This window comes from Astyanax mexicanus, chromosome 1 (genome assembly GCF_023375975.1).
Source record: "Astyanax mexicanus isolate ESR-SI-001 chromosome 1, AstMex3_surface, whole genome shotgun sequence".
Lineage (NCBI taxonomy): Eukaryota > Metazoa > Chordata > Actinopteri > Characiformes > Acestrorhamphidae > Astyanax > Astyanax mexicanus.
In genome coordinates, this window is record NC_064408.1 from 107,949,463 (window position 1) to 108,010,410 (window position 60,948).

At 35.4% G+C, this 60,948-nt stretch overlaps 4 protein-coding genes across 8 annotated transcripts; 1 reads left to right on the forward strand and 3 right to left on the reverse strand.

Moving 5' to 3' along the window:
* Positions 1-6,066: 6,066 nt before the first annotated feature.
* On the reverse strand, positions 6,067-13,064 carry LOC103030535 (receptor-type tyrosine-protein phosphatase H). Its single transcript, XM_007239769.4, has 10 exons — positions 12,987-13,064; positions 11,966-12,059; positions 11,382-11,463; positions 11,087-11,177; positions 10,026-10,099; positions 9,647-9,784; positions 9,346-9,468; positions 8,732-8,892; positions 7,100-7,235; positions 6,067-6,410 (listed from the first exon to the last, which is right to left on the reverse strand). The coding sequence occupies exons 5-10, from the start codon at positions 10,029-10,031 to the stop codon at positions 6,081-6,083; spliced, it is 894 nt and encodes a 297-aa protein (XP_007239831.3). The 5' UTR covers positions 10,032-10,099; positions 11,087-11,177; positions 11,382-11,463; positions 11,966-12,059; positions 12,987-13,064; the 3' UTR covers positions 6,067-6,080.
* A 3,767-nt stretch (positions 13,065-16,831) lies between these two features.
* On the forward strand, positions 16,832-21,750 carry zgc:56095 (Ferritin, lower subunit-like). The gene is made up of 5 exons (XM_049463900.1): positions 16,832-16,975; positions 19,593-19,694; positions 19,833-19,979; positions 20,418-20,543; positions 21,132-21,750. Exons 2-5 carry the CDS (start codon positions 19,593-19,595, stop codon positions 21,279-21,281), a joined length of 525 nt encoding a protein of 174 aa, XP_049319857.1. The 5' UTR covers positions 16,832-16,975; the 3' UTR covers positions 21,282-21,750.
* Positions 21,751-24,874: 3,124 nt separating this feature from the next.
* rpgrip1 (RPGR interacting protein 1) lies at positions 24,875-50,969 on the reverse strand. Of its 3 annotated transcripts, XM_022680035.2 has the most exons (29): positions 50,647-50,969; positions 49,538-49,646; positions 49,354-49,404; positions 49,101-49,218; positions 48,089-48,294; positions 46,382-46,487; positions 46,213-46,227; positions 44,514-44,657; positions 43,448-43,553; positions 42,874-42,897; positions 42,350-42,496; positions 41,795-41,868; positions 41,150-41,358; positions 40,784-40,890; positions 40,630-40,680; positions 39,719-39,898; positions 39,315-39,432; positions 37,834-38,346; positions 36,765-36,919; positions 35,467-35,821; positions 33,984-34,180; positions 32,853-32,903; positions 32,580-32,753; positions 32,379-32,436; positions 31,309-31,397; positions 26,258-26,447; positions 26,063-26,147; positions 25,769-25,896; positions 24,875-25,287 (listed from the first exon to the last, which is right to left on the reverse strand). In XM_022680035.2, exons 2-29 carry the CDS (start codon positions 49,620-49,622, stop codon positions 25,049-25,051), a joined length of 3,975 nt encoding a protein of 1,324 aa, XP_022535756.2. In that variant the 5' UTR covers positions 49,623-49,646; positions 50,647-50,969; the 3' UTR covers positions 24,875-25,048. The 3 variants fall into 3 exon arrangements, with proteins under 3 accessions (XP_022535756.2, XP_049319864.1, XP_022535761.2); XM_049463907.1 differs by lacking the exon at positions 46,213-46,227; XM_022680040.2 differs by lacking the exon at positions 46,213-46,227 and having other exon boundaries at positions 44,514-44,660.
* A 1,706-nt stretch (positions 50,970-52,675) lies between these two features.
* btr33 (bloodthirsty-related gene family, member 33) lies at positions 52,676-60,721 on the reverse strand. Of its 3 annotated transcripts, none has more exons than XM_022680013.2 (7): positions 60,649-60,721; positions 58,237-58,808; positions 56,550-56,645; positions 56,173-56,406; positions 54,654-54,801; positions 54,454-54,480; positions 52,676-53,450 (listed from the first exon to the last, which is right to left on the reverse strand). In XM_022680013.2, exons 2-7 carry the CDS (start codon positions 58,804-58,806, stop codon positions 52,888-52,890), a joined length of 1,638 nt encoding a protein of 545 aa, XP_022535734.1. In that variant the 5' UTR covers positions 58,807-58,808; positions 60,649-60,721; the 3' UTR covers positions 52,676-52,887. The 3 variants fall into 3 exon arrangements, with proteins under 3 accessions (XP_022535734.1, XP_022535738.1, XP_022535745.1); XM_022680017.2 differs by lacking the exon at positions 60,649-60,721 and adding an exon at positions 60,438-60,642; XM_022680024.2 differs by lacking the exon at positions 60,649-60,721 and adding an exon at positions 59,900-59,984.
* Positions 60,722-60,948: the final 227 nt, after the last annotated feature.

Below are 60,948 nucleotides of genomic sequence, written 5' to 3' on the forward strand. Positions count from 1 at the left end.
TTTTTTTTTTTTTGGTAAGATACAGGCCTACTATAATCAATTTTGAACTCGATTTTTAGTTTTATTGTCCATGTGTGCACTCAAATATTGTATGGTCATGACAATTTGCCACAAAGGCATGGAAAAGTCATATAAAGTTGTGGAAATATATTGGTTAAAAGGGGAATTAACCCTGAATAAGGCTACTAAATTATTTTAAGTTTTATTATTATTTTGATAATCACACTACTGTAAGTAGGATCACAGTAATTGGCTGTTGTGTTTTATCACAGCATACTTTAAAAAGCAAATTACGAACAGTAAAATAATAATGTACAGAAAAATGACATTGTTTTTGTTACAAAGTGTCATTTATTGTAACATTTTTAAACATGCTGAATACTTTTTACTTGTGTTTTATATTATATAGAACAAATACAATGCTGTGAATACATGGGACCAATAAACAGCAAGTTAAAGTTTACCCTACTTGAATTTATTTAAGGACAACATTTCCATTGTAACCTGCATTGTTTACTCTTTCATGTGTTTACAGACATAATACTTGTTGTCAGATCTGTTTGCCTTTCCAAAGAAGTGAGGTGTAAAAGATTTGTATGTGTACAGCAGAGCACACTGCTTGGTATTTGTTTATATAAACTTTTGTTTGTATTTGGAATAACATTACTGGCAAGGATGTTTAACCCCAGCTTACCACCAACGCCAGTAAACACTGTGATCTGGATGAATGTAGGTCATGACACAACCAGAACAATGTATAATGCCTCCATCTATTTGATGTAGAATTGGTCATGACAGCTGACGTTGAGATTTTGAGAGTTCTGAGTTTTAAATCTTCAAAAAAATCTCACACCAGCGTCTGATAAATGTTATAATGTTCACACCCGTGCAACATGAAATTCTAAATTTTAGACGCTGAAACTTTGTTGTTTATTGATCTGCTTTACAACTCACATTAACGTCTTAGATCTAAGAGAGTCTCTATATACAGCTGTGGAAAAAAATAAAAGATCAATTCAGTTTCTAAATCCACTGTAAACTACGGACAAAATTTCTCCCAAATTCCAAATAACAATATTTTCATTTAGAGCATTTATTTGCAGAAAATGAGAAATGGCTGAAATAACAAAAAAGATGCAGATCTTTCAGACCTCAAATAATGCCAAGAAAACAAGTTCATATTCATTAAGTTTTAAGAGTTCAGAAATCTATATTTGGTGAAATAACCCTGTTTTTTAATCACAGTTTTCATGCATATTGGCATGTTTTCCTCCACCAGTCTTACACACTGATTTTGGATAACTTTATGCCACTCCTGGTGCAAAATCAAGCAGTTCAGTTTGGTGTGATGGTTTGTGATCATCCATCTTCCTCTTGATTATATTCCAGAGGTTTTCAATTTGGTAAAATCAAAGAAATTCACCATTTTTATTTATCTCTTATTTTTTTCCAGAGCTGTATATCTGGCAACTTTTTGCTCAAAAATATTGACGCAGTAATGGCTAAATCAGTCCAAACTTGCATAAATAATTTTACAGTACATTAGAGATCAATTTCCTGTATTAGGCTTCTTATCTTTTTGTCAATAATTGTGTTGCTTGGTATGGCATGCAGGTGATTGATTCACATTGATTTTGTTTTTGGAAGACCCTATTAAATTATGAGGTTAAATATTGGGTGGTTGTATTATAAATTAAGTGTCTGAAAAATAAAAAATAGATCTAGAGGTACTGTTTGTTTACACTTTAATACAATGTAGAATGATAGTTATATGTAAAACTTGTATTATCTTATTGTTGTTATCTTATTTTCTTGTTAAAGTAAAGTTTACATGTTATAGTGGCATACTGAACTATCTTTGTACATTTGCAAGATTTCCATCTAGCTAGCTTTGTTTAGTCTGCGGTGAATACAGATGAAAGAAACGTGTTGTTCTTCCTGTTTCTCTGTCCACAGATGTGAGCTGTGATGATCTCATTTGTGTACACTACTCTTTGGCATTTGATTATAAAAATGCTCTTTATTTGTGTTTGGAATGTAGAAGCACAAACAGAAAGGCTGTATAACAGATCTGATGTAATTCTTAATAACTTTCTGTGTCTGTCTGCTATACTACCTGATTGTTTTATTATGTCTATACACTTTGTTTATGAGTACATATTGTGCACATTTAAATTAAATTAATTAATTGAGTCACAAAGCTCAGTTTCAGAGTTTCATATTCATCTCTGTCTTCAATCATTTTACTAGTAAAGATGGTCAATTAAATAAACTATCAAATGGAATTTGTACAACAATGGACATATTTATTTTTCTGTGTGAAACATCAATGACTATTCTCTTACACCTTCAGCACATATTTCTACATTAAATCATTGCTTAGCAGATAACATGGCAGATGTTCAGTAGTTTCAGTTTCCTGTGTTCCTACATTTCAAATGATATGAAGAGGAATTAAACAACTTAAAACAACTGTTTAAGGCTTAAAATGATCCAAGTTTCTTAAGGTGGTGCTTTAGATGTATATTTTGTCTTATATTTCTTTTTGGTAAAAAAAAATGGGGATTGGTCATTAAACTTACAGATTAATTTTTGATTTTGTTACTAATTTTGTACTGATTAAGACAATTGTGTAGATTGTTACACAACAACCCAACTAAAAAAAATGGTATGTGGAAACACTATAACATAATACATTCATTAACATTACTATTTAAAGTAAAGTTAACATTACTTTCAATTTTAATTCAATTTTTCATTTCAATTACAAAGAAGGAGAAAACAAACACAAGGAACCCCAAACAAACAAACAAAAAGAAAACAATGGTAGGAAGAGACTATAGCTATACAGACATTATAGTGAATAAAATAAATACTTCAGCCATATATTAACATAAAAAATAGACTTAGTCAGAAGTCTCAATAATAACATTGTCCAGAACGTCTTAGTAAAAACAGAGATCTTTAATTCTGGAACATAAACACTCAAAAGCAATTTTTATTATGCTAGAGGTTAATTGTGGGTGGCTTATCATCAAGCCACTTAATTAGGATACAATTAAGACGAACAACAGCTTATTAGCGAGATAGAGTGATCTTGTCCTCACCTAGAGCTGGTATAAAAAACCAAGACTCACTCACTTTGGTGCAACTGAATATTTTTTAACCTTTTTTATTTACCTTGTTCCAGAAAGAAGTAATCAAAGGGGAAAAAACAAAATATATATGAGTAAGTACCCACCTCTTTTTGAGCCAACTAATGATTTAATGGGTTAGCTTTACTTAAAATATATATATTGTGCAGTTCATATGGTACACAATCTTAAAATGTGTTTCTACAATTTTATTAAATATTATTATAATTAATAGTTCCTATATTCATTATAATATATGGGACATAATAGATACATGTTCTTTAACAAGATCACTGCCCACATTTATGAATAGTCACATAGTATGAACATTTATTTGTATTTATCATGTGAAACTACTATATTTGTGACTTGTAAATTAAATAAATTGTTGTATTATGTTATACTTTGCCACTTACTGAGTATTTACATCTGTTATGGACAACTATGTTTTATATTTGAGGAATAACAGACTCAGCTTTGTATGTTGTCTACTATTTATTAAAATAAGTCGATTTATCAAATGTATCTTCAAAATCACTCTTTTCCACCTAATTGTACATAAAGGATAACATGAATGATGTTATAAAAACATTATTATGTAACATTTATTAATTTATGACCCACCTGCAGGCTAAGACACTTTTACCATTTAAATATTAATAAAAAGTCAATGATAGAAACAGAAGATTTATAGACACTACATCTAAAAAACACTAGCTTACCGATGTAGGAGTGACACAGTGGCACAGAACCAGTAACAGCATAAGATGTCCCATGATCCAACCAGGAAAAACAGTCCATAAAGAATAATTAATTACTCTACTAACTCCAGTCCTCAGCTTCCTCAGCTCTACTAGTGCCAGAACCCTTGACCAGACTGTTACTGTTAAAAGCTTCTGTTTTAAACTCCTTAAGAATGTCTCATAGCCTGATTTAATGCCATGTCTCTATGTAATCTAAATATCAAAGCTCTTCAGACTCTGTCCTCCCCTTCCTATTCTTCTCTGATTCTCTGCCTTTGAGTTGTCACTCTGTTTCATATATCCTAATACTCCCTTTCATTATTGTTGATGTTTTTGTTGTCTTTGTTATTTCTTTTACTCATGAAACCATTTGTATATAAATCATCTAGTACGTCATATATATAAAAATACATATTCAAATCATACATAAATTGCTATCAATCAGCAATGGCACCAGAGAGAGAAATGCTTTACACTGTTATTTTAAGTTCTGCACCAGTAGCATATTTTTAAAACCAAATTAACCACCCTGTTAGAAAATATCAGAGAGGTGTTGTAAAAGAGGGAAATACAATCATCCCTCAAGGAACATCTATTTAAAAAAGTAAAACATAAAAACAGTTCCTAAAATATTAAACCTGCCTGACAAGCCATAAGTCATGGGATAGAAGCATGTAAACAGATCACAAAGTATTACTACAAGCGATTGCTTGGGAATGCACACCTGTATATTGTCGCCGTCCAATGAAAACATGTATCTTCAAAACAGCAACTTTACAGGAGAGAGATAAAATCATCTTAACCTTCAATACAAGTCAGTTTAAAAAAAGTTGAGTTCATTTAAAATAATTTCTATTGGCCCATTCTTCAAGAAATGTTTAAGACAGAGTTAGTGACAGTTTGTCTGCTCACGTTATGTAGTAAACTTAAAATCAACAAAAATGCAGATACTTGTTTTTCATTGGACATACAGCTCAGGAAAAAAATTAAGAGACCACTTCAGTTTCTGAATCAGCTTCTCTAATTTTGCTATTTATAGGTATATGTTTAAATAAAATGAACATTGTTGTTTTATTGACAGCATTCCAACATCCAACACCCCAAATTCCAAGAAAAATATTGTCATTTAGAGCATTTATTTGCAGAAAATGAGAAAAAAGATGCAAAACTTTGCAAAGAAAACAAATTCATATTCATGAAGTTTTAAGAGTTCAGAAATCAATACTTGGTGGAATAACCCTGGTTTTAAATCACAGTTTTCATGCATCTTGGCATGTTCTCTTCCACCAGTCTTACACACTGCTTTGGAACTTTATTCCACTCCTGGTGCAAAAATCCAAGCAGTTCAGCTTGGTTTGATGGCTTGTGATCATCCATCTTCCTCTTGATTATATTCCAGAGGTTTTCAATTTGTTAAAGAAACTCATCATTCTATTTTATCTTATTTTTTTCCAGAGCTGTATATGCTGATATATGTTGTGAGGCGTTCTCTTGTGAGTAAAGTTTAATCCTGGCCATTGTGCTCCACATGTGTTAATGAATAGTTTTGATGCCTTCAGAATCTACAAAGTAAATAGTCATGAAAATAAGAAAACGCATTGAATGAGAAGGTGTGTCCAACTTTTTGGCCTGTACTGTAGATATACCATCATAAGGCTGATTATTAATAGGTAACTACACTGACTATAATGCAAAATGCTAACTCTGTGTATAATAAACATTTTATAGCAAGTCTAGCTGTAAAAACGTTTTGTATATCGACACTGTTCATGTCCAGCAACTTAACAGAAGATTGATAAAACCTTCTTAACTTTTAATGGAAGTCAATGTAAGAGTTCATTTCATTTCACATTGGACCATTCATCAAGAAATGATACCAGTGTTAAGTACAGTTTGTGTGTTTAAATTATGTAGTAAACTAAAAATTGTTAAAAATGGATATACTTGTTTATAATTGGACAGCAATTATATAAGTATAAGTATTTACAAAAATATATATAAATAAAATACATAGTACTCATCATGTGACTTTAGTTAATGTTTTGTATCTCAGTGCGAATAATGTGAACATAGTGTCCTCCTGTTTATAGAGTTTTTTTATTCTAAATTAGTCCTGTGTTTAAAGAATGCTGACATTTTTGTAATATTTTAAATATTTCTGATAATCAAAAATAGGGGTCAGGTAATGATGCGCACAAACTGTTTATACACTTGAGTTTTCTGTATGATATGGTGGGAGCTCAAAAGAAACTGCATAGTCCGTATCTGGAATTTCATTGATATCTGGAATTTCATAGATATCTGGAATTTCACTGATATCTGGAATTTCATAGATATCTGGAATTTCACTGATATCTGGAATTTCATAGATATCTGGAATGTCACTGATTTCTGTATTTTCATAGGAATTAGAATTGTCATGCATATCTGGGTCTTCATAAATGTTTGGGTTTTCATATGCAGACTTTGAGATAAAGTTATTCTTTGACTGAAGCAAATCCATGACACACTGGTGCAGGAACACATATTGATCCTGCAAGAGAAAAAAGATGTTAAATAGTGTTTAAAAACATTGTATCATTGTATATAAATCAAAATGTAGATACCAGAAACATTTCTGCCTTCATACAGGTATAAATGTTCAATACAAATTATCCATTTAATGCAACAAAAAATAATAATCTATGTTAACTGTGCTAAAACAGTTAATTAATAGTTTATATCACTAGGCAACTGTTACTATTGCTATTATTTTCCTACATTGGTCATGAAAACCAGCAAGTTCTTCAGTAGAGCACTGTGTAGTTCTATAACTACATACTGTATTCAGTATTAGTCTGTTTCTCTGCATACTTTATCATCCTCCATTCACTCTGTTCTTTAATGGTCAGGACCACCACAGAGCAGGTATTATTTAAGTATGGGCATGATGGTTTGTTCTGGTAGGGGTGGATCAGACACAGCAGTGCTGCTGGAGGTTTTAAACACATTATCAGAACCTGCTTTTTACGCTGTTTTCAGATTTCAAACCAGGTCATTTTGTGTTTTCTTTAATAATATATATTTTTTTATATCTGGTGAGGTAAAAAGATACATAAGACATAATCTAACATGTAACCGGCATGGACAAAAGTGTTGGGATGCCTGCTAAGTCAGTGTTTCCTTTGAAATAAAACTTTCAATAAAACAAAAATATTTTTTATTCATTATTTTATGGTGTACCTCAGTCTGCACCATAAGGGGTCGGTTGAGCCTCATGCGATGTACACAGGCAGCAATGCTAATTGCTTTCTCTTTCTCAAGTTGCTGCAGTACTGTATCCAGAGCGATAAAAACTCCAGTCCTGTCCACTCCAGCACTGCAGAGCACACACACACAAACAAACACACACACAAATACACAGCAGTCATCTTACTACACAATAAAATTTGTATATAAAGTTGCATTGCACATGCACTTACAGTACCAGTTACAATTTGTAAACACCTTTAATCCAGTGTTTTTTTTAGTATTTTAAAATACTAAAGTCTTACACACTATGAATTGAACAAAGGATTATTTATTAACCAAAAAAGTGTTAAACAAACCACAATATGTTTTATATTTTAGATTATTTGAAGTAGGCAAATCTTTTGCTTAGATGCAGCTTTGCACATCTTTTTTGGATTTTCTCAGTCAGCTTTATGAGGTTGAGTCACCTGGAATATGAATTTTCAGTTAACAGCTGTGCTAAACTTCTTGCTCTCCTAATATGTATGAGGTAGAGTTGGTATACAGTAAATATTCCTATTTGAGTAATGTTCTAAATTATATCATGGCAAGAACTACTCAACTAAGTAAATAATAAAAATATTTTAGGAAATGAAGGACACTCAATCTGAAAAAAATCAAAGAAGAAAGTATGCTCAAGTGCAGTCTGAAACACCATCAAAATGTTACGATGAAACTGGCTCTCATCAGGACCACCTGATGAGACCAAGAGTTACTTCTGTTGCACAGCATAAGTTCATCAGCCTCAGAAACTACATGTGAACAGCAGCCCTGATAAGAGCACATACATGCCTATTTGTTTGATACTTTTAAGTTACTACATGATTCTTTATGTGTTCCTTCATAGTCTGGATGACTCAGTATTAGTTTTCAATATAGAAAAAAATCTGCTCCTACAGGACACTTGGAGAAGCTGCCTGTTTTCTCTCCTTTCTACTTAATAATTAATAATAACAGAAACCCAAATTCAGCAGGTTTAAAAATAGACGTAAAAACTAGACAAACATAACGAAACTAAAGGTTTGGAGAACATAAAGTTTTGTTTTGTATTCAGGAAAAAAACTGATACTATAAATGAAGTTTATGAAATGTCAATTTTATGATTGTTATTCATTATATTTTTAAACATTTAAGCAAATTTACTTCAATTTTGTTTATTACAATTACATTTAGGATTTGCAGTAATGTTTCTTATCAAACATTAAAACTATATAAAAAATATATATCCCCAACATTTAGGCATGTAATATCAGGCAGGAAATGAACAAAAAAGTTGGCCTGTTAAGGGGCTAAATGTAAAGTAAGGTGCCCTTTAGATGCCCTTACAATTTAGAAACTGTATTTGATGCTACAAGACAAAGTGAATTGTTGTCAGCGATAAACAAATGAAAAATATATATTCCCAAACTTAAACTTAAACATCTATTTTTTCTTAGTTTGAGCCACACCTCCTGTAGAATGTACAGGCTCTATATCTTGCAGTGGCTGCTCTTTCTTTGTCTCCACCACTGAGTCCACCACTGATCTACAGTCAGTATATAGTGTAGATCTGTGGGCAGTCAGTACAGGTTGTGACGTGTTTACCTGCAGTGCACTACTGTAGGTCCTGTGGATGAGAAACTCTCTATGTGCTGCCGGACAATCCCTCTGAACTGCATCAGCTCCTCAGTGTCACAGGGAACTCCAATATGAGGCCAAGCTGTGAACTGGAAGTGATGCACTTTCCGCTCATCAGAACTTACAGTCTACACACACACACACACACAAATATACACACAGACATTCACAATAAAAGAGATGTTTGAAAAGGTTATTAGACTATTCTGTAATGTTATCTCATGTAAAAAAGAGTTTAATATGCTAAAATAAACAGATAACATTGTAAAACAAGTATCCCTAAAACAGCAACTTTACAGGAGAAAACTTTACTTCTTAACTTTCGATGGAAGTCAGTGTGAAAAGAGTTTGTTTCAGGTCAATTTGGAGAATTTCTTTTGGTCAATTCATTATGATATTTTAATACAGTATAATGTGTTGTGTATAATAGTTTGTGTGTTAAAATTATGTAGGACACTTGTTTTTTATTGGACAGTGATGATAAGTAAAATATTAGATAACATAATAAAAAAAGGTTAATAAATGTACGACTGAAAGTATTTTAACATCTACAATTTCATACAATTTAAGCACTAACTCACATCTTTCACACTAAATTCCCGCACAGTCCAGCTTTTCACTTTCTGCTCTGATTGGACACTGATCATCAGGTTGCCATAAGCACAGGGACTGCGGTTCTCTGGCCAGTACTGTTCACACTTAATCTGCAGAGCAATAAGGGAAAGAGTCTAAAAATCTCATGGTATCTCATTTTAACCAACTATTGGTAAATAACAATGCTTTATAGTTTTTTCACTGAGGAAAAATAAGAGAATCCCAATTTTGTTTTAAATAATGATGTCCTGTAGATGGTGCTGTTGCTCTATATTTAAACACACTTACCCGTGCACTCTCTGTACAGTTAATCAGCATCACAATGACCTGAGACTTCTGTTCCCACACCATTCTCCAGAAATCACCAACCATAGAAGCCAGAGGACCCTGAGCTGCTATGTACTGCCTGCTGTCAATGCCGTATCCCTAACACACATAAATACACACACACAAACACGAAGAATACACAAACGTGTCATAGTACTATAGAACACAATACCAAAGTACAGTTAATGTACTTTAGACATGGCTTATTACTCCCAACAATAACTTAACAACAAATGATTTACTACTGAATCACTCTATGTATTGTACATGAAGGTGTACCATACCTTTTTCTGTATGTTATTTCTGTATAATGTTTTGGTATATTTGGAGTAGGACTTACAGGCATGTAGTTTGCATTGATATAGTCAGAGTCATCACTGTTCTCTACAGTGAGCTTCACACGAGATGAATCATCTACAGAAAGTAAAGATAAAAAACAAATTGGAAAAAAAATATTCTAAAATATTCTATTTGTACGGAAGCATATTGCTGTCACTTATGATTTAAAAAAATCTTCAAAATGTCGTCATAACGAAAAAAAAACAAGATTGTTATGTCATTAAAGTTATGTCATTAAAACGACATAGTATGTCGTAATTACGATAAAGTATCTGGTTTTTAGAAGTTATTACATTGTTAAATTGACATGGTGTGTCGTCATTATGATAAAGTATCTCGTTTTTACGAGTTATGTCATTAAAACAACATACTATGTCGTAATTATGAGAAAGTATTTTTTTATGAGTTATTATGTCATTAAATTTACAAAGTATATCGTAATTTTGAGAAACTATCTTGTTTTTATGAGTTAAATCGTTAAAACGACATACTATGAAATAAATATCTCGTAATTTTAAGAAGGTTTAGTGTGTCTACCACCGCACTACAACGTTTCTCAGACTAAATGTCACAGTTAGTTAAATTAATAAAATTCTACTATACATTTGGCTTAAATCACAAGGAAATCTTAGTGTCATTGAGCGGCATTCATGGTATATCCATAAGCATTCGAACGCTGCAAAGAATTATGAAGTCTCAGCATTTATACAGGCGTAAAAATAAACCAGACCTCTCTGTATAAAGCCTAGACTTTCTCATAATTATGAGATGTTTATTTCATAATTATGACATACTATGTCGTTTTAACGACACAATAACTCATAAAAAAAAAGATACTTTCTCATAATTACAACATACTATGTCGTTTTAATGAGATAACTCGTAAAAACAAGATTTCTCATTATAACGACATGTTGAAGTTGTTTTTATCATAAGTGGCAGCAATGTGCTTCTGTATATTTGCTATCTTGTTAATTTTATATTTGTGTGTGTGTGTGTGTGTGTGTGTGTGTGTGTGTGTGTGTGTGTGTGTGTATGTGTGTGTGTGTGTGTAACACTCACAGGCCAGAATGTTGCTGAATCTATTTTTGCTCTGGTTTTTAGGAAGGAAAGCAGCTGTACAGCTCTGATCTGTACCCACAGATTTTAACTCCTGTAATCAACAAAACAACAGCATTAATAAACAGATTCAGCATCTAGAAAAGATAGCTTGTAATGTGTAAAGTGAAAAAATGTTGATAGTTAAATTGGTGCCATGGCACGGACTGTAAGATGATTTAAAATGATTTATTGATGACTATAACATGACCCCAAATCACAAAAAGTTAAGAGAGTATGGAAAATTGACAGACTCTACCTCAAATTCCACTCTGAAGCCACGGTTCTCATCACGACTCTTGGATTTAAAGTATTTTGGAAACTGTTTCTGTGGAATTGTTCTGGAGAAAAAGAAGTAAAACAGAAAATTCTAAGCTAATCCTACACAGTATTGACAAAATGAGCACATTAAACAAACCCTGCATGGCATCATACTTAGGTATATTTGTTATTAGATATCTGGGTCTCTACAATGATTTAGATTTTTAAATTTTAATGTATTTAAAAAGATAAAATGTACATTAAATATGGTTAATAGAAAAATATGCAGCTTTAAAGAAACATAAGTCTAACATAAGACATTGTAAAATACAAAGAAAAACCTGTATACAACTATGATGTAAAATCTCATCGTCTCATTTATATTTTTTTGTCAAATGAGAAGAAATGAAAACAAGATAATCATATTAACCACTTGCTCCATTCTTGCTGAATTCAAGAAATCCCTTAAATCAATCAAAAAGGTAAACATTACCTATCCCTTTTCCTGAAAAAATGAGAATGTGCAATCTGAGTGTGTCAAGTTAAAACTGGCCTTATCTTATTAATAATAACAGCACCCACCTGGAAAGCTCTGTCCTGCGACACCATATAAAGATGCTGATACACAGGATACTGATGACCACTAGACCAGCTACCACAACCCCTGTTATAACTCCTGAAAAAAAACATATATTTGATATTTAATATTATTTGATGCTTTGGATTGTTAAAATAAAAAATATATATTATGTGTCTTATCCTTTATATACAGTATATACATATATACAGTATACTGTATACCCTGGTGAAAAAATAGTAGGTTAAAGTATTATTATGCTTTAGTGCACCAAAGTGTTTTTGTAGCCACATTGATAATCAGTATATTTAAAGTGTGCTAAAATGGAACAACATTTTTGGTACTTATTGTACTTTAATTGTATAAAAATTGAACTATTTTAAATATACTTTAGTAACATTTAAACATATTACTTTATATTTTACATATGCTTATAGTAAAATTATAATACATTTATTGAGTGTTACAACTGTATCACTATTATACACCAGGTATATTAAAAATGTACTAAGAATTGATGTTAAATATTTTTACATTAGAGAACAAATATGCTTCTTGTTCTTGTCTTTTGTAAGTAGTACACTTTTAGTATACTTTGTTGGGAATAAAAATATATTTTAATATACTTTACTACAATTTTTAGTATGTTTACTATAAATTATTTAAATATAGTAATTTAATTTACTTTATAAAAAGGTACATGATACATTGCACTTTAAGTGAACTACTTTAACAGTTGTTTTTAACACACTACTAAAAATATACAAAAGTATATTTGGAAATAAGTATTGTAGAAGTATATTGAATTACATTAAACTAAAAGTGTACTTCATAGTAGTCTATTTTTATACACTATATTGTAGTTTATTTAATAGTTTACTTTCAAACATTGCATATTATGGTACTTTTAATATATTTTAAATTAGTGTATAAATCTGTTGGTATATTTAAAGCATACTTTGACATTTCTCAATATGTTTTAAGTACAATTAAGTATATTGTTTTTTCCACCAGGGTATATATTACCTGAAGGGTCAGTCAGACAGGTAACTGAGGATGAGTTACTCTGTAAATCCCAACAGAGTGCAGTCACATTCACATTCCTCTCTATAAAACATGGCAGGAAAAAAATCAAGTTTATAGCACAAACTAGCTTAATATGCTATCAAATATTAATATTATAGATTAAAAAACATTATATATGGTTATTAATAAACTTATTCCATGTGCACCCAGAAACGGATTTGCCCATATCTATGAAGGCTTTGATGATAATAGAAATAGAATAATAAGAAGATGAAGAAGAAGAACAGAAACAAGACATCTTACTTAATATTATCGGCTGAGCTCCTGCTGTAATGATAGAGCTGGATGTTATCATAAATATGAACAAAGATGTCAGTGTTAAGTGGAATTGCCCCTGTGAAGTGAAAAATATATAAATAATGACTATCAAGTAACCATTTATACAAACTCATAATCAAAGAAAAAATGCACTCAGTTGGAAGCAACTAACAGGAATGAAATTAACTTGGTGGATATATTTGGCATTGTGAGATATGAATGAAGATTTTAGTAAGTTTGGTCATACATGTGATGTTAGCAAGTATTAGCCTCATTATAGCTGACAGACTATATAAGGTCAGTATATTTTTCTTTCTGTATGATATTAGAATGAAAAAGCTTCTCATCCAGGCATCTTGGCATCAAGAGTTGTTTGGTGAATTAATGTTTTATTTATTTATTTATTTGAATAGATGAGCTGCTGATGGAATTAAACACATCCACATGCTCACTGGAGGCCTTCAGGAGAAATTTGGAACCAAACTTTGCTCTTCAAACTAGGTCACATGTATGATCTATGTTTTTTTTATATTATAATATCTTTTTCATATTCTTGATCATATTCCCTAAAACCTTTCTAAGGTCTGAGAGAAATCGATTTAAATAATGTACTTTCTAGCCTTAAACCTCTGTGCAGTAAACTTTCATTATTGAGAATAAAATATATACAGCTCTGGAAATAAGACCACTTAAAAATGTTAGGTTTCTTTAATTTTACCAAATTGAAAACCTCTAGAATATAATCAATAGGAAGATGAAAGATCATAACATCAGGAGTGGAATAAAGTTATCCAAAAGCAGTGTGTAAGACTGGTGGGGGACAACATGCATGAAAACAGTGATTAAAAACCAGGGTTATTTCACCAAATATTGATTTCTGAACTCTTAAAACTTTATGAATATCAACTTGTTCCATATCTCTGCTATGTTATTTCAGAAATTTCAGAAATCTCATTTTCTGCAAATAAATGCTCTTAATGACAATATTTTTATTGGGAATAATGTAATTTATAGAATAAAACAACAATATTAATTTTATTCAAACGTATACCTATACATAAATTGACAGAAACAGAAGTTTTGTACACAATTCGATTTTTGTATGATACAGATAAAAACAGCCTTACCCAAACATGAGCCTCATATTGACACAAAAACAGCGACAGCACGATTTGTCCCATGATCCAACCAGGAAAAACAGTCCCTGAAGAATAATGAAGTTCTTTATTGACACCCGTCTCCTCACCAGTCACCCAAAGCCCTACTTATACTGGAACCTTTGATGTGATCAAACTATCTTTCCATCTTACTTCCTCTCTAAGGACGAATCATGACCTGTTTTAAGACACTTTTCATTTTAAAAGTTTTATAACAGTTAATAATCAACAACTGCCTAGCTGCATAATAAAGAAGAAATCCACTGGTTGTTTCCTTTTTGCAGCACAAAAATATTAAAAACCCACAGAGCGTATAGTTTCCTTGTGAAAAGTAAAAGAGTGGGTTACTTATTAAATGTCTGTAGTCTAAAAATATATAAAGTCTATTTGAGAAAAAATATCCATCATCAGTAACAGGGGCCAGATGATGTGAAACCTACATAAAACCTACAATTCTCTAAATAATTAACTTTGGGGATCAAATTAAATATTTTCTGTTGAACAGGAAATTGGAAACCACCTTTTCTGATTAAATGTTCCTTACTCAGTGGGCCGGAACACAAGTTCAAGGCACAAGTAGTCAAAACTATTTGCCTAACAGTTGTAGAAATACTCTTTTTTTATTCATTTCTGCACTTTTTTCAAACGTATTAAAGAACAGAACACAAAAAAACTTCTATTATAACTCACTCAGTCAACACAACATGTTTTATTAGATTAGCCCTCGATTATTAACAATAATATTAACAATTAGTAAATTCCCTGAGCTCTACAACTCTACATTCATAAAAAGATAACAGAAGGAAGAAAATAAATTGTGGCCATGAACTTATCTCATTCACACGCCTTAATTATCTAGTTCCCACGCCTTAGGATTTCATTCCCACACCTTAATTTTTTTTTTACTTGATGTCATCTTAGGGGCTCTGTATTTATATCACTTGGGGGGAGGGGTCTGCATGGGACTGCTTTTTAAAAGTAGTTCCTGCCCGCTCCCGCTTGTTTTAGTCCCGTTACCACATTCTCTCGCCAAAAATCGTTTGTTTTAATCCGATATGGTCACCCACCTCAAACCCATCACTTTTTTTCTTTGCAGCTTTCCGTGAATGCCAGTCGTGCGTCTATTATACTCATGAAATTCGTTTTGAAATTATTTGTTTTCTGTGCTGAATGCACTGATCAAGATTTAAGCACTGATTGCAGCCAGATCAAGAAGTTTATAGTAGAGGTGGATTTAGGCATGTGGACTGGATGAAGGGATTGATTCAGGAATAAAAAAATATATAACATTTTATTCCAGACAAACCAAGTCTCCCTGAAGCTGCGGGAGTCTCCCGCATTTCGGTAGTGGCTCCCTGATGCCCGCGAGTTACATATAATCCAAAAAACATATAATTGATTTGTATATTGTATTCAGGGGTATACTCCCTGAAATCAACTTTTGCAACTTGGGATGTCTGTTATTCAGTTAAATTAATAAACATATGTCAAGTCAGGTAGTTTTACTGTCAATGCTGCACATGTACAGGATATACAGAGGTAACAGCAAGTACAGCAAGTACAGCTAAATAAAATTATAAATAATACAATAATGAGAGACGAACAATCGAATAAGGTCACATATTTAGACATATATGAGACAAGAGACACAAGACAAAGGTGCAATATAACAGTGAGAGTGTACCAGTTAGGTATGCTGGAGGGTTTTAAAGAGGGAATGACAGTACCAGTGTAAACTGAACTCATAGAAACAGTAGTGCAAATATAGAGGTATGAAAGTTTAAAGCTGCATACAGTTCTTTAAATGTCACAGTCGTAGAGGGAATTAAAGTGGGAATTATGGACTGATTCCATTACTAAGTTACAGTACGGTGTCATTATTATTATTATTATTATTATTATTATTATTATTATTATTATTATTATTATATATATATATATATATATATATATATATATTTTTTTTTTTTTTTTTTTTTTTTTAACGGGTCCCGCAAATCCTTCGGGAGTGCAGACCTCTACCTTAGGGGCTCCATAACAGCCAGCTCCAACCTCTGAGCTTCTGCTCCAGACTCTCTCTTATTTTATTTATTTCAAGAATATATTACTGAAACAAAATAAATATATTAATTGTATTCTATAAATATAACAGTTTTATACATTCAATAGGGAAAATATATATTTATAAAAATTTGACTTTGTCTATTTTTTAAACTTAGCTACCAAGACTAATTTTGTATAAAACAATAATAATGTGACAAAATAAAGTAATGTCACAAAACATTATCCAACCTCTGAGATTCTGCTCCAGCCTCTCTCTCCACCCCAGTAGGTGGTGGTGTTTTACCCCGCCCTCTTACCCGGATGTAAGCCTCCCCTCACCACAGAGAGGAGGAACAATAATAAGACCCTACAGTTCACTCCATACCCAACACACACTCTCACACACACAGAGCAGAGAGAGACTGCTGGACCTCAGAGCGGCTGAACTGTCGAGCAGTAAAGAGACCAAAGGTAAGCCCACACTTTAGCTCACAGTTTCATTAGTAATGTGCAGATACTGAGACTGACTAATCCACATGTCTGCTCTCTGTTTTTAACCTGCTGCTGCTGCAGGTCACGTTAGGTAACTACCTAACGTTGCACTGTATTATAAAACACTGTAACTGGCTAAAGTGATCCATGTTTGTGCAGTTATACAACTACAGGACCTGTTCTGTGTAAATAATAATAAAGCTAAACATACAGTCAGGATTAACAGCTATCCTAACGGTGTTTATCTCCAGGGTGTTCTGTCGAGTTATGCTACCCATCGATACGTGCTTCCTAAAGCCTTTGCGCATGCGCTAACCTACACTTTAAAAAAAAAATGTTCTCTTTTAGTGTTTTTGTGCATTAAACAATCTGCACTCACTGTCATTGCAAAAAAAATGGAAATTAATAATAAAATAATCAAATTGATTATTTTTTTTAACGTGTTCACGTGTTTTTATGGTCATTCTATGATTCTACACCGGTTTTACTTGGGTGCATTAAACAATCGATGTTTTGACGAGTTATGCTACCCTGTTGAATGTGCCAGTGTTAAAAAAATAAAATATTATTAATAATAAAATAATGCTGTTTTCTGTCTGCAATGCACACAAATCTAAACACTGCACATTTATCTAAAATATGTAACTGTTTTTATGTCTATTTGATTGGAAGCCTGTGCTTAAAAGTTTTTTTTTTTTGTCTTTTTTTTTTAGATTTGATATTGACATTTTTGCTCACAAGCCTTCCCTAAACACTAAACTAAACATGGAAAAAGTGTTCTAAATGGCATACAATTAGTAAGTGCTGTGTGTTTTAGTGCAGTGGGCGGGGCTAAGCTATTGTTTCATTGGCTTATAAACTTTATTATATCTATCCTGACTAAAAACTGGTCTCAATTAGTCTTAAGTTTAATAAAACATTTGTAAAAGAAAATACATGATGTCCATTGAAATGGACGCAGGGTCTAAAGGTCTAGTGTATATTTAAACGTAAAAATAGCAGAAAAATGCGTTATATATGAAAATGCTCATGCTGTCATTTATACATGTGAGTCATCAGTGCTTTGGTTGTTTAATGCACACAAGTAAACCAGAATTACGCAAAAAAAAAACCTTTAAAATAAATGTGGGTCCGCGCATGCGCTCTGGTGGTAAGAAGCACATATCGATGGGTAGCACAATTCGACAGAACACCGGAGTCCCCTAGTATTGTTTGTATGAATGTTACCAATGCGTAAATGGCAGATCATAGTTATAAAAGTAATAATAATAAGTGAGCAATAAAAAATGTAGTTTCTTGATTAGAGTTGATTAGAGTTCTAATCACCCCTATTAACCCTTAACTGTCCCTTGATATAGGGGTTAATTATTCAGGTTTTCCAAATATCCCACAGGGAGTATTTTTTAAATAAGGTGTTGTTTTTTTTTTTTGTTTTTTTTTTTTGTATTTTATAATTAAATATACACTAGTGTAGCAGGGTAGCACAACTCGACAGAACACCATGCTGAATGTGTCCTGCAGTCAGCTTTAATTTCGTTTGCTTTACTTTGTAACTAGTTAATTCTAATTACAAAGTGTGTTTGGCTGATTTCCTGTCTTATAAAGTAGCTAATGCTTTGTCATTCCACACACAAACCGTTTTAGTTTAGTCAGGCTAGCAGAGGTTGGGCGATATGGACCTTAAATAGCATCACAATATTCAGTTTTTTTTTTTTTTTGTGATAATATTCTTGGCAATATGAAAACTTTGTTTCTAGAATATACTGATGCAACAACACAATAAATATGTAATACGTTTTATACTGTTAGAAACAAAAAACTACCAAAACTAATTTAGTATTAAACAATAATAGTGTGACAAAATGAAGTAATGTAACAACAAAATATACCATGCAGCATATTTAGTGCATGTATGTAAACTGCAATTTTTTTAAGCAAATAGTGGAATAAATAGACTACTTTCAAGAATATTGTGATGCCACTATATGGAGTTATTATTATTATTTTTTAATCATGTCAAACATGTTGGCAATATTATATAAAACTCTATGCTGCACTTTACTTTTGTGTTTCTGCTGGGGTCAAAAGTCAATCATGTTGACCCAAGTAAAACCCCAGATCATGACCCAATTCCTCAAGATCAACATACAACATATCGTCGGTGTCCAATAAAAAACAAGTATCTCCATTTTTGTTGTTTTTTTAGTTTACTACATAATTTGAACACACAAACTGTCCCTTATACTGTGACAAAATTATTTTGATGAACAGACCAAAAAGTAAACTTTTCACATTGTTTTCTATTAAAAGTTTTGATAAGTTGCTGTTTTGGACATACCTGTTTTTCATTGGACAGCGACGATATGTAATTTCTGTCTTTAGCAGTTTGTCAAAGCCCTAGATTTCTCATGATATTTTAGAAAAAAAAATTAATGGATAGAGTGGTCTTATTTCTCCAACTAAGAAGAGACTTCAGGATCAGTCTACTGGAACTCTACTGTGAAAGCTCCTCACACCTCGTGCTGAAATGTAGCTGGTATTTAAAAAGAAATTGAAGGAAATACTCATATCTTTTCCTCTGATTTTGTTCTTACAGATGCAGTCTGTAGTTAAACACAACCTCCATTCAGAGAGTGAGGGAGCCATTAATAAGCTCATCAACATCAAGCTCACAGCGTCCTACACCTACTTGTCTTTGGTATGTTTTTATGTCTCACTGACCCTCTTACTTTTTGTTCATTTCTCTACGTTTATTCTACGAAGCTGATTCAGTTGGCCATTGCTTAAAACTTGTAGAAATTTGTGCTTCACCTACTGTTCCCTGTTGGTCTCCCAGGGCATGTATTTTGACCGAGACGATGTGGCTCTGCCCAACTTCTCCAAATATTTTCTGGAGCTCTCTGTGAAGGAAAGGGAGCATGCTGAGCGTTTGCTGGGGTATCAAAACATGAGAGGTGGAAGAGTTCTTCTTCAGACTATTGCGGTGAGTGTGGGTCCCGGTTTAAAGTCTTTTCTTCTGTGCAGGATCTTCTGCTTTGTCTTTATTATGTTGCCAGCCCAGTGTTTCTCATTGCTCCAGTAATATTCCTATTTACACTTACAATAATCATAGAGCAGATAATGATAGAGAGCAAGGACACAGTGCAGAATCTAAGCACTGTTAATGTTTTTTGTTTTTGTTTTTTTTGTTCTTCAACACTAAAAACCTTGTATCTTATTTTAATGTAAATCTGGCACATATTTGTTTCAAAATTCAATGATTAATGCACCAGAAGCTGCAGAATGATTTAAATTAAAACCTTTTTTGCATCAATTTTTTTGTTTAGTTAAGTTTTTTTGGTTCTGTAAAGTTGCCATTGTAAAGAACATCACAGTGAAATAAAATACAAAATATTAAAACTGTCCACTTTTCAACCTCTAGAAGCCAACTCGTGAAGACTGGAGGGGAGGCAATGATGCCATTTCTTTCTCTCTTGAGTACCAGAAAACTCTGAACAACTCTCTGCTGGATGTCCACCGCATAGCAGGCAAACACACTGACCCTCATGTAAGTTGTGTTTATAATAAAGTCTTATTTATTTATTTTTTGTTTTAAAACTGGATTAAGGAATTGCACCTCTCAGTTGAGTAAAAAGGTTATTTTTGCCTGCATTTCCCTTTATACAATTAGAGCTCTCAAAAAATTCTCAATTTAAATGCTGCTATAGCTTTACATCCTGGATGTATTAATATAATGTATTCAGTGAGAAAAAATAAGTATTTGAACACCCTTTGACTTTGCAACTCATGGAGGGGTCTGTAATTTTCAACTTAGGTGCGTGGCAATTGTTTGGCAGGTGTTCAAATACTTATTTGCAGCAGCAACAGACAAATAAATATTTTTAAAAAATCAACTAATTGTGTTTTCTGGATTTTTATTTATTTTTTAAATATGTCTCTCACAGTGGACATGCACCTAAGATGAAAATTTTAAGTGGTAGAACTTGCAAAGTCACAGGGTGTTCAAATACTTATTTTCCTCACTGTATACCCAATTGCGCTTGTTTTTCCCTGTTCTACTGCTGAAATTAGGCACTAAATTATACCTGTCATGGCAGCTCCACCTTAAACTTTGATCACTTTTTGTTTTCTTCAGCTCTGTGACTTTCTGGAGAGCCACTTCCTTCCAGACAGCCACGAGACCATTAAGAAACTGGGCGACTACCTGAGCAGTCTGACACGCCTCACTTCAAGCGAGCCCAACGGCCACATGGGAGAATACCTGTTTGACAAGCACACTCTGTGAAGAGGTCCTCTATTGCTGTGGCAGTCTTGCTACTTTTCCAGTTACAAAGACCTTCATTCCTCGGGACCAGTATATTAGCATGACCCAAATGCTCCTGCCAAATTTCCAATAAAAAGAAAATAAAGCCATTTGAAATCCCTGTGAGAATGAGGTCTTGTGACTTAACAAGCTTAATACCAGCTATGCACACAAAGTAGTGTGAGGGGTAGATTCTCAACCCCAGTTAGATACCTCAAAATATGGCAATAAAGTGTTACAAACTGCGGTGCTGAAAATCTTTTAGCTCCATGTGGTCTGACATTTTGCTTTTCTTTTTAAAAACACCTTGTTTGTATCATGACCTCACGATGCCATGTTTCAAATCAAACACTGCCGTTTAGTTATTTCAGCCAACATTCCGTTAACTGTCTCCACTGAGGATGTGAATTGCAAAGCTAAGTAAAATAAAGTTTTTAAATTTACAATATAATGCGGTGTTGCCTTGTTTTTTTTTTTTTTTTTATCTATATATTTTTTAAACTGAAAGTGTTTCAGCCTCACAGAATAATCATAAAATAATCATAACTGCCAGATAAGTTTGAAGCAGCTGTCCTTAAAAGTTGGGTCAAACAACAATTAAGGTATTAGAATGGATTGAGTTAAATACTGTGTAGTACTGGGAAAGGGTGAGAAACAGCCCAGATTTTCTCTGTAGCTCAAAATTGATGCTTATAGATCTCACTGGACACAGCAACACTGTATAAACTTTTGAGGCCTTTGTTAGCAGTACTTGAAATTTTGTAGCAATAAATTAATTTTAATAAAAACATTTAACTAGTTTCTTAGTCAGGTCATTTAAGGACAGAGTCAATTCTGTCAAGTAGCAGAGGCAGTCTTCAGTGTGTTAAGTCATCCTGACAAATTTGTGAACTCATACCTCACCTTCAACAGACATATGTTTGACATATGTCACCCTCACACACATGTTTGTTTTGAAATGGCCTGCCCCAGTTTCTATTAGACAATCTTTACTGTGGGCTTCTGTCAAGTCATACTGACAAGTTTGGGAACTCACCTCACACACCCAAAGATATGTTGTCTCACTCTGGTCCAAAGATAGTTTCCTGCCTGGGCTTTGAGTGTCTTGTGTTTGTGCATTAGAGGGACAACAGTGTGCTCCTATATGTTCTGTTGAGCTGTAAAAAAAAAATCTATGTAATAGTTGTAGAAACAAGAAGGTGGTCGTAATGTTATGATAGATTAGTGTATATTGAAAAATACAATACTTTCACAAGGGGAATACTGACACAAAGACATTCTTTTTTTTAAGTGGTTCAATTTGGTTAAGTAATATTTAATTCATTGTTTTAGATTTTAATCCTGTTTTCATGATGTGTGCAAAGTTGGAAAATTATTTTCTCTTAATGGCAGTCCCAATTTTGACTAAAGTGTTCATTCATCAACAATGGTGGATTTAACATTTCTGCAAAAATAAACCTTTAGTAAATGAAATGATCTAATTTTAAATTTCATAAATATTTTTTGAGATTATTTTGCTTATTTTAAGAATGATACTAATCAGTCTCACCTAGTCTCACCTTTTTTATTTTAAGTAATTTGAACATAAATTATGCACAAAATGTCACCAGGCAAGTTCTTTTCATTCTTTTGTCCAAATATATACTTGATTTAAGTCTTACTTCACTCATTTTAGCACTTTGCGATTGCTTATTTTAAGAAATTTAAAATTCCTACTGGGCATTAAAAAAAAAAACAATTGCTTACCCCATTGGCAGATTTTTTGATTAATATAAGCAAACATGTCTTAGTTTATAAATAGTTGTTGAAAATGGATTTTCTTTTGCAGCTGTATTTGCTGTAAATCTATTCCTAAAGTTCAGGCTAATCAGTGTATAAAATAATTAAATTGAATTGATTAAACACCAGAGCTGCGACAGTGTTAGGTAGTTGTGCAGTAGCACCCACTACTCCTAATCCTAAAAGTACTGTTTTCTCTTATCTCATGTTTACCCCTGTGACAGGGGCCCTGTCTGAAACAGTGGAGATAAGACCAGACCTTTCTGAGTCTACAAAACTGATGACTCATTGTCTGACTCTTAACACATTCTTATAGTTATTTTTCTTACTTAACAGCTAATAAATGAGTAAACTGGTAAAGTGTACTTGCTTAAGAATTATCCCAAAGGGCAGTTTATTGAACCTAGTGTTTGTATACGATCTTTATAAGTAAAATGCAGAGTAGTCAGCCAAGAGCACTAAACTATAGTCTGTCATGTCTAAAGTATAACTTCAGTAAGTGCATAGAGAGGTAGGCTTATATATCATGCAGCCAGTGTGTTTGATTCTAGTCCTTTAGAGAAACAACACTGCACATAACAGACATGTAGAAAATACTAGAGACCCAGACTTGAGCAAAAGTACAAGCCCAGCAGGCCAACAACGTCAGTAGACATTAATTTCAGGTTGAATGTTGTCATGACATCAGCTTATACAAATTTTACTTCAGGATAATGTCTAATACTGTTACAAGTCGGCAGGGAATACTCAATATAAGTGACTTGAGTAAAGGTGGACTTTTACACTTAAGTGGAAGTATTGAAGTCTCTCAACATGTTTGTACTTAAGTATTGCAAATAAATTTTTCTACAAAAAGTACAGTACTGAGTTATGTAGTTATTAAAGTTATTAAAGCCTTTTTATAAGATCAGCTCGATCTCTTGATTCACTCTGTGATGAGGCAGCTTCATTAAAACCAGCGACAGTGCAGAGCATCTACCACTCTGGCTTTAGAGATAATGTGAAAATAACAGTGACATCGATTAGCACTTTACACTAAATATTAAGTCCTGTTTTTGAGGTTTATGTTTTTCTTACAAAATTGTGAACTCTGAACAATAAGAATGTCAATCTGTACAGTAGAAGAAAAGTTAATAGAGCAATCTTAACTTTGGGCTATTTTTGGAAATTTTTGCAAAATAACATCCGACCAACCTAAATGCTATTGTCCTCTTTTTCTTGGACCGGCAGTGTTATTGTGTTTGTGCTCAAGAAGGCCAGTCTAACCTCAGTCATCAGTAGCAGCTGTGAAGAGCAGACAAAAACATTAATTTAGCTGAAGATCATAATAACAGCGCAGGACCCTGTCATTCACCATACACCACACAGGAGCACTGTGGCATTGTGGTGAAGGTAAGCAGTAGTTCATTTTGCTCTGATTGACATAATAACAGTGAACGTAATGTGACTTTCATATTATTATTTACTTGCTGACAAGACCAAGAAGACCAGTACAGACATGGTGGAGGAGAACATGGCAAGATGCATGAAAACTGTGAGTAAAAAACAGGGATATTCCTCCAAATATTGATTACTGAACTCTTCACTCATCTACTGTGAAGTTATACATGCACAAATGCAACCTTTAGGCAAATGTCAGAAGAAATGTTTGTTGCATTTCTGTACAGACCACGAATGGACATTTAGAATAGTGTAACTCATGAAAGTCTGAAAGATTTAATATTCTACAATCTTGATTCAAAATCACAAAAGTGGGCTCTGAAAGATTGTTTTAAAAAATCTCCATGTAAACCAGGTTTGTCATTTTTGTATTTAATTCCAAACTCCAGTAACACTGTACGTGAATGATGCACATTGTATCAGTATAAGCAGAGAAGCATACAGCAGAAAACACTTTTCTTAGCATTACAGCAGCCTGAGATTTTTATTTACATTTACATTTAAATAAATACTCCATTTATATCTTTCCTTTAGAAAGAGTCATCATCAACATCTAAATCAGCCACTTGCTTCTTCTTGCCTTTCTTCATAGGCTCTTCTCTTGCCTCCTCTTCTTCTTCATTTTCCTCTGTGTCCTCTGTTTCCTCTGTTACCTCCTTCTTCTCTTTCTGGTCATGATACTCCCAGTAGATTCCTGTTAAAGCCTGAGCCGCTTCCAGAGACACTCGCAGCTTCCCCACCAGCTCCTGCTCTTCATCCATACTGATGACTGAGAGAAGACGACAGTGTGAGAAAACTGAACTGCTTACATTTTTGCGCCAGGAGTGTAAGCATAAAGTTACACAAAAGCAGTGTGCCAGACTGGTGGAGGACAACATGCCAAGGGTTATTACACCAAATATTGATTTCTGAACTTTTAGAACTTTATGAATATGAACTTGTTTTCTTTGCATTATTTGAGGTCTGAAAGCTCTTCATCTACTCTTTTGTTATTTCAGCCATTTCTTATTTTTTTTTTTACAAATAAATGCTCTAAATGACAATACTTTTATTTGGAATTTAAGAGAAATGTTGTCTTTAGTTTATAGAATAAAACCACAATGTTCATTTTACTCAAACATAAACCTTTAAATAGCAAAATCAGATAAACTGATTCAGAAAATGGTCTCTTCATTTTTTCAGAGCTATATAATCCAAAGAAAAGATATTTATCATCACAGGCCTCATGATATGCCATAGCCCCAACTCACTGTCGATTTGCTTTTCAACTACGTCATTTCCTGTAAGCAGAAGTTCCTGGAGATCCAGATAGGCTTGGCCAACATCCTCACACTCATCTTCATCGTTCAGTGGCTCACTGACCACAGTGAACTTTAACCTGGGGGATCAGGCAGGTTAGCATACTTATGGTATTTCATTTGGCTGTTAATTAATCTGGATTATTTGTCATAATATTTAATATTTTACACATAGATTTAGGTTTTTATCATAGGCAGTACCGTGTAGACAGGTCGTTATTAACCTGAATATCAGGCTGTGTTTACCTGCCACTGTTGGGATCAGTGCCTTCCAGCATAGTGTAAAGGTAGTGCCTCAGAGGAGCCGCCTCCATGGAGTCCACGTGTATGACTGAAAGTTAAAAAATACACCTTCCTTTTACACACTGTATTTTCATGCACTTACAAATACAGGAACCTGACTGTAGCATTTAAAATACATATGGAAAAATGTACACAAACCTCTGGAGAAGTTGTAATGTACTTCCTCTCCCTTTGTTGGTTTCCGCAGAGACATGGGGGTCTCGGTGGTCTCCATAGGAATGCCTAAGAGTCGATATTCTACATAGACTTGCTGCACTGACTGGTCCAGGGCAACACTGGAGGAAGGGTCAAATAAGAGGGATAAGATCTCCACTCTGAGTCTGTCACCCTGAAAGACAAAACAAGACAAAGAAAATGGGTCATTATCAGAATACTAAAACAAAAAAATTTAAAAAGTAGGCATTCAGTATATTAACTTCATAATAACAATGGAACTTTATTATAACCATGTTTTTTTTTTTACATACTCCTCTGTATGTTTATACAAGTTTACAGTCGACTCCAAACTGAAAAAAACCCAATGTGCTTAAAAAAAAAATTCAGTAATGGTTTGGGACCTGTCTGATTTCACATCTAGAAGCTGATTAAAAGCAATGGGGTTGGGTTGAAGTTACTTTTTTGGTTGGTTATTGGTAGGTCTGGATGATGCCACCGAATCATTCAGTCCTGCTGTAGTTCACAGGGAACCCAGGGAATTCCCACACAGTTGATTTAAAAGTAGCAGACGAGTCCTGTAGCTCCTGTGTGTCTTTTCCACTTTCCAGTGCGCTGTTTCCAGTCGCCATACTCAGCCCATGTGCTAAAAGTAGCGAGTTGCTAATAGCAACAGTGCTACAGCTACATTTTCCAGGTGCAACTCTCCTGTGAACATCAGTTCTGCATTACGTTCATTGGTTCCAAGTTCCAAGTCTCCTATAGACTGACTGTACCATGTATTCTGCGTGCATTTACGAGAACTGAACAGTTACCCCTGTAACGTGACGATTCGTAAAGAATACACATACCTTAATTAATAAGACTTCAGACTACCTAGAAATCCCATCTTAATAGCTTTATATTTTCCCTTTAATTTCTGTCATGCATACATCCACCCCATCATGCCAGGCTAGGCGACAGGCTGGACAATTTGTTCATGAACTTTCATCAAAATATGGTTGACCCAGAGTAGAAGACTTTTTGAATTGTTTATAGTGAGCTTGCTCTGTTCCAAAGATACATTTTGATTTTTGATTTGAGTACTGTTTAATTTTACTGCAATATGGTGGACAGCTTAAGCTGATTGGTGGTTGGTGTGGTGCAGTGGATAACACCACTGCCTGCCAGTGAGCTACCATGTGGGAGACTGGAGTTCAATTCCCCTTCTGGATGACTGTACTGTGCTACACCATTAAGATTTCTAGGGCAAGACTCCTAACACCATATTGACCCACTTCTTTAATAGAAATAACCTTGTAAGTCATTTTGGATAAAAGCGTCAGTTAAATGACATATAAAAGTGACGTGAATGTAGACAAGCTGTGTTTAAGCTGTATCTCAGTGAAGTACAGAGACAGAATGAGAAATATTCACTGAGATTTGTATTATTAAATGCTGAACATGCAACAAGTGTATTCAGCCTTTTGAAAATAAAACTATGTGAAGGCTGTGATGTCCTTGAGGTCAAACATTCCTTTCATAAAGGGGTGGGGTTAACCCAAGATAACAGAATGGACAGGAAATTCTTGTACACTTGTAAATATGTTTTAAGAAAATAGCAAAATGAATAACTGAAATGACTAAATTACTAAAAACATCTTCAAAACTTTAAGATAAAATATGTTTTTTTTAATCTGGTAATTTAACACCTAAAATAATATTTTAACTTAAACAGGCAGCACTGCAGACACTAGGGCTGGCCCGAATAGCGTTTTTTGAGCTCCGGATATTCGGCACTGATTCGAAGCGAATATTCGAATATTCGTTTTTAAAAAAAGAGGTAAATAAATAAATAAAAAAAAGCAAATCACGGCCCCTTTAATCCACTGAAAAATGTTCAATTTGCTCTGACCGACGAGACATATTCACCCCGGATTTTTGGTGTTTTTATCCCGGATTTTTGTGTTTTCACCCCATATTTTTTCTGTGTTTTTAGCCCAGATTTCTTTGTGTTTTCATCCCGGAATTTCTGCTGCCCCACACCGCGGCTTATCCGCTGTGTAAGCAGGCTAGGAGGCTGCTGCACGGTTTCTCCGCTGCGCAAGCCAGCCCAGTAAATTGCTGTTTGTGTTTTCACACTTAGGCTATTTGCTTAAAAAAACAAACAAAAAAAACGTTTGTTCAGGAAGTACAGTTGTGGTCAAAAGTTTACATACACTTGTAAAAAAACATAATGTTATGGCTGTCTTGAGTTTTCAATAAGTTCTACAACTCTTATTTTTCTGTGATAGAGTGATCGGAACACATACATGTTTGTCACAAAAAACAGTCATAAAATTTGGTTCTTTCATAAATTTATTATGGGTCTGCTGAAAATGTCACCAAATCTGCTGGGTCAAAAATATACATACAGCAACAAAATTTGTCAATTTTGGTGATGTAGCGAGTTGTGTCAATCAAATTAGCTTCATGTCATGGCCTCTTCACTTCTTGTAAGTGATTCTGATTGACTACAGCTGTTGACTTCTCATGAGCCCATTTAAATAGGGCTCATTTGACCCAGTGATTAGACTCAGCTACAAAAGCTACAATGGGAAAGTCAAAGGAACTCAGTGTGGATCTGAAAAAGCGAATTATTGACTTGAACAAGTCAGGGAAGTCACTTGGAGCCATTTCAAAGCAGCTACAGGTCCCAAGAGCAACTGTGCAGACAATTATACGCAAGTATAAAGTGCATGGAACAGTTGTGTCACTGCCACGATCAGGAAGAAAACGCAAGCTATCACATGCTGCCGAGAGGAGATTGGTCAGGATGGTCAAGAGTCAACCAAGAATCACCAAGAAGCAGGTCTGCAAGGATTTGGAAGCTGATGGAACACAGGTGTCAGTCTCCACAGTCAAGCGTGTTTTACATCGCCATGGACTGAGAGGCTGCCGTGCAAGAAAGAAGCCCTTGCTCCAGAAAAGGCACCTTAAGACTCGGCTGAAGTTTGCTGCTGATCACATGGACAAAGATAAAACCTTCTGGAGGAAAGTTCTCTGGTCAGACGAAACAAAAATTGAGCTGTTTGGCCACAACACCCAGCAATATGTTTGGAGGAGAAAAGGTGAGGCCTTTAATCCCAGGAACACCATGCCTACTGTCAAGCATGGTGGTGGTAGTATTATGCTCTGGGGATGTTTTGCTGCCAGTGGAACTGGTTCTTTGCAGAAAGTAAATGGGATAATGAAGAAGGAGGATTACCTCCAAATTCTGCAGGAAAACTTAAAACCATCAGCCCGAAGGTTGGGTCTTGGGCGCAGTTGGGTGTTCCAACAAGACAATGACCCAAAACACACATCAAAAGTGGTAAAGGAATGGCTAAACCAGGCTAGAATTAAGGTTTTAGAATGGCCTTCCCAAAGTCCTGACTTAAACCCCATTGAGAACATGTGGACAGTGCTAAAGAAACGGGTTCATGCAAGAAAACCATCACATTTAGCTGAACTGCACCAATTCTGTCAAGAAGAGTGGTCAAACATTCGACCTGAAGCTTGCCAGGAGCTTGTGGATGGCTACCAAAAGCGCCTAGTTGCCGTGAAAATGGCCAAGGGACATGTAACCAAATACTAATGTTGCTGTATGTATATTTTTGACCCAGCAGATTTGGTGACATTTTCAGCAGACCCATAATAAATTTATGAAAGAACCAAATTTTATGACTGTTTTTTGTGACAAACATGTATGTGTTCCGATCACTCTATCACAGAAAAATAAGAGTTGTAGAACTTATTGAAAACTCAAGACAGCCATAACATTATGTTTTTTTACAAGTGTATGTAAACTTTTGACCACAACTGTATTTTATATTCTTAAACATTGTTAATTATATTAGAGGACAGTCATTGTAAACTGTACTTGGTCTATTTTGATTAAAGGATTGTGCAGGGCATATTACTGATTTTGTATTTTTGCACTTGGGCTATAAGCTCAATATTAAATATTTTGTTTGTTTAGAAATTATTTTATATTTTTAAACCATGTTAAATTATATTAGAGTAGAGGAAAGTCATTGTTAATGACGTTATTGTACTTGGTCTATTTCGGTTTAAGGATTGTGCAGGGCATAGCCGTATTACTGATTTTGTATTTTTGCACTTGGGCTATAAGCTCAATATTAAATATTTCGTTTGCTTAGAAATTATTTTATATTTTTAAACCATTTTAAATTATATTAGATAAGAGGAAATTCGTTCAGACATCATTTTTGTAGGCCAGGCTTTTGTAACCGATTTAGCCCCTACTGTTGCCACATTACCCCATTACGTTTTATTATATAAATCAGTTTCGAAGAGCCTGCATTTTTTTTTATCATGTATAATAGAGGTCTGCGCGAGACTGATTTTTAAACCCACTCTTCCACGCTCCCGCGTTTCTGTCTCGTTACCGCTCCGCAAAAAAATTGCTTCTTTTAATCCCGCGCCCGCCCGCCACATAGTGCGGTCCCGTTCCTTACCCCAGTCCAAACACCATCGGTGTGTGCGTGTGTGTGTCGGTCCATCCTGCGCGTTGAGAGTTTTCTTTAGGTTTTTTTTTTTTTACAATTATTACAGTTTTCTTAACTATTTATTAATTTGCTCCCGCATCGTCTGGATTAAACTCCCGCTCCAGCCAATAACAGTTCAGTTCTGTCCCGCGCGCAAGATATTCTGACGGGACCCGCGAGAACAGAAGTGGTTAGAGTGAGGTGGAACTCTGGAAAGGAGAAAAAAAACGAATATCCGAATACCAAAATTAAAAACCGAATACCTACTCAACGAACGAATATCCGAATACCCGAATATTCGGGTCCAGCCCTAGCAGACACACACACATATTTACACCAAATAGAAACTGTATAACCTTTGCACAAAGTACTTACAAAGTGTTACAATTTAACATTCCTCTATATGTGTAGTAATGTGTAAATATTTAAATATAAACATGTATTGTTACACGGTGTGTATATAAAACATAAATCACTGTGCTTGTTTAAATAAAAAGCATTAAACAATGTTCTGAACTGTCTACATACCTTTTTGATAGGTTTTGGTGGTTGAGGGATTATGATTACATCACTGCCACTCGATTCCTCAGACTCAGGGATATCACTGTCCTCTAGAACTGCTCAGGGGAAGTCACAAAGGTCAATTGATTATTTTTTAAAGTATGATTAGTGTATTATGTTTTTGTTTGTTTAATTTTAGAGTTAATAATAATAGGGGTCTGAAGTTTTAGCCAGGTCTCAGATCTTAATTAGCTTGTTAAGGGCTATGATTTGTTCAAAGACTGGCCGGAAGCTGGAGATTTTAAAGAATTCTCCTCAAACCCAGTCCCAACTATCAGCAGCCATGGACTCTAAACGCTACACAGCAATCAATAGTAGTACTAATCTTACTATCAATAACAATAACAATGGTTTAGACAAGAAAGTTGTAGAAAACTATAAAAGCATTTGCGGCAATTGTACTACCAAAGGTTTTCTATATACAGCTCTGAAAAAAATTGAAGAAAAAAAAAAAAAACACTTTCTGAATCAGTTTCTCTGATTTTGCTATTTATAGGTATATTGTTTCTCCCAAATTTGAAATAAAAATATTATCATTAAGAGAATGTATTTGCAGATGGGAAATGGCTGAAATAACAAAAAAATACCTCAAATAATGCAAAGAATCATCTAGGTTCATATTTAGAAATTTAATTAATTTATTTATATTTTCAGTTGAGTTCAGAAATTCATATTTGGTGGAATAAACCTGGATTTTAATCACAGTTATTATGCATCTTGGCATGTTCTCCTCCACCAGTCTTATACACTGATTTTGGATAACTTGCCACTCCTGGTGCAAAAATTCAAGCAGTTCAGCTTGGTTGATCATCCATCTTCCTCTTGATTATATTCCAGAGGTTTTCAATTTGGTACAACCAAAGAAACTCTTAATTTAGAAGTGGTCTATTTTTTTCCAGAGCTGTAGTGTATTTACTGTTTGCTGCAATCCACTTTAAATTAAACTAAATATAATGTAGTAAACAGATGCTAAACACTTTGTCACAGCACTGTATGTATTGTATAAGATTGTATATACAGACAGAGCACTTTCTCACCTCTTGCACTTGCAGACTGCTGCTCCTCTTCCTCTTCCTCTTCTACTTCTATTACATCCTTTAAGGAGAAAACAGAAAAGACTGTGATGATGCACCAAATAATCAAGTGATTGCAGATCTTCAGAGTTGCTTTTTGCATTGTAATGTAATAAACAAAGATTTTTAAAAGCATTACTGTATTACTATGTTTGTTTATCTTACTTGTACACTCGTATCGCTTGCTGATCTTCTTTGATAGCTGCTTGTTGTTGAGACAGGTGATCGCAGATCTGTAGTACGGTCAGAATCAGGTGACCTGGTGGTCTTGGGTCGAACGCTTTGAGCAGGTGAGCTATCAGGTCTGTGTATTTTGATTGGTGGAGGACGTGGTACAAACTAGAACAAAACAAGGGTGCAGATTATGTTCAATAAAAGGTGATAGTTTAATAAATAAAAAATGTATTTATATAAATATAAGTGCAATTTTATTTTTACTTGGTCTCTGTCATCTTTCCGAGGGCTCAGTTTCTGTTGCGCTGTTTTTAACTGAAACCGAACAAATATGCAATAAAAGATAAAAAAAAAGTCACATTAAAAAGCATTTTGAATTGTACTTTCATTGCAGTCTACTTTCTTTTACAATGCATTAATACAACACAAACAAACAAATATTGGGATATCTGGGGAATATACAGTACCAGTCAAAAGTTTGGACACATCTTATTTACTTGTTAAGCTTATTGTTTACATGAACTTTTTTGCAAATGAATACTAAAGTCATCCAGACTACAATGGACCACATAACAAATCATGTAATAACTTAAACATGTTAAACAGACTAAAATACTCATTTAGATCTTCTTACCTGGAGTGCAGTTAACTTTCTGAGGCTGATGAGAGCCAGTTTCATCATAGGTATTTTTGACACTTGAGGAAATTTTCAAAGTTTTGAAGTTTTTCCGATTGACTGACCTTTATTTCTTAAAATATATATTTTTTCGTTACATAGTTTTTACCATAATATGGATTAGAACATTACATAAAAAAATGGACCTATTCACTGTATACCAACTCTACCTCTTAACAACTTTACAACAGATGCTCTCAAACACATTAAGAGAGAAGAAATTCAAGTAATTAACTCTTGATGGGTTCAGCACAGCTGTTAACTGAAAGCTAAAGTAGAGAAAATTTAGCCAAGATGTAAAAAGCTGTCATCTAACAAGAGGAGCTACATTGAAGAATCTAAAATATACAACATATTCTGGTTTGTTTAACACTTTTGCGTTTGCTAAATAATTTTAATTTTTTTTCTTCATAGTTCGAATGACTTTTTAAATAATTAGGTGTCCAAACTTTCGAGTGGTACTATATATTTATTTAAAGGAATCAGTAAGGGAAACTAACAGGTAAATTAAAACTGTATATAAGGCATAATGTGTGAATATCTAATTACCTACTTTTTACCATACACTAGTTGTTGTTTACTGGCCCACTATAACTGGCCTAAACCGAGTACTGTTTGGCAGTTTTTTGGTGTTTTAGTACTAAAAATAACGACATTATAACAACATGTTTCCCAGTCTTATCTCTAATACTTATTTTTTATATATTGCCCACACTTACCCTGGGTTTAGCAATAGGCCTGTGTGACACTTCAGTCCTGTGTTCAGTTTTTCCCAGCCTTTCTTCTTCCCTCACTCTTCTCTCCTTTCCACTTGGTCTAGATGGAGCTTCTGGCGTTTGGAAAGGATACCTCCACTGAAGATGTACCCTCACTGTACCTCTAGGTGCCCCTGCAGGGTCCCTCAGGACATAATCACCTGATGGTAGGTGACAGATTTACTTTTTAACTCACAAATCCAGATGTAACTGACACAATGCATATAATGAACTGCTAACTCTACTAGACCCTACCAGACCCACCTCTTCAGCTGGCTAACTGCATACTGTACCTACTAGACAATAAGAGGAACCATACACTAAAGCAACACCCTAAGACTCTCTAATAATTATAAAAAGTTCTTCTTACAATATTAAAAGCTATGCTAGACTAAGCTACACCATGTTATGCTGCAGTGAGCCATTGTCCGGGCCGTAAAATAAGGCAATATATATATTTATTTATTTTTAACTAAGCCCTCCACAATAGAAAAATAAGTTCTGAAGCAAAGCAGATCTTGTAAAAATGCATCTCAGCATTTTCTTTGGTCACATACTTATTATATATATATTTATACCTTAAATATTAAATGAATGCATTCTTTGACACCTTTAAGGTACACGATTGAACATTTAGTGCCATGTTGTACATTACAGTGTATCTTGGGGAACAAATAAGTAGTTGTAGAGTAATTTGTTTCTCTCTGTGCATGGACAAACATCATTAACCATAGCTGTCATCAGACATACATAGCCATTATTTAAAATGTTTAAATTGAGCCCTCAGTAAGCTGAGAATTATCACTGATCAAGTTAAAAGTGATACGTCGGGGTGTTTTTAACTTTTAGACAGTGATACAGCTAGAAAAAAAAGAGGCCACTTCAGTTTCGGAATCAGTTTCTCTGATTTTGCTATTTATAGGTATATGTTTGAGTAAAATGAACATTGTTGTTTTATTCTATAAAATACAGACAACATTTCTCCCGAATTCCAAATAAAAAATATTGTCATTTAGAGCATTTATTTGCAGAAAATGAAAAATGGCTGAAATAACAAAAAAAGAGCTCTCAGACCTCAAATAATGCAAAGAAAAAAGTTTTACGAGTTCAGAAATCAATATTTGGTGAAATTTGATTTTAATCTCAGTTTTCATGCATCTTGGCATGTTCTCCTCCACCAGTCTTTCACACTGCTTTTGGATAACTTGAGCCACTCAAGCAGCTTGGTTTGAAGGCTCGTGATCATCCTTCTTACTCTCAATTATATTCCAGAGGTTTTCAAGTTAGTAATATCAAAGAAACTTATCAATTGTAGGTGCTCTCTTATTTTTTATGCATTTCCCAAACAATGACTTGCAAACAAAAAAATTCTATAATAAATAAAAGAATTAATAGTAGTCTTATTATAGAAAGTGGAAATCATCAGATCTGCTCTGCTTTGATTTACCTTTAATTGGTCTTCCAGCTGCCAGGGGCTGGAGTGGGACTGGAGTCTTGGCCAGGTAAGTTTGGGGAGCCCGGCCTTCACTGTCGTCAAACACATAAACCCAAAGGGTGCCCACCTTCAGGTATTCCATCAGATCTGCTGTAACTGCTAGTGGGTAGGTGGTAGAGTCTGAGAACACAGGGTCTTCACAGCACAGTACTGTGGGAGTGGAGTGTGGTGGCAGATCATAAAGACGATAAGTTAAATAAGAATCTGGGAGAAGTCCTGGCCAGCGTGAGCTGAGACCCACACAGCGTTCCAGTACCACTTCCAGCTCATTCGGTATCCCTCCACCATAGTCAAATATCTCCTGAGTCTGTAAAAGCAGAACCAAGGTTTGAAATTAATTCACTTGATCAAGAATAATAATGAATGCAGGAGTTCCATAATCTTAAGCCTAGTCTAAACTGGACTTTTAATGGTAAATCACCATGCACAGTACAGGTTATTAGAGTCTGGAAAATGTGTCTATATTCGGATTAAGTTTTTTTTAGAATTAATTTTTTTATATCTTCAATTTCCATAAACATACTGTATTAATTAAGGATGCAGTTAGCATAGTTAGCTGTCATTCACAATCAGCAAGAAACAGCCTACTCTTTTGCGATGTGAGGAGTGGTAGGCTATTTATTTCCCTTTATAATCAGAAAAGGTCAAATGAATATGTGATTTACACTCTTTACACAGGCATTTCTGGACAAGCTGAGAGACTGAACTGAAGTAAAAAGAAGCCTGTGGAATTTCCCACAAATATTAAGCAGCCTTATGCAGTTGTAATTTGTATTGTCCTGCCCGCTTCACCAGAGTTATGTTTAACATACCAGTCCTGCTCCAATTTTTTTAAAACCTTTACTAATCTTTAAAGTACACTTTTATTGTGCTCATTTCCTCCTCTTCAGTGCCCTCACAGGGTTCACTGTGCTTGTTAAAACAGCCAGCATGCAGCGCCATCTAGCTACCAATAGCTCTAGTTATTGTTCAGGCATATCAGTGGAAAGTCCATATAATTGTTACAGTGCTATAAGTGAGGATGATGTTTCTGTGTACTTTGGTAAGTGGACACATCACAATATGCAAATCAGTCAATCAGTAATACCGCTCTCCGGTGATGTCCAACCATCTGCTTTTCACTGCTATAAGAGGCAAATTGCTCAATGAGCTCTCCCTTCTGCCCTGCTCCTAAACCCATACATCACCCAGTGCCCCTCCCAAACTACCCCTCCCATTTTTTTTTTAACTGTATACAGTTAGTCTGTTACCTCTGGCTGTATGTGACTCCAGTCCATAGGTTTGTGTGTGGCCCATCTCTCAGCTGTTCTGTCTGTGGCTCTGTCTTTGTGAGCCTCTTTTGGCTCGATTTGAGGATGTAGACGTACCCAGAATTCCAGGACCCCTAATATCTCCCCCTCAGAACCTGATCAGAAGACAGGAAGTGTAAGAGTAAGTTTGATTTGAATGGATAACAGTGATTGGTAACAGTAATGGTCCCTCAAAATAGATACTGTGTTATTACAGACTTTCCTACTCCTGCACTACACAGTAAAACATTTTCTTTTAACCCACATTAATCATCTCACCAGCAAATTACTAGTTTGGTTAACCAGAAAAGATCATAATTTTGGTTTTGTGTACTTGGACACTTTTGAGTAAGTGTCCAAAATGAAGTAGGTGACACAAATAATGCTAGACTCCCATTATGAGAGCTTTGAAGATGTTTAAATGAACATAATGACCTAAAACCAGTGTAGTATTAATGTTATTAATACACAGCTCTGGACAAAAATAAGAGACCACTTACAATGATGAGTTTTATTGATTTGACCAAATTGAAAACCTCTGGATTATAATCAAGAGAAAGATGGATGATCACAAGTCATCAAACCAAGCTAAACTGCTTACATTTTTGCACTAGGAGTGGCATAAAGTTATTCAAAAACAGTGTGTAAGACTGGTGGAGGAGAACATGCCAAGATACATGAAAACTGTGATTAAAAACAAAGGTTATTCCACCAAATATTAATTTCTGATCTCTTAAAACTTTAAAAATAATTTTACTTAAACATATACCTATAAATAGCAAAAGTCTCTTAATTTTTCCAGAGCTTTATATTATTGAATTACACAGCAAAGAAAGATCATTGAATCTTTAATTAATACAGTGTTTTAATTATTTTTACTGGTACATGTGCCTAAAATGTTTGCAAACTACTGTATATCCACACTTTTGTGATCCTAATTAATGCTTTGGCATGTTTACTAAACCTGGACCCATTCTATAAGTGTGCACTACATAAGTAAGACCACAAACAGGCCTATAATTTCTCTAACCTGTCAGGTTAGCTCTTCCTTTTATTTGTTCTCCTCTGCGCTGCAGCACCCCCTCCAGGGGAATCCTCGCTCTGCCCCTGGTTATGAATTGCACCCCTCCCAGAGCCTGGTGTAGTTCAGCATGCACAGACGCTCCCTGACCTCCGAGCTTGGTGAGATCATGGGCAGAAAGGGTGTAGGAGGACGTGAAGCCATAATTAGGCTGAGAGCCTGAAATCAGTGGTGTTGAGTGCATCTCAAAGTCTAGGAATGCATAGGTGCAGAATGTTACAACTTCCTGCTGCCCCCTGGTGTCCCCAGCTCTGTCCTGTTTCATGGTTCTCAGTCCCACAGGAGTAAATGTGGCTCCCAGGAGATGAATTTCGAGCAGAGACTCTCCCTCTCGTAGCAGAGTGATGCTGGTGTTTTCCTCCATTGGCTGCATGACCTCCTGCTCCACCCCTGTCCACGTGTACTGCTGGGGTATGGCTCGATTGTAGTTCCTAGGACTGTAGGCAAAATCTTTAAGCTGACCTGGAAAGTAATACAAAAAAACATAGTACAGTTATGAGTAAAAAAAACAGTCTGGCAGTATCAAAATAGTAGATACTGTATAACACACTGTGTAAAACTCTAAGATGTAGGCCTATACATATATATTAATCTTCATCAAAAGAAGAAGAGCTCTGAGACGGACGATGTGTAGCTGCTATTTAATATACATATCTGGTGTTTTATTCATTGTATATATTTGATAAAAATGCTAACTTTATCAAGTTATTGTCCAGACACGTGCTTCACATATCCGAGCCGTGTTATATAACTCATGCTCATAATAGTAAAATGTAAACTAAACTAATTTCTTCTCATTTTATTTTTTACAACCTCAGTATGTTATGCATGCAGCCATTCATTATGTGTCCTCAAATTTGTTTCAGGTATGTTGCTCCCTAGTTTTCCCCTTCAAAAATGCTATGTAAATATTTCTGTATATGTTTTTATTCATCTCATAAATTCATTTTGTAAATCCTGCTGTGCATTAAGAAAAAAATGTGTTTATCTGTGAATTTTGGAACGATTTTTATGAAAAACAAGCTATACGATCATGTGCATGTTGTGTAAAAACACTCAGACGAGTGAGAGCTCTGAGATGGACATGTATTATGTTTGCAGCCATTAATCGCAAGATTTGAAGATTTCTGTGTCCTAAAATCTGTTTCAGAATAAACAGAGTGGAAAGCGGTCCTGGCTTCTGACTGTTTCAGCTGCAGAACAGTTGTCCTTACATAAACAAACAAGCAACTCTAGCAGAAATCACATTTATATTCAGTACAGTAGACCCCGCACATATATCCCTCAGGTCACAGCGCTCTTTATCTTCAATAGGACTTCATTTGCAGGTATTCAATTACTAAATGTGCAGACCTCTTGATTCTATAGCCAGCAGTTGTGCTCTGGTGGTTTGTACATAGTAAACATACATATTTTCCTATAGTTCTCACCTTGTAAGCTGTTGATTTGAAGAGCTCTGCTTTTCAACAACTTGTCTTTTTCAGTGGCCCACTTTCTATTTTCCTGTCTTTCCATTTCAGCTCTCTCCAGCTCCAGTTTTAACTCTGCCTGGAAAAGCAGAACCATCATTTTCGTTATAGTATAAGTGTCTTAGAAACGAAGTACCTAGGCATATATACTCACCAAGCACTTTATTAGGAACACCTGTAAATTTATGTACTCAATTATGCAATTATCTAATCAGCATGTGAACAGAAGTGAAACTGGCAGACTGGTCTGTACTGTCAGAAAAGCTACTATACCTCACATAAACACTGTATTGTGATTGGTGATTGTGGGGGACAGTAAAGTTCAACACATCAGACCTTTAGTGTGTGAGGATGCATTTGTTTACCTGCAGGTCATTGCAGAGCCGATGCTGCATTAACAGCAGGTGTTGGGTTTTATGAAGCTCTACTACGGTTTCTGCGTGTGAGGCCTGTAGAGCTGAAAGCTCTTGAGATGAGTCCATCATCTTCTCCTCAGTCACCAAAAAACGCAGGCCCTCCTGACTCTTCAGCTGCAGTCTAAAAGCCTGGAAGAGGTATAAAGAGGGAGTGGTGGGGGTATACATTAAGAAAATGTGCTGCTATGACACCTACTGTACCAATTACATTTTGCTTCCAATTAATGAACAATAGTTTGCTTCCAGACACATGGTCTGTAGAGTATGAAACACATTTAATTGGCCACTGACAATTTGTGATTTGAGAGTGAATTTTTGGTATATATAACCAATGAAAATGGCCAATGTAATGTAATTACGTTGTGTGGAACCACTGTACAGGATTACATCAAGTTGAGATAAATAATTATTTATATGTGGGCACGAATATACAGCATCTCCAGATTATTTAAAAATATATGTAATTTGAGATGTATATGCTTATATTAAGCACAAACATCTGCCAATCGTGTAAGCATTTTTTTTTCCTCTAAGCAAAATATTTTTTAAAATAAGCAATCCCAAAGTCTTAAAATGAGTATTTAAGTACCTAAATCAAGCAAAAATCTTGGCTTGAATTTGGACACAAGAATCAGAATAACTTGACTTGTTACTTTTTGTGCTTATTTCAAGTTCAGTTTACTTATAATAATATGGAAATTCTGACTGAGATTAAGTTAATTGTTCCTTAAATTTAGTTTCACACCTACAATGCTTTATAAGACAAAAATCTTATTAGAAAAAAATGTACTGCCTTGTAATTAAATGATTTTACTTGCTTTACTTGCAACTAAGATTTAGTTGTCTGCAGTGTGTCTAACCTTAATCTGCATCAGAGTTTCACTAAGGTCCTCCACACTCATATCAAACTCCTGTAACAAACAGAAAACATGACTGTTATTACGGTTATTAAAGAAGCAGTGCCATTTGTACTCCAAATTACTATTTTCCTAGATACAAAGCAGTCACTCATACTTGTGTTACTCTGCTCAGTTTTTCTTGCAGAGATGCTGCCTCCTGCTTGTGCTGTAGAACTTCCTGCTCCATAGAGACATGTTTTTCTCTGAGTTCAGTGGCCAGAGCTGTGTAATAAAACAGCCGTCAGGTTTTATTGAGAGTTAAAGGACAGTAGGTAAGTTAGCTGTTGTATATACAGTGAATTTATGTATACCCTAGCCTATCTAGCCTATCCTAAATTTCCTTCGGGATAAATAAAGTATCTATCTATCTATCTATCTATCTATCTATCTATCTATCTATCTATCTATCTATCTATCTATCTATCTATCTATCTATCTATCTATCTATCTCTCTCTCTCTCTCTCTCTCTCTCTCTCTTACCCTTCTCCTGTTCTCTCTCTTCCAGAGTCCTTTCATGCTCTCGTCTCATCCTTTCTTTTGCTATTTCGAGATCGTCCCTCTCTCTCCTCTCCTGTTCCAGTATCTCCTCAAGTCTCTGGAGTTCAGCTCTCCGCTTCTCCTCTCTCCTTCGCTCCCGCTCTCTTTCTTTGTCCTCGTGTTCTTCTTGATGGCTTTGGGCAGACAAAGTGCTGGAGTGGGAAAATCAAGAAAACAAAATTATGGTCATGTTTAAAGTATATGTTAAAGTATATGTTTAAGTATATGTCTGAACCATCCAGTTACATTACATTTGGCAGACACTTTTGTCCAAAGCGACTTACAATAGTAAAGAAAAAAAAAAAAAAAGTTTAAAGGTAAAAACATCTTTAGATAGGGCATAAAGGAGGTTGAAGGGAAATAATAGGATAGAGGAGTGAAGGAGGGGGAGAAGGAAATGAGGTTAGAAGTAGTTAGTGTGTTAGAGGTGTTAAGAGAGGTCTTCGAAGAGCTCTGTTTACGGAGTTTCTTAAAGATAGCGAGAGTAAGTATCCAGTAAGCAAGGAAAATTATGTAGAGTTTAGTTGGCCTACTCATCAAAAAGCACAATGGAGGTTGAGTTTTAAAAGATGTTTGACTGTTACTTACCTCTCCAGAAGAGTATCATATCCTTTCTTCAAAAGGTTCCTCTCTCCTTCGAGGTCTGTAACCTTCTCCTGAAGCTAAGATGAACAGATAATATTTTACTCTCAGTTTACATTTTGAAATTTGGCATCACTGCAGCATTGAGCTGTGGAGCAGTAGAAATGTGTTTTTTGGAAGGATGTAGCTCCATTCAAAACGTATTGTAGGAAATCAGGGAGTTGATCATCCAATATCCTTACAAACACTCTTCTCACTTAATGCAGTCATATTTTTTTTTTTTATCCCTGTTTTTTTTTTATTTGACCTGAGGGTGGAGTCAGTAAAAATCAGGAGGTTTGGTGGCCCTTTAAAGCTCCTTGTTCAAAAAAAAAAAGATTCTTTGAAGAACAAAATGTGGTTCTTTTACAGCATCACATGTACTAATAGTATTTAAGTACTTATACTTTTAAGTATGTTTTTTGATACTGTTAATGAGCAATTTTGCTTATTCCAATTAGTTAGAAAATCTAAAAAAAAGAACATAATCTAACATCTACTGTATTGAAAAATGACAGATACCTCTTGCAGGCTCTGCAGTGATAGAGCAGCGGTACTGAGCTGACCTTCCAGCATCAGCACTCTCTGCTTTTCCTCTTTCAGCTGTTCACTCAGCTCTTCAACCTTTCCCAGCAAGGCCCCCTGACTCTCTCGCAGTGACTTCTGATCCTGTGCAATATATACTGTATGATTACTACAGACTTAAATTATTAATGTACAGCACAATTACATCCACATTCAATGCAAGTGACCCCACACACATATACCACATCTCAGTGCAGTGTGCTACAGCTTTCATGGGACATGACAAAAGTCTTGAGACATTACGACTAGCTCCTGCACCATGACTACATAGAGTAAACTAAAGAAAATATTGGTAAATGAAAAAAACCCAGTAGTTTTAGAGTAGGAGGGTAGAACAAGTGTGATAACTGCCACTCCTACTAAAAAGGCCAACATTACACATTACAGTTTGTTTACTGCTGCCTAGTAAAGTGACATAAAGCAAATCCAATTTATAAAGATTTTAGAAAAAAGCAGCTTACCTCCTCCAGCTTGGCCTCATAAGCCTTATATGAAAAAGTAAAGGGGAAGAAAGTTAAATACTAAAAAAAATAGAAATGTCCTATATATCATTTACAATGTATGTGTGGGTTTATGAACCCAAAGCACTTTAATTAATTGCTTTATCTAATTAATTAACAGGCTGTTTTTGTTATTGAATATGACCAAATGTAATAAACAGGTAGAAGTAAATACATTTATTTTAATATAGGCATCCCACATTCTCTGAAATGAAGACAGACCATTTAAACACAAGTAGCTTTAAGTGTTGTCCATCTATTAACTGGGCATGAAAAGTGTTTTATTGTTTCTGCTTTACATACCATATTATACCTTTTTATAAAAAAAATATAACAGCAATGTAATTTTTAATAAAATGAGTTGTATAATGAAAAGATTATGATTATTTTCCAGAATGTTCATATGAAAAATGACCAAACTATAAAACAGCCGCTTCGAACCTATGATATACAACAGAAAATTAGTAGTCTGTTACATAAATACTACTCTATTTCCCAGTGTGTTTCTCGTGTGATATTACATGATAGATCTCACCTCCTGCAGACTGGTAAACTTCTCCTGAAGAACCAGAAGGGCTGTACTCTTCTCAGAAAGTTGCTTCTGCAGTCTGATCACATCTACATTTTCTTTTATGCTGAGTCTGCAAAGAGTGGGGAGACGATGAGTTACTGATGTGCACGTGTTTTGTATGAGTACACATCTGATGTTTTTAAACTTAAACCAAGGCAATCTTCATTAAAAAAGAATCAGAACAATGTCCTATAGTGCCACCTGCTGGACTAAACTTAATATGTTCTGGGTGAGTTAAAAGGCAACTTAAACTATGTTCACAAAGGCTGAAGTGACACAAATTAATTTTCTTTCCTCAATGTGCCTCAGATCTGATTTTTTCATGGCTAATTTTTTCAAATTAGATTTAAGTCACTTTCATATGTGGTCCTAAATCGGATATGCATCCGATCCATGAACATGCAATGAATGTGAACAGTCAAATTGGATTTCCTGCGTCTTTTTGCTTTTACACATGGGCTACATGCTTTTCTCTCGTACCCACACATCTCTTGGTGCAGCTGTGCAGCTATTGCTGCAAAAACAGCAAAAGCAAACAACCTGTCCTTTTTTCTCCTCCTCAACCCTCATCAACTCTCCACACAAAAAAAGATGCTCCACATATGATCTGCTAACGCATCCATTTCCCTTTATAAAGCTACGAGTCGTCTCTCAAATATGACGTTTTTTGTTGTTGGTGAAGAAGGCGATGTTAATGTATTAATGTATTAATGTGAGCATGTGAGACATTTCAGGGACAGATTCATTCATGTTACACACAGATACAGATCACTTACATTTGTGAATCTGAGCCGTCAAGATAGACAAATCTGATCTGAGCAAAAAATCTAATTTGAGCAATTTGAGCAATGTGGCTTGTAATGTGAACCTTACAAGCCTTAGGGTTGGTAAATATATATATATTATATTATATTATATTATATTTATATATAATATTTATGTTATATTTATATATAATAAATATATAAAATTTATCATTTCATGATCATCTTGTCATATAATTTAATTCCATAAGAATCGTTTTAAACACCTGTGTCCATCGACTTGTTGTCTGCGCAACTCTTTCACTGTGTCTTCAATTTCTCTCTCCTTCTCTTTAAGAGTGTCTCTGAGGGACTGAGCAGCCAGCTCAAGCTCTGTTACCCTCATATTCTGGGTTTCCAGAACACTAGACCTGCTGACGAAGAGAAGAGAAGAGATAAAAAAGAGAAGAGAAAAGGAATTGCAGAGTACAGCAAGAGCAAAAAAAAAAGAAAAAGAGCGGAAACAGAAGAGCAGAGAAGAGCCAACAAAAGAATATACAGCACTGTAAATGATTTTAAAATATACAGAGGAAAGTAAGCTGTAGAGGAGAGATAAAGTTATAAATTGTCATAAAAAAGTCATGTTGCTATGCAACTGAAAAGCATGCATGCATAGGAAAGCAAAGTGAAGTTGCTGTCAGCATACGTCAGCATATTCACCCCTGTCTCTGAACAGATTCAGACTGGCTGACTCTCTTCTGCTTAACTAATTAGAACCTTAATGTCAGACTTTTCAGAGAGTCAGTAAAAACAGCTTCAGGAAAAGATAATGGAGATCGTAATTTCCACTATATTTTGATATACACTCATATAAATAATTAAACAATTAAACAAACAAATAAATGAATAAATAACATGCCAAGAAGTAGTTGGAAGGCAATAAAACTTATATGTGTGAATGTAATGAAAATATATGTAAGTAAAAGGCTAAGCTCTACGATCTCTCACCTTGAGGTACACTACCCAAAAGTAGCCATTAAGCAAAAGTAACCATTTACATACAGCTCTGGAAAAAATTAAGAGACCACTTCTGTTGTTGTTTTATTATATAAACTACTGACAACATTTCTTCCAAATTCCAGCATTTCATTAGCATTTATTTGCAGAAAATGAGAAATGGCTGAAATAAAAAAGGTGCTTTCAGACCTCAAATAATACAAAGAAAACACGTTAATATTCAAGTTTTAAGAGTTCAGAAATCAGTATTTGGGTGAATAACCCTGTGTTTTTAATCACAGATTTCATGTATCTTGGAATGTTCTCCTCCACCAGTCTTACACACTGCTTTTGGATAATTTATGTCACTCCTGGTGCAAAAATTCAAGCAGTTCAGCTTGGTTTGATGGCTTGTGATCATCAATCTTCCTATCTGGTAAAATCAAAGAAACTCATCATGTTTAAGTGGTCGCTTATTTTTTCCCAAAGCGGTATCTGCCTGAGATTTAATTGTTTCTTTCTTTTTTTCTTTCTTTCTTTTTTTCTTTTTTCTTTCTCTCTTTCTTTCTTTCTTTCTTTCTTTCTTTCTTTCTTTCTTTCTTTCTTTCTTGTCAATGGACCTCATTTATCAAAACGTAAAAAGTAAATAAAATTTAGGATCACCACTCATCAGCTGTCTAATAGAATTCAGCAAACTTTAACTGATCCTGGATCAGCATTCTTACTTCTTACTTCACAGCATGTGCACATTTAGCTTCTACTTTTAATGAAAAAGGTCATTTCAAGTTAAGTGTGACTACATATGGTGTAATGTCAGCAAGCATCCAATAGAAGTATACTTGTTTTAACTCCTGCTGAGGTAACACTGATGACTGCAAGTAGTAAATAGCACTGTTGGTTGCTAATTGCTTAGTAATTATATTGCTGCTGCCTAAGCAAAAAGTAATGAAGGGCTCTGTGCAAACTACGCAAATGCAACTGCTCACGAACCTGAGTAATGCATGTCTGTACAAACAAAGGGCAATAAAGAAATAAAAGAGAGGAAGAAGAGAAAAAAGAGGTGAATAAAAGGGTGATACATTACTCTTAGTACAGCAGAACAGTTAAATCGATATAAACACTACTGTCTCCACACACTGGACATGAGGCCAACACTTACAATTTCTCAATCTCTTCTCTGGTGTCCTCCAGGGAGCTGTGGGCATAGCGGGCAGGAGCTGTCTGAGCCGCCCGTCTGACCCCTCCATCCACTTCTACACCTCGTGCTGAAGGTTAGACAAATAAAAGTTCAAGACAACAGATTCCAGTTAGAATCTTCCTGAAGTGCAAATCATAGCACTGGAATAAAAAAACACAACAGAGTGTGAGGCAATAAAAACGCTGCCATACCAGAAATTCAGACAGTTGACATATATAATGTTTCCATTATATATGCTGTGTTTTTGATTAGATCTATAGCAGGTGTTGAATATCCATGAAAATCTTCAGATATGTTGATGCCTCAGTCCGAGTGGACCAACCAGGCAAAAGCTGAATCTTAAAATAGTTTATTTTCTTGCTGAAGAATCGTCTTTGATGGCTTTTTAGGATGATTAAAAAGCTCAATTCGATTAAAACATATTTAGATTTAAATTTGTTCATGCTTGGGGGTGCTGATCATGCTGGTCAACCAGCTTGTTTATGTTCTTTTTTATTGCCTGTTTCTAATGCAAATAATCTTGAAAAGAGCAACTTGATCCAAACATGAAATTTGGACACAATATAAAGACTTGCTGTCAAATTCACATTTCAACTGTCAGAGTGACACTTTTATTTAAATGTTTCATTTTTTTATTGCTAGAAATTAATTGTATTTATAAAAAAAACCTAAAATAAGTAAACATAGGTTTGAGTGTAAGGAGTGTAAAATGTGTTTAAAATATATGTATCTAAAATGTAAATGTTTATATTTGTTTCATATTTGTGCACTATTTCATATTTGCATGCTATTTGTGGGGACAGTGTGGAGTTTTGACATTGTATGATTTGAGTTATACATGGTACTGTTGTGCAAGATAACTTGTTTGAGTGTCAGGTTTGCAGCAGGGAGACGAGGAGCTGAATGTAAATGCGAGTTATTTAATTCAGCAAACTCACAGGAAGACAGGAACATGAAATACACTGACAGAGACTAGAAACAAACATGGAACACCCATTACAGATAACATGTAAAGATCACACAACCAAGCTAGAGCCAAATGGGCTATAAACACACACACACAGAATAGGAAACACCTGGGACTGGTAACGAAGGGGCGTGGTTACAAATGGGCAGGAGACAAGGAGGAGACAGGACAGAAACAGAACCATGTGCCAGAAAGCACATGGCAGGGAAAACAGGAAGTGTAGGTTGGAAAAACACAGAGATAGACCTGAATGAACAAAGAACTGAACCAGAGCATGACATTGAACATAACTAGCAATAGACACTGGCTCCAAAGACATTGGAATTAGTTGTAGCTACACACTTTATGTCAGAAACTGACGAAAGAAAAAAAGAAGATTTTTACATGAAAATGCCTTGTATACAAGGGGTGAGAGGTTAAAAGAAACACCATAACAAGGGTGAAGCTCATAATACTTGGATTATTTGAAGCAGGAGGTGGGCTATGTTAACTGTGGTCAGCATTAACTATAAAAACTTATGGAGATTTTCCATAAGCACCATTTTATGATGTGTCTTCTACTGTATATAGGCACACTTTACAGACTACTATGGACAGTTGTTTTGTGGTTAGACACTGTCTATTGATGAATAGTATAAGAAACTCTTAGAAATGTGAGCTATAGTTGCTACTATATACCAGTACGACATGTGGCCACTTACCTGTGCGGGGTCTATGGTGAGGTCGTCCAGTCAGACTCAGAATCTGCTGTCTGGCCACACTGAGTTTGCCCTGCAGCGCCTCTTTCTGACCCTCCAGAGTGGCCACACGAGTCTCCAGCTCCTGAATCGTGTCCTCTGTGTCAGCCTCCCGTCCCCCAGCTGAGCCAGGGTGCCCATACCTCAGCCTTAGTAGCTTAGTGGACAACCTTAAAGACAAAGACAATACAGCTTAAAAACAGTTGGATCAATTATTGATAATAGTGATAATATTATGGGTATTCTATTTAAAAAAAAAATACAATAAGAATGGTAACATCATTCAAGTGAATTTTGGAATCCAGAACACATCTAGGATAAATGCATAAGAGTATTTTGATTGAGAAAGAGACAAGCAGCCATGATTTTCTTACAAAGAGATATATCGACAAAAGGCTACAACTTTTCTAAATGCAGAATAATTGCAGAAAAATCTAATTTTCTACAAAACAGGTTTGATAGGAATAAATAATAGAACCTACTGATTGATAGAACTTACAGCATACACAAGATCAGCCATGAAAGAACCATAAAAATATCAACTGGGAGTCACTTACATGAGGTGATGTCTAAAGTAAATCTATTTTTTTATTAATATGTATTAAAAGGTCAAAGAAAAACAAGCTGTTGTACACATTTTTGCTTTAATTTGTGTGAAACATTATGCTCCTATGCAAATCTATACAAATCTAAAATTGGTTTTGTTGAAGGCAGTATTATAGAAAATCCCTGAACAGGAGGGAAGTTTAATTTGCTCTTTGCTACCATAATAGGACATGCTTTACATATGTATTTCTGGAAAAGCTGAAAGAAATATAACCATTACTGAAAATATAGGAATGTTGTGGACTAAAGTGACTGTAATTTTACTGGATTTTACAATGACAGACATGGTATTCTCCTTATTATGGGTTAGTGGTGCATCAACATGATATAAAAGCTGTTTTTTTAAGTTTAAAACACGTTTGTGTTGTACCTGCGTAGTTTCTGTTCTTGTATACGGGTGTGTTGTTTGAGCAGTGTGTTTTCTTCCTGCAGGCGTAGACACTGCTCCTCCAGATGCTCTCGCGGTACCTTGAACACACGCTGCCTTTCTACAGGAGAAAGGAGAAGACGCATTGAGGAAAAGAGAGCTGAGGCATATAGACATGTCATTGTGAGTGTGAGTTCAGCACTTATTTAAAATGATCAATGCAATAAGCTCTAAGCGTTCGGGATGCACAGCTTACCTTTAAGGCTTAAGACCTGTGCAGGTCTTTTCCAGGACCTTGTTTCTTGTTCTGGACAGAAATATACATTTGAATACACACACACACACACACACACACACACATACACAATACTTATGCATGTGCATATACATATACACATCTGGACACATATACACACATACACCAACATACACATACTCACCTTGTGTGACAATCATGGCTCCTCCTCTGAGGCCCACATCCCTTACTGGTAGGTCCCCCGCTGTTTCGTCCATCGTCAGTGACATTTCAACTGTTGTGTTTGCCTATTTCTAAACAAATTAAGCCAACAATGAGCACAACAGTAACTCACTAAACGTTCTAAAGTCTGAGAGTCTTTGGGATCAGAAAATTAGCACTATTCAACAAAATCGGAAATCACCAATCAGAAAGTAGATACTATTTTTCTTGAAGAAAACCCAGAGAGATTGTGGAGCTTTAACTCATTAGTATTGGTTGGTACTGAGAGATGGTTACTGTGGTACCCTGGGTGGTAAGGCTAAGATGTTACCGGAAGTTGCCATTGTATTGCTATGATGTTGTTGACCCTTAATAGGCCAAAATTTTAGTCAATTGTCTGGCTGACAGTACACCACTAAATTTTAAAGAATTTCTATTCAAGCATTGCATAAAAAGCTTTCATGTTTGAAAAGCATAATTGTAACTGTAATAGAAACTAATCTACAATGATTGTAATTATTTAATAATTGTTATACATCTGCTAATGTCAAAATAAAATGGATTAAAACATAAGATTGGCTCTTTCCTAGACTTCATTTTAAAACCAATATTTTTCTGAATACAAATCAAACATTTAATGTCCTCCAAACCTTTAGTTTCAGTATGCTTGTCTAGTTTTTACATTTATTTTCAAACATGCAGAATTTGAGTTGATTCCTGTTACAGATCTGGAATTATTAAGCTTCTTCAAGAGTCCTGTTGGAGATTTCAAAGCATTGTAAATAAGTTATTGTAAGGGTTTTTGTATCACCTACATCTGTGTAGCCCATGTACGGGACAAGGCATTTTAAGGGGTTTTAATGTAGTTGTATTGCACAACATGCTTACACATACACATCTCTTACAAATCAACTTTTCTGTAATATATTGGTATTAATAATCTTACAACCTGCACAGCCAGAAGATGAAAAAGAAGAAAAATAAGGAAGAAGAGGACATAAGGAGGCAGAAATAATAAAAAGAAGGGTAACTAGAAGCACCAGCAGGTGAAGAATATGTAGAAGAAAGGTCTGGGTTCTGTTCTATACTCACATTTACTGCAGAAGGTTGACACTGAACTTCTGGTGGCGAAAGTTGCCTTGTTCTTGTTCATCTGCCTGACTGACAGTCACATAGTCTCTGTTAATCCTTCTATCTTTCTTCTTGTCTGTCCTATTCCTCATCTTTGTAAAAGATCGGTCCTTCTATTCATCTGATTCCATCTTTCCTGTACTTTCAGCTGAGTGATATCATTCTTTCCTCAGTTCTTCAGTTTAAGGCAGGAGGGTAAATCTCTTTCCCCTCTCTCTAGAGAAAGATGTGGATTCATTGATCCTAATCTAATCTGCTTAGCTCTCTCTCTCTCTTTCTCAGCACCTCCTCCTTTTATCTCAGATATCTTCTTCCATTTGTATTCAACAAAATGTGTGGTATTGAGTGTCATCAAATTGATTCTCTGTTCCTAATTTCATAAATGTTGTCATTTTTTTTATATCAATTGTGATTGTGCCATTTTAGTGTATGGAAATATCTATAATAACTGTGTTATATGTATTATAAATTAATGCATTATTTATAACTTAATCTGATTGGTTACAACTACATACACCTGTCTCATGCACCAATATAATTGGCCAAAGGGTTATGACATACTTGTTGTAGACAAAGAACAGAAGGTCTATGAAGTTAATCAGATTACAAAGACTGAGAGAAAAGTAGGCTTAATGTGTGTGTGTGTGTGTGTGTGTGTGTGCACATGCATTTGTGGGGGAAGTGAATGTAGGTGAAGGTTTTGTGAATGTATTTACGTCAGCTGATTTTTTAAGTGATGTTTTTTTTTATATAAGTTTGTACTTTTAATATTGCCATCAATATCGTCAGAAGAAGAACATCTGGATAATTTATGAGGCCCCACAATCTCAAACGCTATTTACAGTATGTTGCTCTAATTGAAAAAATAAAAAATAAATAAAAAACACTATTTTGTAATCTTTCAAAAGCAACAAATATGTAAATAGAACAGAACAAGCAATTAAGCATTATTATACCACAGTTAGTTCTGACCCGGCAATGTGATTGGCTGAGAGGCATTCTCTGAGTGTCATTATTAGCCGGCAATGCACTGTAACCGAAGCACTCCATGTATTACTCCCCCACATACAGGTAACCTAGCAAGTATGCAGCGCTTACAAACCAAACAGCACAGCTACAAACAGAGCAGCAATGGAACTATATTAACTCGCTGAGTGTTTATAACCAAACAGAACATGTTTTCCCATTCTCTTTAACTCAAATCTTTCAATAAACAGTAAAAATAGAAGTGTGGTATAATCACAATAGTACACTTGAGGTTTGTGTTATAACGTGTAATATTGGCAGTGCTCTGCAATCTACGACAGCAGTGCCAATATTAAACGTTATAGCATTTCCTCTTGTGTATTATTGTTTAAATACACAAGAAGGAGTGCTGTAAGGCTGAGTGTCTTAGATCAGCACAGTAGTGTCAATAATACACATTATAGCACAAACTTTAAATGTATTATTGAGATTATACCACAGTTCCATTATCACTGTTTATTAAAAGATTTAGAGTTGAATAGGATGAGAAAATCTGATCTCTTTGGTTATAAACTATAAAATAGTTCCATTGCTGCTCTGTTTGTAGCTGCACTGTTTGGCTTGTAAGCGCTGCATTGTTGTTAGGTTACCTGTATGTGGTGGAATAATACATGGAGAGCTTCGGTTACAGTGCATTATCAGCTGATAGCGGCACTCATAGAAAGCCTATCAGCCAATCACATTGCAGGGTCGGAACTAACTGTGGTAAAATCTACAATACACCCTACATAATAGTAAAGGCTAAAATCAGTGGCTCCTTCGGGAGAATATGAAAGTGTGGCTTAAAAGCTTTATGCTAATGCTAGCATACCAGCTGATGCACCACTTGAAGACGAGACCTTTTTTTAACTCACACATGAATATTAAATTTACAGCCATGGTGCTGAAACATCAGCTCATAAATAACCCAATTACTTGAATTGATCACAGAAACAAAGCACTGAATAAATGCACATTTGTCAAATTAATTGAAATAATTTATTTAGTTTGTCGTTCAATATAATTTATTTTTACAATCGTTAGTGGTGCTAATTGTCAAAATAAAAATCTGCCAGATTTTTTGGGAAACAGTTTTGTATGAATCAATACTGAACACTGTAGTTATGAATAGATTAGATCAGCAATTTGTCTACTCATTTTTTTTCTGATTGGATCACAAAAAAAAGCAGTTCGGCTTCATATTGTTACACCATCATATGGCTTTCGGTCCTGACACCTGACAGGCCTTATGATGAGTGGAGCACTGTCATTCGTGTCAGGGTTGAAGAAGGCCAGTAAAGGCTCAGTAAATCGCTGCCCAGTGAAGGAGAAGATATGAACTCGAGATATCGGGTCATAAAATGAAACCTGTCCATCTTCATAACTCACATATATGCCAATCTTTTGCGGCTGACTGCGCAGAGAGAGCAGCACTGATTCACCATCACATGCTCTATACTCCCTTCCCCTTCTCAAGCAGATTGCCCAGTAGCCATCCTTTGGGCTCAGTGTGACCAGACCCTTTCTATTGACTGACTGTCTGGCCACGCCCAGATCCCAAGATGTTTTATCGGCCACCTCCACTTCCCAGTAGGTCCTCCACCTGTACATTGTTTCTTGTGCCAGCACACATGGGGCTGTATCGAAACGCCTGGGATTATCTGGAACATCCTGCTGCACATTCCCATCTTTCACGCGTTTCCCATCTGTGGACACCACCAGCCAAGGGTTTGCTGTGCTTGGGTCAAGGGTCAGATCCACTGCAAGGGTGAAAAATATGATGTTTAAATGTTGGAGAAAGTTGGTTATTTTTGCAATTGGGTGTAGTGAAACATGTAAAAAAACACTATTTGCACACTATTAACAAGCTAAAACTTGGGCCTCCTAAATGCTTATTTCTGCTTTGGCCAACAGGGGGAGCAGCTGATAGAAATACTTAACAAATCAGACTAAAAGAGTTTTAGAATGTCTTTCAGCTCTGCTCCTCACTGAATCATCTGTATCCAAGCTGTGATGAGTTCATACAGTGTACAGCTGCAAGTAAATTTGTTTTAACTTCATGAAGACATACATTTTCCCTGGAATTATTCATTGATGCTTTAAAATTCTTTACTTTTTGCTATTTTTGTTGTAGCATGCAAAAAAATATGTATGCAGACAATTATCTGATCTAATTTTCTGATTGTCTTTTTCTGTAAGACTATTTAAAAGGCTATGGCAACTATAGAATATCAGCACAGTAAAATGTGATACTATTTATTATAGTATAGTATATAACAGCACATTATACAACAGTTAGTTCTGACCCTGCAGTGTGATTGGCTGAGAGGCGTTCTATGAGTGCCGTTATCAGCCGGTAATGCACTGTAACCGAAGCGCTCCGTGTATTACTCCGCCCCATACAGGTAACCTAGCAACAATACAAGCCAAACAGCGCCACTACAAACATAGCAGTAATGGAACTATTTTAAGTCGCTGCGTTTTTATAATAGTATATAGTACAGTACAGTAGTATGAAGCCATGATCAGAAGGTTAGATCAGCATGCCTGGGAATATAATAAGTATTATACTATAGTATGCAGCCGTGGTCTGAATCTTAGCAAAGCAAACATTTACATATGAAAAATCCCAATTGACTAGTCTGTATTCACTGCCACTGATGTGCACTGCTGTTGTATGGCATACGTGATTTAAGTATGTATAGGAGGTATAACAGATTTTCTTTAAGGATGATTAAGGCTGCTTAAAATATTGTTTGGTACCTGCATACTGGGACACTGCCTCCAGTTCTGTGAAAGAAAGAGAAAAAGTAATTTGTCTCATACTTAGACAAAGATTACATCTTTTAAAATACCTAAATTTAGCTATAAATTTAATTTTCAGCTCTATAAGAAGTTCCAAAGTGAATTATTTTTAAAAATATAATCACAAATGTTCTCAAATAAATCTCTGCAATACTGACCTCTGTTTGTGATTTTATGTATCTGAATCCTCATTAGTTCTTCTATGCGAGTGGCAGCTCTTCTCAGCAGGCCCAAGCAATGCATGGTGCTAACTCTTGTGTGGCTCCAGTCTTTAGTGCGAGGGTCAGGACTCACAGATGGACATACCTGCAGAAATAACATTACATAAGCAATACTTTTAAGCCCTATCTGGACAGGGTTATTTTCCCAGAGGGTCCTGTTGTAATTTTTTTCTTTATGGGGGGGTCCTCTGTGATTTTATTCCTGTACGGATTGACCATGTGCGTGTTTTTCTCAGATGTCCTCTGGAGATCCATGTAAACAAAACAGTAAATGGAAATAGGGGGGCTGCTGAACGTGATGTCATGTGACTGAGAAAGCCAAAAGACGCACTGGTCCACCTATTTTTTCAATTGCAGTGCAGGTGCAAGAAATTGGCACCCTCTGTAAAGGTATCTGTCTTAAAGTTTTTTGCCTTGATTTGTTGTTCTTCGAATAAATTGTGACCTCATTAACCTTATTCATGAAATGTACCATGCTTTGCCCTCATTTCAGCCCTTTGTGGTCTTTGTATAACTGTGTTTGCTCACAGCAGTGCACATAGCTCTGTTTTGCTTTCAGTCTTTGTGTCAGCTCTAGCCTCACCCAGTCTGTAGTGTTCCCACCTGCGCCTTCTTTGTAGTTCTGCCCTGTTAATATCCCCCTCAGGTGTTTCAGAAGATCTGTTCCAAGGATGCTCCAAACTGAAGGATCCTTTGTACACAGCTGAGAAATGCAGCCAACACTTCAGGGAGATTTGAAAGATGATACTAATGTTTCTACACAGCCCTTAGTTACACACAATTTACTGTGCAAATCAAATACAGGAGGAAAAAGTCACAAAAGGCATGAAGTCTCGTTAAACTGTTCCAAATGTGTGGCCAACAGACTACTGAGAAGATGTCTTTATAGGACAGTCCTACTGAGGATGTATCCTACCTTGATGGCAGCCTATATTTTGGAACTCTAGTTTGGCTCTTGTGTGAGTTACCCACAGTACCCCAGTGTTTCTTAACTTTTCAAACACTTTCACTCTCTCAATAATGTCCAATGTCTTTTAACATTTTATTATATAATGGTCGGGGTGGCTGTTTTTCTTGTAAATGGTGAGTTTAGTCTTGTAAATGGTGAACCAGACATTGTGAATAACCAATAGGTGAGCTCTCTCTAGCACCAAACAGGGAGGACGCTAAGCTAAGTCTCAAAGGGTCTTGTAGTTGCAATAATGTCTTTAAACAGTTTCTAGTGCATGCTTGGCATCAGTTTCTTTGTGTTATGTTTTTACAAAATTACAACTCCTGAATGTTGTGAATGTTACCAGCTTGGTTTTTAATTTGTGATTGGTTTTTAATCTCTGTGTTTTTTATTTCTTTACTAATTTTGTAATGAAAAAGGTGAACTTCCTCATTCTGGAGATAACTGCAGTGTATTGACAACTTTAATCTTTTTCAAAGTGACATTAAAAATCACATTACTAACCTGTAGGAGATGAAGGTAGTCCTCAGAGTTAATGAGCTGTTCCAGCTCTGAATCTTTACCCTTCAGTTTAGTAACCTCCATCTCCAGCTCTTTAATAAGCTCTTGAGCTTGTCTCTCTGCTGCTTTCTGCTTCTCCTCCATCAACTTCTGCAGCTCAGCCTGACTCCTTTCAATGTATCGCACCAGACCAGTGAAGACCTCCATACTATCTGCAATCTCTCTGTTTGTGTGTTCCTGATAGAAGGAGAAAGTAGGACTCACTTTTATTATTGAAACCAAACTAGACGATGTCTTGAGCTGGATTTTTCATTTGGAATATGCTGTAAGTCAAATAATTCAAGATTAACATTAAAAATTGTGCAGGTGAAAAACTTTACTCTGCTTAGTTGGATTGACTGCTTGATCTCGCTGGTCTTTTTCAGCCTCTCACGGATCATCTGCTGGATATCAGACTGGGATTTCAACAGCTTGGTCTAAACAGAGAGAGACATATGACAGAGGGATCTATTAGGCTACTATTATAAACAGAGAATGAAGGAAAAATAAATGTCCTGGTTTTAATAGTAGGCTAACACTTTTATTAGTTTTGGCATGTTGCTTAAGGATGCTGACTTAATTAAGGTTTCACTTAAGATTAATGTGGTGTTGAACGTGGAAACGTGCAACCTAAGTGTTATTATGGTGCGTGGTAGTGGACAAATAGCTATTTTTTTTATTAATAGCTAGTTCAGTGAAACAGTAGATAATTCAGTCTGTAATTTTCTCAGAGGACGTCTGAGAAAAACACGTACATGGTCGTTCTGGACAGGAATAAAATCACAGAGGACCCCCATAAAAGAGAAGATAACACCAGGACCCCCTGAGAAACTAATCCCATCCAGATAGGGTTTAAGACATTTCAGCATTTTGACCATTGGTCGATGTAGATGCAGATAGATGTAGACAAATAGTCCCAGCCAATGTTTAGGTGGGGCTCACATGGGTGGAATGTGGGCATAGTACTTTATTATTCATAATTACTGGGAGCCAGCCAGGCTTCACAACAGGCTTCCATGATTACAGCCCACCTTAAAGCTCACATTGGTCTCATCTAGGCTTCATCTACAGTGTACAACCCAGATTAGATAATTTATAAACCTTTCCTGGTCCCAACACTGCCCAGAATGGGACTTATCATCAAAGACATTTATAGGGGTTGCACAATGAAACTGGAACATCTGGTTTTAGACCACAATAATTTATTGTCCCGACGGACAATTCTGGTGGAAACAGGAGAGTTGAGGTGCACATTGAATTCTGTCGTGATTTGGGCAGCTGCAGTTTTATGTTTTTTGAATACAATCCGGGTTAGCACCCGAACATCCCTTTCAGACAGCTTCCTCTTGCATCCACAGTTAATCCTGTTGGATGTGTTTGGTCTTTCTTGGTGGTATGCTGACATTACCCTGGATAGCGTGGCTCTTGATACATAACAAAGACTTGCTTGGTCCCAAATGCACCAGCAAGACGTTCACCAACAATTTGTCCTCTTTTGAACTCTGGTATGTCACCCATAATGTTGTGTGCATTGCAATATTTTGAGCAAAACTGTGCTCTTACCCTGCTAATTGAACCTTCACACTCTGCTCTTACTGGGGCAATGTGCAATTAATGAAGATTGGCCACCAGGCAGGTCCAATTTAGCCATGAAACCTCCCACTCTAAAATGACAGGTGTTTCAGTTTCATTGTCCAACCCTTGTATATGTGGGGTCTATATGGAACCTGTGAAGAAACCTTTTTCTACATTGGCCTTAGAAAAGCATAAGAATGACCTGGAATTAATAATTGATCTTTTCTACACGAATACCATCAAGTTATTTTTTTTTGAAATACAAGGTTTTTGTGTGCTGGTGGCCATAGTGTTCCCTGAAAGATTATGTTCAAAAGAACAAGTCACCTACACACTGCTTGACATACAGTAGGACCCATTTGAATTATTTATATATATATATATATATATATATATATATATATATATATATATATATATATATATATATATATATATATATATGTTCCTTACCTTCCTCTCTGCCCACTCCCTCTCCACCGGTACGGCATGATGGGATTTATGGTCTGTATCTGTGCACAGCACACACACACAGGTCTGGTCATATCTGCAGAAGAGTTCCAAAGGTCTTTCGTGTTTCTTGCACATCCTGTCCTCCAGAGGGTGCCCTGCCTGCACCAGAGTGTGCTTGGTAAATCGTGCTGCATGAGAAGCCACATGCTGCTCACAGTATGACACCAAACACACCAAGCAGGACTTCACAGCACGTAGCTGCTTCCCAGCCGGGCACAGGTCACACACTGCCACTCGGGTGCCGTGGTCTTCTACTGTTTCCTTACCTCTCTGTTCCCGTATCTTCCTGACCATCTCCTCAGCAAAGGCATTCTCACAGAGCTCTGGAGCAACGCTAAACACTGCTGAGCATTTGGGGCAGTGAGGGTAGCCGGTCGTCATCCATTGGGTTTGGATGCAGGAGATGCAGAATGTGTGTCCACAGGGGAGAGAGACAGGCTGGGTGAAAACATCCAGACACACCGAGCACTGGAACAGGTCCTCAGATAGTCTGGAACTTGAGGAGGACATGGCTATTGGGAAATATGTTGGAGGGAAGAAGAACATATTTGTAAATATTTTGACCAGGGAACGTTTAAAAAGAGAACTAGTATGGTGTCAAATCAAAGCAAATCAACCTTATTGTCACATCAAATTATCACTTGTGAAGGTACACAGTTCCTCCTAGTATTAGGAGGAAAAAAACAATATACAGCTCTGGAACAAATTAAGAGACCACTTCAGTTTCTGAATCAGTTTCTCTGATTTTGCAATTTATAGATATATGTTTGAGTAAAATGAACATTGTGCATTTATTTGCAGAAAATGAGAAATGGCCGAAATAAACAAAAAGAGGCAGAGCGTTCAGACCTCAAATAATGCAAAGATAACAAGTTCATGTTCATAAAGTTTTAAGAGTTCAGAAATCATTATTTAGTGGAATAATATTTGGCATGTTCTCCTCCACCAGTCTTACACATTGCTTTTGGATAACTTTATGCCACTCCTTGTGCAAAAATTCAAGCAGTTCAGTTTGGTTTGATGGCTTGTGATCATCCATCTTCCTCTTGATCATATTCCAGAGGTTTTTCAATTTGGTAAAATTAAAGAAATTCATAATCATATTTTTTTCCAGAGCTGTATATACAACACTGTAAGCTTGGATAAGTCGAATTTACTTCAAATAATGGAGGAAGCCTACTTCATATTTTATGATCAGGTTATTAAAAATATGTATTTAGCCTGCTTTTAGATTTAATTTAACTAACATATAGCTTGGATAGAAAATTAGATGGAGAAAGACTATATAGTTAACAGTATAGAGCACACAGCCAACACAGATTAAAAGATATCAGATAGAAGGTATTTTATTAAGTTTACCTAGAATAGCCGGAGGGGATGACTGACTCATTTATTACAAATTGATTCAACTCAAATTGTATAGGTTATTGACAATGCTCACCTAACTCAAAGTACAATATACAATGTTTAAATGTATTTTTACAATCCATGACATTAGACAAAATGTGAAACCAGCTCTACGTAACAATGTGAGTGTATAGAAAATCACCATGTCCCATGAATTTTGCCATGCCCTATGGAAGTTAAGAAATGCTTAACTGACTTGCAGAATGTGTGTGTGTGGAGCCTCCTGCATTGAATCTGGATGTGATTTCTACTGTCCCTACTGTTTGTAAGGACAGTTATGGCCAGATGCCATAGGTCACAATCATTACCACCCACTGCACTGTGAACTGTGGGTGGTAATGCATTCTACGATACGTGTGGATCAAGGAATGTTACAGGTTGTTTTTACAAACTATTATCCCATGACTTTTGACGTCAGTGTATTGGTTGGCTAATGTTGGTAATGTTGGTTGATGCTGCTCTTTTCTTTAAAAAAATGACAGTTAATAACTGACAAGTGTGTCCTAATTTACACTAGTTGAGCTAACTAATTATATCAGTCAGTCAATAAAACACTGTTAAATTTTCTTTACTGATTATTTTACTCCTAAAATTAGTATCAGTATTAGTCAATTCATTTCTATAAACACAACATATTTGTACAATTAAAAAATAAATATATCTTGATCATCTGACACTCAAGACTACAGCTTATCTTAGTCATCCCTCAGCCCAATAATTTAACCTCTACCTACCTTATCTCAGCTTGTAAAAATCGTAGTACAGTACAAAGTCCAGCCATAGATCAGATCAATCATAAAAAGCATACACGCTGATTCCATATGGTCTTATTCCAGTATATAAGATCACAGTTCCAGTTGGTATAAAAGCTCAATTTCAGTTCTTTATAATGCCATCCTTCTCATTAAAGTCAGGTAAGTCATTGTGGTCATTGAAAGATCTCACCTGAGAAAGCAGAAAATATGCAGAAGTCAGCAGGTGTCCATGACCAGTTTACCGCAGTTATCAGGTTACACTCCTGAATGAATGCTGGATTAAGCTCCACCTCCTCACACACCTTCCACCTTAACCCTTTCCTCTCAGCTAGGAAGAGGATGATATGATGCAGGAAGTATTTATGTTTAAATTCACATTCAAAAAGAACTACTTACTGACACCAATAATACACTTTAATGTGATGTTATTTCTCCTTTTGTTTGTTCATATTTTTAGGATAATGATTCCAAGGGATGATGAGTTTCAGGA

Bases quoted from the DNA above. Each gene is read 5' to 3' on its own strand.
- rpgrip1 (XM_022680035.2), bottom strand. From the start codon at position 49,622: ATGTCACTGACGATGGACGAAACAGCGGGGGACCTACCAGTAAGGGAT. The intron at 34,181-35,466 runs GTAAATCAAAGC...ACCTACCATCAG, and splicing joins AGCTGGAAGACCAATTAAAG to GTGATTATGTCCTGAGGGAC. The intron at 26,448-31,308 runs GTATGTAGACAG...TTTGTCTTTCAG, and splicing joins CACCAAAACCTATCAAAAAG to GGTGACAGACTCAGAGTGGA.
- btr33 (XM_022680013.2), bottom strand. From the start codon at position 58,806: ATGTCCTCCTCAAGTTCCAGACTATCTGAGGACCTGTTCCAGTGCTCG. The intron at 56,646-58,236 runs GTAAGGAACATA...CTCTCTGTTTAG, and splicing joins GGGAGTGGGCAGAGAGGAAG to ACCAAGCTGTTGAAATCCCA. The intron at 53,451-54,453 runs GTACCAAACAAT...TCACCCTTGCAG, and splicing joins GGCAGTGTCCCAGTATGCAG to TGGATCTGACCCTTGACCCA.
- zgc:56095 (XM_049463900.1), top strand. From the start codon at position 19,593: ATGCAGTCTGTAGTTAAACACAACCTCCATTCAGAGAGTGAGGGAGCC. The intron at 19,695-19,832 runs GTATGTTTTTAT...TTGGTCTCCCAG, and splicing joins CCTACACCTACTTGTCTTTG to GGCATGTATTTTGACCGAGA. The intron at 19,980-20,417 runs GTGAGTGTGGGT...TTCAACCTCTAG, and splicing joins TTCTTCTTCAGACTATTGCG to AAGCCAACTCGTGAAGACTG.
- LOC103030535 (XM_007239769.4), bottom strand. The intron at 9,469-9,646 runs GTAAGTGTGTTT...ATTGCTCTGCAG, and splicing joins ACTGTACAGAGAGTGCACGG to ATTAAGTGTGAACAGTACTG. The intron at 6,411-7,099 runs GTACACCATAAA...TTTCTCTTGCAG, and splicing joins CCCTTATGGTGCAGACTGAG to GATCAATATGTGTTCCTGCA.